At 45.8% G+C, this 72089-nt stretch overlaps 1 long non-coding RNA gene across 1 annotated transcript; it reads right to left on the bottom strand.

The window, feature by feature from the left end:
* Window positions 1–32263: 32263 nt before the first annotated feature.
* LOC308642659 lies at window positions 32264–41021 on the bottom strand. Its single transcript, XR_014020601.1, has 3 exons — window positions 40863–41021; window positions 35690–35884; window positions 32264–33070 (listed from the first exon to the last, which is right to left on the bottom strand). It is a non-coding gene; the product is annotated as an uncharacterized lncRNA (long non-coding RNA).
* Window positions 41022–72089: the final 31068 nt, after the last annotated feature.

Raw genomic sequence — 72089 nt, 5'->3', positions numbered from 1 at the left:
TTCTAGGGCTCCCTGATTATTATTAATAGTAATCTCTCACTTAAGATAACTTCGTATATATAGTTCACAAAAGCATTCGCCCACACTGTCTCATCTAACACTCAAAACCAACAGGAGGTACAAGGTTACTTTAATTCTGTCCTATGGGTGAAGAAAATGTGTCTTAGAGAATCTGAGTGATTTGTCCAAGGTCATGGATTAAAACAGAGCAGAGCAAGAATAAATCTCAGGTTCCCAACTCTGGGCCCAGACTTTATTTTCCCCCCACATCAGGGGGATGGGCCTTCGTGGCCCTGGGAAACATTGTAAAGGTTCCACGTGGAGAGTTGTGTTCTTGGGACTGTGGTGCTCTGGAGGGCCACCTCTGCCCTGTGAAAGAACCAGCTCTGGCTTGAGAAGTTAGAAGCTTTGAGGCTGTGTCTATTCCCAGGACGCAGGACAACACTGCTCACCGGGAGGCCCCCAGAGGAGTAGGCAGTGGATAAACTGGTGAATGAATCATTAAGAGAGCTCAGCTTTCCCTTTTCCTAGTCAAACTGGCCTCCCACTACACTGCTCGGCTTCCTGCACTTTCATCGATCTGCAAAAATCAGTTGTCAGATCTTAAAAAATACCAGTGGGTCTTTTACCGAGTGGAATCAGAAGTGGTTTGGGAGATGGGGAAAGGAAAGAGATTTTCTGGGGGGAGCAATCGAGGCAGGAACTTGCATGGCCCTGGGGTTGAAGGACACCCAGCCCAGGAGTTGTCCTCGATGGCTTCCCTGATTTCCTGATCTCTGGGGAGAGGGAGGGGGAGCGATCCCATCCTTTCTGCCAGGACTGTTGGACACGTAGGACTCTGGCCTCCCGCCAGAACCCTTGCTTCAGAACAGAGGACCAGTAAGCAGGAAATGTGACTGCCTCATTCAGAACCTCTCCTGAATTTCATTTGTGACAAACTACTCTTCATAAACCCCAGAACGGCCCATCGTCACTGGGGTGAGGGAAGCAATACTGCTGAGAGGGAAAAACAATTAGAAATACAATTAGTGTTATAAAAGCTGGTCATAAATATTTGATTTCTCTCTCCGAAGAGGAGGGACAAGATGACAGCTCACAATTCCTTGTATTGACAAAAGAGGAAACAGTCCATGAAACTGGTCATTTGCCTGGGTATTTTTATCTATCAGATCCAAGAGTAGGAACAAGGGAAGCATGAATGATTGGATTAGCCGCCCAGCCTTCATGTGCTTTTGCAGCATCAGCAATATGCAGTTACTGCAGCCCTCACATGGGCACGTGCCCACAGACACACAGACACACAGACACGCTCACAGGCCAATGTGGGAGGATGTCCTCCCCGGCAGCTTGGCAGACACCATTGGACCCAGATACTCCCATCTGATAATAGAGGAGGAAGAGCATCACAAGGGCCAGACTCAAAAAAAAAAAAAAAAAAAAATCCCATCCTCTGAGTTGTTTCTCTTTCCTTCTTGGAAGAGAAGGACAGAGCAAAAGGCATCATGTAATTTCCCACCTTTCTCAAGGACCCAGACCCCTTGTGAAGCCTCTTGAGTTGGTTATTGTTTGGGCTTCGGCCTTTCTTTCCAAGAGTCCATTTGGTAGTTCCTTGGGTGGTCTTGGCTTCACCACATGCTCAATGTGGCGAGGCCTGCTCATTTGGCAGCCCTGAACTCTCCAGTGCTTACCTTCTCTCTGACCACTTTCGGGCACTCCAGGGTGCCTCCATACTCCCTGGTGGAGGGGATGAGCAGGGTATGGGTGGGTGTGGGAATTGTGAGTGCCCTGTGCTGTTTGGGATGGAGATCCCTCTGCAGAAGTTTGCAACCACCTGGCACCAACGCCCACCAGCAGGAAGCAGAGCTCCTCTTGCTGGGGCATGGTGCCAACATGGCAGATGGGCATGTGTGTCAGCTGCCAAGGGACCTCAGATAGGATCCAAATAGGTCTGCGTTTTTGGAGGGCAGGACATTCTCTCCTTTGCTCCTCTTCTTAAATGCAGAACCAGGGGATAGAACCATTTGTCTTATATTGCCTTGGTTCCTGGGTGCATCTGATTCTGCTAACTTCCATTATTGTCTTCTTTTCCTCTAGTGGTAGGATTAAAGATGGATGCTGGCCTCCTTCAACATTGCCATATACCTACAGACACCCTGAGGATGTACACCTCTACACTAAGAAGCATGGGCTCCTGCAACCTGCTTGTCGGGGCTTTCATTTAGCTCTCTCGACAAATGTTTGCAGAATTTAAGCTTGATTACTGGAAAATGGTGGGAAGCCCACACTCTCATGGACAGCCCTTCCTTTGCTGGCTAAAAGTATTTGTTGGACAATTTTATTCCTTAATAACAAAATCTGCATCCAGCTTAATTCCAGCTCTGCCCTGGAGCAACTGAGAACAAATCTGCCTTCTCTTCCCATATGACAGCTCTTCAAATATTTTAAACCCATGCTTGCATCCCTGAAGAGTCTTTGCTTCTCTAGGCTAAGTATTTCCTGTCCTTTCAATTCCTATAGTCATACTTTGAGTGACACAGGATCCAAATTACTTGTTAGGATTGTGCAGTAGTGAATTTTTGAAAAAATAGGTGCTGAATCCAGAGAGACCTGAATTTGAATCACCTTCATCCAGTGGGGCTGACTGAAAGGAGACTTGGTGGTCACAGTCTAAGCTGCCATCAATTGCAATCACCCACACATTTGGATTAAGTAACATTTACTAAACCATTATTGTGTGGTAGGAGGTCTATTCTTATTTAAAATAAGTATTATTATTTCTATTTTAGAAATGGAAAAAACCCCTGGCATATAGAGTTTGACCTCATTTCCCTTGGATCAGACAGCTGGTTTTTGACAAAGTAAGGATATGAACCTGTGGCTTCTGTTTCCAAGTCAAGTGCACGTCTATGACCAGAGAAGTCACTACCCTGGAGGCTAGGCAAGGAACTGGAAGTGCATATGACTCACCTTTGTAACTGTGCACATGTGCCACACAGAGTGGGAGGTGAGCCCACGATTGTCAACAAGATTAGTATTCCTAGAGTGCAGAAGGGACTGGGGCAGGAGAAATGGAAGGGGCGTTTCACTTTGTATTCTTTTATAGTTTGAATGGTTTTAAGAATATAGTATTCAAGTATTTGTGTTTTTGAAACACAAATAAGATGTCTAAAACTTAGACTGGACCTTCCATTCAGTTCAACTCCAATGGCTCAGCCAAAATATACTCACGAATAAAGAAAAGTCTCAAATGTGAGAGGTGATATGGCCTGGTGGCTAAAATTCTGGGATCTGAAACTCCAGAGCCTACATTCCAGGCACAGCTATACCCCTTACTAACTCTATGACCATGAGCAAGTTAACTAATCTCTTTTCTTCTCTATTCCCTCATCTATAAATGTGGATAACAATTTTTACTACATATTTATGGAATAGTTTTGTCCAGAACAAAGTTCCTTCAATTTCTAAAATTGAGGTATAACTTTAAAATCAATAAAATTAACCCTATGTAGTGCATAATTTTAAGAGTTTTGACAAATGCACAAAATCATGTAACCACTTCCAAATGACAATATAGAATAATCCCATCTACCCGCCTTGTGTCCCTTAGTATTCAATAGCTCTCGCCTCCTTGGCCTCTGGATAGCAGTAATTAGCTTCTGTTACTATAGTTTGTCTTTCCCAGAATATCTCATAAGTGTTATATATATAACATTCATATGTTTATGTATACACACACACACACACACATATGGGCTTTCAGTCTGGCTTCTTTCACTTAGCATAATAAATTTGAGATTAATTCACATTGTTGTGTATGTCAGAAGTTCATTTCTTTTTATTGCTGAGTAGGATTCCATTGTATCATGTCCTATAACTTCTGTGTCCATTCACTAGATGAAGGACATTGGAGTTTCAGGTTTTGGTAACAATAAAAGAAGTTTCTATAAATATTGACATGTAGATTTTATATAAGCATAAGTTCATTTAATATGGTCAACACTTGAGGGAAAAAAAGGGAGAGAACTGAACAACAGCAGGGGAGGTAGAGAGGGAAGATGGGAGGGGAGGGGAGGGGAGGGGGGATAGTAGGGGATAGGAAAGGTAGCAGAATACAACAGTCACTAATATGGCATTATGTAAAAATGTGAATATGTAACAGATGTGATTCTGCAATCTGTATTTGGGGTGAAAATGGGAGTTCAAAACACAATTTGAGTCAAATGTATGAAAGATGATATATCATGAGCTATGTAATGCTTTAAATAATCAATAAAAAATATCAAAAAAAAATATGGTCAACACTTAGTCTGCTATTGCTCAATTATGTGATAAATATGGATTTTTAAGTAAGTCCAAAACAGTTTTCTCAAATGGCTGCATCATTTTGCATTCTTACTTGCTAGGATAGAGAGTTCCAGCTCTTCCTCCCTAGTACTTGTATTGTTATTTACTTATTTATTTTTAGTTTTAGCCATATTACGGGGTATGGTTATATCCCTTTGTGGTTATAATTTTTATTTCTTTAATTACTTGTAATTAAAGAGCATCTTTTCATGAGCTTGTTTGCTTGTGTAGCTTCTTTGATGAAACGTCTATTGTTCATTTTTTTTTTAAAAAAAGGTTGATTATTTTCTTATTATTGAGTTTTTGAAGTTATTTTTGTATTCTGGATTCAAGTCCTTTGTCAGATATGGGTTTTGGAAATATTTTCTCTCAGTCTGTGACTTGTTTAGTAATTCTTTCAAGAGCATCTTTTGAAGAGAAGTTCATAGTTTTGCTAAAATCCATTTTTTTTCCTTGTATGGATCAAGATTTTGGTGTCATATCTAAGAAATCTTTGCCTAACCTAAGGTCACCAAACTTTTATATTTCCTTGTAGAAGTTTTATGGTTTTAGGTTTTTGTTCCATTTTGGGTTACATTCTGTATATGGTGTGAGGTAAGGGTGGAGATCTCTGGACTTCTTGGAGCCTCCATCTACCTCTTGGCCAGGTTGTTTATATTCTTTAAAGATCTTTCTCATAAAGCCTGTGCTAATATTTACATTTCTGCTTAACTAGGCTGGCCTCCGCTGCCCTGGGCATTTCTTTGACCCAAGCAGGATGGAGCTGCAATCTTTCCAAGCTACTCAGTAGCTATTTCCCCCTCAGAGCACCAAAGCATGCTAAGTCAGAGCTGGAAGTTGCTTAGTGTGCAGGCTGCCTGGAGGTTGGGACAAGGCCAATGTGTGGTTTTAGCTTAATTGTATAGAATACATGGGCTTTGAGAGTTGGCTGGACACAGTGTGTGCTGACCTGAGCAGGACTAAGCTGCCCTAGGGTGCTGGGCCTCTGGGTGTGGCTATGTGAAGAGAGCTGCTGACCTCTGAAGCTGAAGTTTTAAGAGGTGAGATGCATAGGCTATCTGAAATCATGGGTGCCAATGGGGTACCAACAGAAGAATCTGATCAGTATCCTGTTTTCACTCTCCTCTTTCCTCACTGTAAAGAAACACAGCGGTCCTACAGATCCTGAGAAGTGCCTGTGGTGCCACTCTTCCCTCTGCTTGTTCCACTGACCTCACCTGGCTACATATTTTCCTTCCTGGGTGTGTCTGCAGCAGGAGAGGTGGGGGCAGGTGAAGAAGGAATGGGTTGGGGCCGGTGTACAAGTCAAAGCCCCAGACTGTGAAGTGTGGACTCAGCAAGGGCTCCAGATGTTCTCATTTCTATCCGAGGTATCAAAACAAGATCTAGATGCCTACATGAGAAGAAAATAGAACCATGAGAGACGTCAGGCTGAGCAAGTCCCTGGAAAACTGCTTTCCTAATGGTGCTGCAATCACTGAGCCTCACAGAATACAGCAAAAAGCTCAGACTTGCAGGACGTGAGGGGCTCTGGGTTCTGAACCCAGAGCTTGCTCTAAGTGGTCCAGAAACTAGATTTGCTCTGTCTCGGCCTTCATTTCTTTTTTATTAAAATAAAGGGCCAGATGAGATGATTTCTTAGATTTTTTCAGGCACTTACTTTCTATGACTTTATGATTCTTATTTTCTTTTCTGTGCCTTCAAATTCATAAAGAAGCTTTTGATTGGGCAAAGTTACCAGATACAGCCTTCGCTGGAAGAGAGAAAATGAGAAGATGCAGGTGATTACAATGAAAGGGAGAGAATCTAGACCTGGACTACTTCTCCACTTCTTTCTATGTCTTCCTATCTTACACATCTTTCAAAACTCTTAGCTCAAGGCCCATGTCGTCTGGGAGGACTTCATTGCCAGCTTGGAAATGCATTCCTTTGTAAATATAATCTCGGTGTGCAGCACAGTTTGAGCTGTATTAATTAATTCATTAGTGGACTTATTTTTACCTGTCTCATGCCAAAGTGGAGTCATGGTGGCTTACACAGATATGTAAAGAGCAGTGTGATAACATATATTAGAAATAAACAGGAAAGGAAAATAGAAGAAAGGAAGAAAGGTCCTAGGAGATCAGGAATGAGGCTAAAACAGGGATGCGGGGCTTGAAGCTCCCAAATATCTACCATGGGCAGGCCCTAAGTTACAATCTAAAGTTTCTGGCAGCCAATCTAGGCAAGGTGACCCAATTAGTCTCAAAATTCTCAATGAATTTGAGATGGGGAGGAAGAAGAGAAGAGAAGAGGAAAGAAAGACATGAGGAAAAGAGGAAAGGCAGGCAGGCAGGTGGGAAGAAAGAGAAAATAGAAGATAAAAGGAAGAAAGAAAAAAATGGTTCAGAAAAAGCCCAACTTTGCCTAGTGTAGTGCCTGGAAGAGCTTTTCCTGGGGACCTTCCTGAAGATGGCTCTGTGTCCAGGTTGAATAATGTCCTCAACAATGTCCTGCCACTGGCTACTGCTCCCTGTGGCATTAGCCTTCAACAGCAGTGGAACCTCAACTAGAAAGTGGCTCCTGGGGCGGTTCATACTTCCAGAGGGAAGGACGGACCGCACACCCTTCAGGCACTCTTTGATACATTTTCTTTCTCTCAGTTAGGTTTTTGATGGACACTGCATGGCAGTGAGTTCGAGACTATATTTCCTGCCAAATACCTGAAGTGCAGCTATTGGGTTGCCAATTAAATACAGACCCATATGCCTTACAAACACACAAGCGGTTGAAATCTGTCAACCTGAGGGTCGGGTTGTCACTCTCTTATGAAAATTGATGAGCTGAACTGCGACCTGGGCCTGATCAGAAGGCCACCTCCTTGGCTCTGAGCTGAGCTGAGGGAGTTTGCAAGGTGTTTGATCCCTGCCAGCCCAGGAGTGTCTGTCCTGTGGGGTGGAGTGATGGCTCTGGGAACAGAGACCCTTGGATCCTGCCATTCTTGAAGTGAGAGGCTTTGTCTATGTGATTTCTAAGTTCCCTTCCGGCATGAACATTGCTAATTTCAGAAGGAGAATGCTCCACGGGAGGAGGGCTGTTAAACACTAGAAGAGTCTTCCATTGGAACGCTGAAATTGCCTGCCTTGGAGATGGAGAGACCCATGCTGTCTGGGGTAAATTGGAACAGATCTGCCTGGAGGCAGGGGGCTGGACAGGATGGTCTCTAGTGTGCTTATCAAAATGTGCCAGGTGGTGCATATTTAGCTAGCTTATCTGTATGTCTCTCAGTAGGCATGACCTGGCTCTAGTTGTTTGTGTTCCTGAGGTCCCACGTGCCCTGCCTTGTGTGGGGACACACGTGTGGACACTCACTACGTTGATTCCACTCCACCCCAGTAGCAGCTGTGGCACCGGGAGCCCCCTTTGCAGAGGCTTTCCTGGTAAATGTATTAGGCAGCACAGCAATCCCCTCATAAAAATACAATAAACGGCCCTGCAAGCGGTCGGCACAGTAATGACTCTAACCCAGTGGCGTTCTTGGAAGGGCCTCTTCAGAAGCAAAGCTAAGAAGACGGAACAGAAATCTTTGGGGTAATTAGGTTTCTGAAGTGCAGAAACCTCTTAAATCATTGAGAGTCGGAGAGGACCAGGTCTCTAAATCATACATCAGCCCGATGGAGCCCCTAGGGCTCCCTCCATGGTCTGTTGGCCACAGGGTGGCCCTTCTCCTCACACTCAGGCAGGGCACCCCTGGAGACTCACCCTGACCCACATAAGAAAGCATTTGTTACTTAGGTGTGTAGGGGGGCTGAGTGAGGAGGTGGGTCTTCAGGATTTAGGGGTGGGGTCCCACTAGCTGAAGAATAGATGTGTCTGGAGAGCACAGGGTGGGAGTCCAAGGGTCTGGAAGGAGGACTGGGATGACCAAAAAAATCCCCTTCAACTGGAGGTTCCTCTTCTAACCTGCTTCCTTCTACTTTCCAATCTGTTCCTTCCCCCCATCTTCCATCAGGTTTGGGGCCTTGAGACAGGTAGAAAGGCTGGCAGGGTACAGCGGGGTGTGGAGCGTAAATGACAGGAGGGACAAGCCACCCTCTACACCTTCCTCCTCCCTGGAAGATGGAGAGGGAAACAGGACCCTCCTGCATTCTCCCGGATGTCCCAGAGGCCCAGCTCCCACCCCAGCTGTTCCCCTCGGGGCTCAGTGGGAGGCCTGAGTTAAAAGGCTGATTCCTGCCAGTGCTGCCAGCGAGCTGGGTCAGGTAGTAGGTATGGAGGAGAAAAGCAATCAGGAAACTCTGGGGCTGGGTGGCACGCAGACCTGCAGGGCATTTAGGGAAAGTAGATTAAGAAATCTTTCTCCAGATAAGAGAGGCCTGTAAAGAGGCCAAAGAAAGGGAAAAACACCCCCCTTTGATCACAAGGGATTGTAATTACTCAGATATTGATTGGGATAATAAGTTTGCCAAAACTCCAGAGAAGGAGAGAGATTCCTCCAGGTATTTTGCTTTTGCAGGATTTGCTGAGCTCTCCTGTGAAGTCAAAGTCAATTTGGAAGCTTAGGTTTGGCCCCGAAGCCCCAAAAATGGGAATCGGAGGACTTTTCTTCTTGGAAGGAGTGCAGAGCTCGCCTTGGCTCCCCACCTGCCCTCTGGGGGCCTCCCCATTATCATTATTAGCATGATCATTGCTATTATTAATAACCCTTGGGGCCTAATGGGGGCTGAGTCTGCAATGAGCAGAAGGCAGCTGGCCTCAAAAAGAACTTACGCCCTCACCTGGACTCCAGAATCTTTCTCAGTAGTTTTCCTACCTGTTTTCATTCTTTCCTTCCTTTTTTTTTTTTTTTTTTTTTTTTTTTTGGTACCAATTGAATTGAACCCAGGGGTGCTAAACCACACACAGAACCACATCCTCAACCCTTTTATATTTTGAGAAGGGTCTCACTAAATTGCTTAGGGCTTCTCTAACTTGTCATGCTGGCTTTGAATTTGTGATTCTCCTGCCTCAGCCTCCAGAGCCACTGGGATGACAGGTATGTTCCACCATACCTAACAAGCCTTCTTCCTCAAAATTCCTCTGCACTATACCCTTGTAGGGTGCATGTGTGAACAAATGTTCATGCACACACAAATACATGTGTGTACATGTTCTACATATATTCTAGCGGCACTGGCCTCTCCCACAAGCCCCACATGGTCCCCTGTCCCAAACAGTGATGGGATTAAGAGTTCTGACTTTGTGGTCAGACACACTAAACTCAAGTCCTGTTTGCTCTGCAACTTTGAGCAAATAACTTCCCCTTTCTGACGCTCAGCATCATTTGTAGAATGAAAATAATAGTAGCATCTATCTCATCTTGCATGATTGCAGAGAGGATGAAATGAGATAGTATAAGACATTTTGCATAGTGCTGGCGTTGTAAGAAGCATTCAATTAATGGATCAGTTATTGTTATTATTATCTTTCAACCTCTTTCCAATGTTTTGTGTAAATTATTATTCTCCAAAATTTTCTCTATCATAGCTGCAAACCAAAGCTCTCCTTAATCTTCTAGGCCCAGCTCAGAGCTCAACTCTGTCCCCACCAGAGCCACTTTTTTTCCCCTCACATTGCAGTTATCTATATCTCTTATAGCTTTTATCATGGTTTGCTTTGAGTTCTGATTTTGAACTCGAGGAGGGCAGGGATTATGTCTTCTCCATCTTTTTATCTCCCTTACTCCAATCCTAGAGTTCAGCATTCTGCACATCTTATGAATAGTAGGTGTGCAATACGTTTTTACTGATTTTTCCAGTAGTAGATACTGCTCACTGAGCAATCACTATATGCCTGTCTCTCTATATGCATTATCACATTTAATCCTCATACCAATCCTATGAAATATTATTACTTCCTTTTTATACGTGCAGAAACTAAGACTCTGGAGAGATTAAATCATTTACTGGTCACAAATCTGATGAGTAGCTCAGTGTTGTTCTAAACACAGGACTGTTTTCAAAGCCTGCGTGTCTTCTACAACTAGGCTAAAGCTGTGCGTCTTTCATTGGCCCTATCCCAACTCCCAGGCAGCCTGCACACTAAGCAACTTCCAGCTCTGACTTAGCATGCTTTGGTGCTCTGAGGGGAAAATAGCTACTGAGTAGCTTGGAAAGATCGTAGCTCCATTCTCTTTGAGTCGAAGAAATGCCCAGGGCAGTGAAGGCCAGCCTAGTTAAGCAGAGATGTAAATATTAGCACAGGCTTTACGTGAAAGGTCTTTAAAGAATATAAACAGCCTGGCCAAGGGGTAGATGGAGGCTCCAAGAAGTCCAGCAGCAGCCCTGGAATCAGAGAGCTTTGAGGAACGTGGTGTGATGAGGAGCCAGGAGGACTTGCCTACCAAGGAAGTGGCTCCTTTAGGACTCCCAGACTGACAGAAGGCAGGGGGGACATTTGGTTCCAATAGAAAAAAAAATGTTGGTGGGGAACCAAGACTGAACAGAGAATTGGTTTAGAGTTGTAGAAGAAAGGAAGGACAGGTGAAAGGGCATATCCAAATAAATGATTGACAATGCTAATAATAATATGATGGTTTGATGATGTGCTAGCTATGTGCCCAGCTTTGTGGGCTGTAAGTGGGTAAGCATCTGCCTTCTCAGCACCATGGATGCCATTACTTCTGAATTCAAGTTCCTCCTTTTTAATCTTTCTTGACAGTGACATCCAAGAAGACTCTCAACCTTCCCTGATTCTTTCAACAGGCTATGTCCTGTGCCTACTCTGTGCATGCCATCAGAATGACCCTAGGAAGATAAATGAATCATCCTTCAACCTGGAGAACCCACAGTTATAACCATGACCCAGTGAGACTTATATCACTAGAGAGGTCTATACACATGTTTGGGGAGAAAGACTTTAAGAAGAGCATTTGAGTGGAGAAGACTTTCAAGGATGGAGAATTAGACAGGTGGAGCCTGAGGGGAGAAGACTGTGAGCAGAGGTGATGGTTGTGTGAAGGCTTAGAGGCGCCAGGCTGGGTGGGCTGTTCAAGGTGGGCTAAACAGAGACCCTGTGTACATCTGGATTGGGATTCAAGAGAAGTTGCGGAAGATAAAACCTAAAAGCTACAGTGGGACGAGATAGTGAGAAATCTTTAAAAGACATGTTAAATCAATTGGCACACTTATTTATTGAGCCTCTACATGTGCCAAGTATAGAACCTGGCACTAGGACTATAATGGAAAGCCAGAGTCAGTCTCTGCTTCCTGCCTAAGATGACCATGTGTCTCAATTTCCCTCTCTCCTTATTATTCCATTTGTGTGTGTTTGTGGGCGGGAGAGTACTAGGGATTAATTTCAGGGTGCTCTACCATTGAGCTTCATCCCTAGCCCTTTCTGTTTTTTTTTTTTTTTTTTTTTTATGTTGAGTAGGGGTCTTGCTAAGTTACCCAGGTTGGCCTTGAATTTGCAATCCTCCTGCCTCCTGAGCTGCTGTAGTTAAAAGTCATGCTGCCAGGCCTGGCTATTCCTTATATTAATAGTACCCCCTTTTACTCTCCAATGTATTCCTGTTTACACAAATACATTATGTGGTCATGCTGCCTGTGAAACTTTGGGCCAGTGCCGAAAGATAAACTCTAATCAAACCATCATTGGATTTTATAACTTCAAATGGGCTGGCTGCTCTGAAGGAGGGGCCAGACTGACGGAGGCACATACTGGGGAGCAGCTCCAGGCTCCGAAGAAATTTAGACTTCTCTTCAGGCAAAACGAAGACACAGAGGATTTCGAGTTGGAGATCAGATCTCAGGTTTGGAAATCATGGGATTTCTGTGTTTGTTGAAGATTTATCTCTCTCTCTCTTTTTCATGTCTCACATTTATTAACAATAAGAATTTGGGGGGAAAAAAAACAAGAATTGGGAAAAAAGCAGCACTCTTCATTGTCTATCATTTTTCAGCCTATGTGAGCTTGCACAGGTGTGCCTTGTCATGGCAGTGGTGGAGCAGAAAGCGCAAAGCCACGGAGTCAGGTGGAGTGAGGTTTCTGTCCTTGCTCTGTCTCCGACTAGCTGCCTGACCCTAGGCTTCCTGGTCTTAGAGAGAGAGCGGCCACTCCCCTTTGCAAGGGTGACTGTGAGGATTAGAAATAATGGGGCAGATACAGTGCCAGGCACATTGGAGGCCTTCAGCAAAGGAAGCCCTCTACTCTTAGCTTCTCTGAGCTTGGGGTGGTCTAGGAGTAGGTCTTGTGACAGTTGGAGAAGCTCTGGATGGGAAACACAGTAACACTGGGGACAGAATGGAGGGCAGTGGGCAAGGAAGGGAAAGGAAATAGCTGATGAAATAGCCAATAGAAGGAAATTGGGCTGGAAAACAAGCACCCCCCTTGTCAGTTGACCCTGTGCACCTGATGGGATAATCAGGGTGGTAAAAGGCGTTGAAGGAAAAAATTCCAAAACCCAAGCTGTCCTGCACAGCCGGACCTCACAGTGGAGGTTCCATGAGGCCTCCACAGCATTTACTTGGCTCCCTTTTATTTTCTTGTGCTCCTCCCCATTCCCGGGGCTTGCATCTGACTTTCTCTGGGGATGGAGACGGCTCCTGGGAGCAGCCATGGAGGCAGGCTCTGTATTGAGCGGCCCATGAAGACAGAGGATGAGCCGCCGGCTGGGGCCAACAGGACAAGTAGACAGGCAGCTCAGGACTGTGCATGGAGGTGAGGCAGGGAGCAAACGCGGAGCCCAGGTCATATTATTTCAGAGCTAGAAGTGTTTGGACCACTCTATCTCAGTCTGGAGGGTATCTTGACTGGGAGATCTGGAGTCAGCGTCTTATTTTCTTTCCGATTTGCATCTGGCTTTGTTCGCAGTGTATTCATCTTCTAAGATTGCCATAACCAAGGGCCAGAGGCTACATGGCAGAAATAATAGAAATGTATCATCTCACTGTTCTGGAAGCTGAAAGTCCAGGCTCCAGATATTGGCAGGACTGTTTCTTCTGAGGCCTCTCCTCAGCCTGCAGATGGCCATCCTCTCCCTCTGTTCTCGCATGGCCTTCCCTCTGTGTTCTTGCCTGTGTCCTCCTCTCCTGTTTTATAAGGATGCCAGTCATATTGAATTAGGGCCCACCCTCCTGACCTCATTTTTCCTTAGTTACCTCTGTAGAGACTCTGTCTCCAAATACAGTCACATTCTGAGGCTCGAGGGTGAGAGGACTTCAATATAAGAGTTTTGGGGAGGAAGGGGGGACACGGTTGAGCTCAGCAGACAGCACCTTTGGTCTTCAGCCATGAGGGGGAAGGGGCTGGGTTGCATGAAGTGCTAGTTTCTCTAAGCACTGCAGATCCCTCCCAAAAACTCTGGGCTTTATCCAGAGCCACTGGGTGATCCACTGCTGGCTTTGGAGTTCCCAGGCCCTTCTTCCTGTCTCTTCTGGCTTTCTTTTAGGATGCAGGATCTGGTTTTTAATTTCTGGCTAAGGGATAGGTGTCTATTCTGAGATTACCTTTCACCTGGGACTGCTCAAATGTATTTGCCTTTTGCAGACATTTCTTTATTGGAAAAGAGCTCACAGCCCTGAAGATCCAGAGCAGAACTTCCCCAGTGCAGGTAGAAAGGGCCAAGAAAGTGCCGCTGCTTTTATGCCTCTCACCCCTTCCTTCCTGTGCAGGGGAAGGCAGGGACCACACCTGTGTTTGGGATATCACAGGCATGTTGTGATCTGCGAGTGTGTCATTAGCCCACCAGTTTGGCACAGAACGGCTGCATCTGAAGGTGATTTAACACAGGTAGAACCCCACTTTCAGATGGGCAGGGTTCCAAGGATTGTCTCCTAAGTTAGTTCTTATGAACTGGGAGTGTTTCTCTACTGTAGAAAAAGCATTTGGGCTGGGGATGTGGCTCAAGCGGTAGCGCGCTCGCCTGGCATGCATGCGGCCCGGGTTCGATCCTCAGCACCACATACAAAGATGTTGTGTCCGCCGAAAAACTAAAAAAATAAATATTAAAAAATTCTCTCTCTCTCTCACACTCTCTTAAAAAAAGAAAGAAAGAAAAAGCATTAAATGAAGAGGGATGTTTTCAGGGAATTCCTTATGTCTACCCAACACACACAGAACTGAAATACTTAATATGACCATTTTAGTCTCTAAGACAAAAATCTCACGTATGCCATTGTTTCAGTGTGGAAATGCCCTGTGGGTTCCAATTCTTCTCTCTCATTTTGTAGCTCACCTGACAATGACATTGTGTAAAGGGAGTGTTTATGGCAGGAAAAGAAGGACAATATTGGTCCAGACACTTTAGAATACCAGTAAGCAATATGTAAAAAGTGTGAACTATTCATATTTTCAAAAGCAGGCTTACATGGCTGATTCTATTTAAGAATCATAGTGACCCAGCAAGGTAAGTGTTATGATTTCTTTTGTAGAGAAATGGAGAATGATATTCAGAGATGTCAAGTGACTTCTTTGGGATCACACAGTAGAGACAGCTTTAAGCTCTCAGAGTGTAATGCATCTCACATCAGCATCCCACCTCCAGGTCAGCTCCACTCCAGCTAACTTGGCAGATGTGAGGAGTGCAGGCTCTGGGTTTTAATGACTCCAGCAATCCCTAGCTGGTCCTTACCTCTTCTCCAGGAGTGACCATGACCCTGGGAACAGCTTCCACATGGCTGTTCGTGCTGCCATGTGAGGGCTGGGTAGAGGTTTGGAGATGATGGCAGGCCTTGCAGATTGCAGGGTTTTTAGGATAAATGGTGATTTTCCTCCTTGGTGATTTCCCAAGGCCACTGAGGCCTGACAATTCTGGCAGGGAAACCAAATTTAAATGAGTCCCTTTTTCCAGTCCGCCTGAGGGGCAGGCATTAGTCAGAGAACTAACAACCTTCCCTGACTGTTTCCTGTGTTCTGAACACCGTGTAAGGAGGTCGTGAAGAAGCACAGCCATTGTTCCAGAGGTGTTTTACACCTGCACAGGACAAGGCAAACAACAAACAAATAGAAGTGTGGAGCACACTGACAGATGCAGGAATCCTGGAAGCAGCCTGGGGAACTGTTCTGTCCTGGAAATGGAGCTGCAGTCACCTGTGGGCTTCAGACCTGGCAGGGGCTCCCTCTGAACCAGCTTCCAATATAGTCACAATGAATTCTGGAGAAGGTGACGACTGGACAGGTATTTAGATGTCTGGTTCAACCCCTAGATTTCCTTGCAGATGAGAAGGCTGGGGCTCAGGAAGGTTAATGACTGGCCTAAGCTTTTGAGCTGGTGACTGGGAGAGACAGAATAGGAGAAGGTTTCCTCCCGGAGTGTCTAGCTGCGCCTGTAATCACAACAGAAGGGGGACCAGCCAGAAGCAACTGGAGAAGATTCCAGAGGAAGGGTGTAGAGAGGGTGGGTTTATGGACAGAAGTCTCTGTGCAGAAGAAGTGAGAAATCAGGTAGGTAAGTTTGTGGGGACCAGGTGGCCCAAGGCCTTGGAGCCTGAATAAATAAAATTTGGAGGTTTTCGTGATTGGCAAAAGGGGGCAGTGGGATAGCCAGAGAGCTATGCTAATTCCCAGGGCATCTTCTGCTGACATAGTTCGTAAAAAAGATCATTCTGATCTTTCTGCAAATACCACACTTTAAATCCAATGTTCCGACTTTCAGCCTCTGTAGTTCACCCAGTATGGTAATCTGGAATAGAAATTCTGAGCTCTCTGCTCCACATTCAAAGATAATGTATAAAATTTGGATTCTGCAAATTGAGCCTCTTGTTTCTTGGCTGGACTAGAAATTAGAACTTTTGTTGTAGAGAACTGAATTCCCGTTGGCCAGGTCCCAGGCCTGCCCTCCCTTTCCCCACCTGTTCTCCGTAGGACCCCATAAGGCTTCTTAAAGAAGCAGCCTCACATGTGCGGAGGCAAGATGGGGACAGAAAGGACACAAGAGGGCAGGGAGCCTGCTGGGGAGGCCAGGAGGATACAAGGCTCGTAGCCGATGTGCTGCTCACTGCCATTGGCTTGTTGGTATTGCAGAAACATGGCTCCAGCACCAGGGGAGAATGTAAGGGTCAAGAACTGCAAATTGTAAACCACAGTGAAGTGAGGTGAATCAATCTGCAGTGACCTAATAGACAGGAGGAGAGCCTGCTAACAGGAGGCTTAGAAAAGACTCCTGGATGTGCAGGGCTGCAGGAGATCATGGCCAGGCCAGCTCTGCCTACCTGGACAACCAGGCTTGGTCAGGCCTGGTCATACATTGTCAGGCTAGTGGGGCTCAGACAGCACCTCCCCTGCAATGCCCTCACAGGTCAGGGTTGAAGATGCTTCCCTGGGATGAGCCTAACTTTTCTGTAGTGGTCAAGGACCCTGGAGATGAAAGCATCACTTTGGTTTACACAATTGTCACTCTTTTCCTGTTATAATAAACGTTTGGTCTAGTGAAGATGGGGAACCTACAGAAGAAAGGAGGATATTGGTCACATTTATACAACTAAAGGTAATCACTGCTCATACTTCAGGGATTTAATTGCAATCTGTTTTTTTTCCCTCTGCACATGTTTTTTTAAATAAATTTGGAATTTTATTTTATTTCCATTTGTATAGTCTTCTTTTTCACTTAAGATTATATGATGATAATTCCTTAGATATCATTTTATAGCATCTTTTAAAAATAGTTTCTAATATTTGATTCTGTGGGTATATATACCTGTAGTTAACCAATTCTCAATCATTGCATATTTGGATCATTTGCAAATTCATACCATTGTAAACACTACTGCAATGAACATCTTTGTATCACAATAATCTTTGAAGATAATTTTGATTATTTTCTGAGGACACTCTCTTAAAAGAGGAATCACAGTTTCAAAATGTCGGTTAATTGCTCTCCCTACCTCCTCCCCACCAGAAATACTAGACCCACCTACACTTCCATCAATCACGGCCTGTGGCTGTGCCCATCTCACTGCACCTTTGCCAACACTGAGTTATTAGAGTCTTTTAAGTAGAAGATGGTCTTTCCAGAGTCATGCTCAGCTTACTGATAACATAAGCTTCAAAGGTGGATGCTTCCTTGTGTTTATAAGCAGAGATTAGAAGAACCACATGTGGGAAGAGTCAGAAATCCTGGAAAGGAAAGAAGGCTCAATTTGGTCCATAGGCAGGCAGAGATATGTACTAGGGAGGGAGAGGGGAACCCTTGAACGAGGAGCCACTTGATTCAGCCTTCTCCCAAACTCAGGGTATTGAGCAGCCAGGCAAAACCCCTCCTCCCCAGAGCTCTTGCCCAGGAATGCTTCCTGGCTGATCAGGAAATGAGAGAACAAAGCCAGCCTACACAAAGGCGGGCTTAGCGCTCTGGAAGGCCAGTGATGTGCAAAGCCCCTGACACTAAGCAGAAATGAAAACGTTAATGGCAAGACACCCAAAGAAAATGTATTCCATATGCACAGGCCAGCGGGCGGCAGAGGAATACAAATGTAGTTAGGGATGAGCCAGGAGGAGCAGGAGCGGCAGGGGATATCTTGGGCTTGCTTTCTAACACACTTAGGCCCCTTTTAGCTGAAGATGCTTAGGATGCTGAATATAACCTTGTCCTGACTTGGACACGAAATCAACTTACCAGTATTGCAAACTGTTTTAAATAGTCACAAGAGCCATGTCGTATTGGGCAAGCCCTCTTAAGTATTGGATGTCTGCTGTGAGGTAGGCATCTATTATCCCCATTTCCTGGATGAGACAACGGATGTCCACTGAGGTTAAGTAACTTGCTCACCTCTTCAGAATATAGAGCTTACAATCCTGCAAGGTTAGGCCTAGCTGCCATTCTAAGGGTTGGCTGCCCTGGCTGATAGAAGATGACAGGCTTCTTATTCTGGCCACTGCACACTGCCACACTAGCAGTCACGTGGCAGGGATAAGAGTGAGACTTAGGGTGAAAAATGGCCAACAGATCTTGACATGTGCTTCCTTGAAGCCAGTGAGCTGAGTCCTTTTGGGCCAGGACATTCCCAGAAAGCAGCTTGGTGGTGGGTGAGTGGTTGGTGGTGTAACCCTTGTTCCCCTGCCACAAGCACAGACATCTGAAAGAGAGGCCCTCAAAGACTGTGTCCAAGGAGGGTTGCACCTTTCTGGCCATCAGACTCCAGGCTATGGCTGGAAGAAGTACTTTCTTATTTCTCATGGCTCTGGAGACCCCAGTTTGTCTTTCAGGGGGTTCCGAGGGTGGCAGGAAGTATAAAGTGAGCAGGAAGGAAAGGAGGTATTACTGCAGATTCTCTGGAGGACCTGGGAAATTGGCAGTGCCTGGCCAACCCCTCTCCTCTTTTCTTACTAAGGACTCTGCAGACTCCCCCCAGATCCCCCACTGAGCCGACATTTTGCTGACTAAGGAGAATGTTAGTGCTGACTTGCTGTTTTGCTGGAAAAACACTGGACAGACAAGAATAGGATTTTTTTTCTTTTTCTATTTAAAAAACAAAACAAGACAAAAACCAAAGCCCAAAGCTTTTAACGTAAGTGCTAGGGGATTGACTGCTCAGGGCAAAATGGGGAATGGTGATTGTCTGAGAAACTCCAGGGTTACCTTCTTCGGGTTGGGGCCAGTCCCACCCATAGCAGAAGGTGACCCATATGACTTTGCTCAGTCTCTGGTCCCAGATTCTGAGGCTCCCAGGATACATCACACTTAGAGGCTGATAATGTAGCGGTTCCTGGGTCCTGTGTATGAGCCACAGGTGGCAAGTCCTGGTTGTGTATTCCATTTCATTCTCTGGACATTGCCTCAGGGCCTCATGCCCATTTTGCAGATGTGGACCCTGAAGCTTTGACAGGTGGGTGCTTGCTCACAATCACCGAGCACGTTAGTCAGGGCTAGGATTCACATCGGACAATTCAAGACCAGGGCCCCCCATATTCTCAACCACTGTCCTCTATTATTCTGCTTCTCAGGGATCAAGGGCTTATGCTCTAAGAATGAATATATATATATACCTCTTGGTCCTTGAGTATTGCAAATAAATACTCATGACAAGGCCTCTGGGAGGGGTTTTTCTATCGACTCAGTATGATTAAAAAGGATCAATAAGACCCAACTGAACAGCTTGCTAGTTTTCTAGCCTATCCTCTAGTGGGACAGTGGTCAAAGGTACCGCCTGTCATCTGTCTCTGCTGAAATCACTCTTTCTCTTGATGAATACCAGCCTCAAGAGCCATTCCTCCAAATGGGTACAGTATCCCCCCTCTCATGCCCCACAGCCTAACTGAGTAGATTTGAGAGCAAATCCTTGTTTGGCTGAAGTAGGAAGAATCACAGAAACACACTGGGCTTTAGAAATGTAAATATCTGCACAGCTAGATGGATGAGGACAATGGATAGATGCCAGAGGAAGCCTGGATGCAAGAATCTGGCAGACAGAGATGGATGGGAAGGAACAGAGGGAATGAGAGAAAAGCCCAAGGCGAGAAGCCACACGCATGGGTGGAGAGAGAAGCTTGGGAGTGTCCAGAGACTGGAGCAGCAGGGCTGGGCTGCAGCGAATCCATAGGAAAGGGAAAGGTGCATCTGATTGGATTGTGACTGCAGGTAAGGGGAACATGGCCCCTGGGGAGACCCAAGGGACAGACAAGAATAGGATCGTCTCCAATACAGAAAGAAGCTTGCAAACGTGCCCAAGATTGCCTGGAGGAGTCGGTAAGCCTCACACCAGACAGAGTTCCCAAAGCATACATAATTTCTGAACAGCAGCATTTACATCACTCAGGAACTTGCTGGAAATGCACAATCTCAGGTCCCACCCCAGACCCTCCAAATCAGGAACTCTGGGGACCAGTCTGACATTCTGGGTTTCAGTGAGCCCTTCAGTTGGTTTAGTTGTGTGCAAAAATTTGAGAAGCACGGGTGACAAGGAATGGGGAGAAGGAGGAGATGGGGAAAAAAAGGATTAGAGTCTTTATGTGTCTGAGGGAGAAAAAGAAACAACTATAGTGTTTTGTTTTAGTGTAACAAGTGGACACTATGGGGGGAGGGAGTTTGAGGCTCATCAAAGGAGGGTTAGATAAGGTGAGGAGTTATCCTGAATCACGGCTGGAGCAAGGTGGGACAAGGAAGAAGGAAGAGCAGAAGGTTAATGGGCCAACTCAGGAACAATGCAGCCTGTTAAAGGACCAGTGAATGGTTTTGACAGTGTCAGAGCCTTAATCCTCACCCCACCCCCCACACACATTGAACATCAGATTCAATCAATGAGTAGAAGAACCCTCGAGCACCCCAGAAATGCTAGCAGAAGGGATGCTGCAGAGAGCTGGGGTTCCAGTGGGCTTGGAGGAGTGGTCTCCACTCCCATTCCTTGTTGAATGGCAGAAATTAAAATTCGACTAAGGACTAATATGCCCAGAGAGTCTTGTTTGAAGGTTGCCTTTTCTCTTCTCTTACCAAGGAAGACTCTGGCAATGGTTGGCAAGCTCTTTAAGGCAGGCCTGGGTCACCAGAAGGAGTGCCCAGGATGCACCCTGTTGTGCTCAGTAAACGTGCCATTAGTGTGGAGTGTGGCTTTGTGTTGGTTCTGAAGAGAGCAGAGGCAGAGGGGAGGCAGGAGGGATGGATGACAGCAGCCCTCCCGGTCTCTGTTTCTACATCATCAGCTGATGAACATCTCCTCCATCTTCATCAGCTTTTTATTTTTATTTTCCTTCTTTGTTTACCAAACTAATATTGAAAAGAGGTGGATAGGCTGACAGCCGGGGCCCTTTCTTCTAGACCTCACTGAAGGCCAAGGCCTAGATAACCCTCACAGACAGGGCTCCCTTGGCCTCCCCAGGCACCTCATCCTGGGCCCTCAGCAGCAGAAGGGCCTGGGCTCCAGCTGTTTCACTTATATCATTTGTTAGCACAAACACCTTGTAATGGTCCACAGAAACTTTTACCTGTGTAAATAATCATTACTGTGCTTACACTTCTGAAAATGTTCATTTTGGGCCTTTTAAATGCAGATTCAAATCTGCTCTGGAAATTGTACTTTAAGAAAAAGCACTTTTGTATAACTTTCCATTTGGATTAGCAGGCAGACCACCTGGAGGCCTCTTAAGGACCACACTTGGAGACTCACTGTGTTAGTGGCCAGCCCGGGAGAGGGAAATGCCTGCTGCTCCTGTTAATAAACAGGAGGAACCAGCTAATGAATTGGAGGGGGGATAAGGAAAAAAAAAAAAAAAACAAGAAAAAAAAAAACACCCAGTTGAAAGCAATATCCATTAGTGTAGCATACTCAACACAACCATGAATTATTGTGTTGATTGGAGGAGACAAGCCATAAATTTCTCCTATTAAAGTTCCTGACTCACAATATCAGGCAGAGACTAATGACTTAAAAATAATATGTGCAAATGTCATCAGCATACAGATGACCTGGGTTTTGGTCCCAGCAGGGGAAGTAAGTCTAGTGTCTTGGACAAAGCCAAGAATTCACTTAGGGGCTAGGGCAGGATACACAGCACCTTGGACTCAACAGGAATGTTATCTTTTTAATCAAAGGGTGGTAGCCCAGAGCTGTCTATAGGGACAGTATTTCCTAGTGAGGCAGTTTCCAGATTGGGCTCAAGTGCCAAGAAAGGACACTCAATATGACTCCTTTGTTCTGAGCTGGGGTCACCTGCAGGAGGGTTCAACCAGGCAAATTCAGGGAGGAAGGCAGTGAGCACAGTCTAAACACCTGATGGGTCCCAGCACCACCCTCTGCTTTAAATGCACCTTCTCAGTTTTGACAGCTGAAGGGTGTGGCTTCCCCTTATCACTGTCTTAACCAGACCCTGTCCTAACACCAAATTCTAGAGCCTCCTTCCTTCTCACATACCCTCAGCCAACCCACTAAGGTGGGAACCACCTTCACCATAAAGTTCTCTATTTGTATAAATGTGTGTTTACTGCAAAATAACCCCTACACATTCTCTCTGCCAGCATGGACTGACTGCATTTTTCTGATGGGAAGTTCTATCTGTTTCTCTGTTCAATCTCCTCTTGGCTCTGTCCCACCCCATCCTGGCATCGGAGTGCTCATAGCTTCCGTGACTCAGGTAGGGCCACTAACCAAAGCATCAGTGAGTGAGGTTCCGGAGGCATCTTGGGTGCACCCTCAATGAGCAAGGAGGGAGCACAGCTTCTAGGGATTTGGTACCCAGGCTGGAGAAAATCCAAACTTTGATCATGCTTTTATTTCAAAGTAGTGAGGAGCCCAGGGAAGACATCTGGCTCTGGGAATGGACCTATTGGAGAATGAGGTCTTGCTTTGTGAATTTCAGTTTTGCCTTTTTCATGCCACCTCATCATATCATCTCACAGTACCCTACACGATGCAGTACCAAGTTTGTTTGGAGGACAGTCATTAAATGCCATGCCATCAGCAATATTTTGTAAGCAAATCACACCACAGTTCACACTCACCTAAGCTCGCACAGTGCCAGGAAGGCCATAGGGGGAGGGGTTTGCACTAATCCTACACCCATCTTCAAAGAGGTGGGGCTTTGACTTGGAGCCTGACCCTGGAGGTCACATTCTTGCTTCCTTTTTGCTCTGAGGCCTCATGCAGGAGAACAGAGCATCTAGAAATAGTCTGGGAGGTTCCATGAGATCATTTCTTCTCTTTCTTTCTTCCTTCCCCTCCCCCCCTCTATTTTTTTTTCAAAAATTTTTTATTAACAAGGATGAAAGTAAATGTGAACTCGAAACAATAAGGCATGGAAAATCACAGAAATAACTTAATTAAGTTTTTAAAGATTTCCATGCTTGAATAAATTAGCCTTCCTGCAAATGTCACAACATTCAGGGGGAAAAAAATTGTAATCAATGGAGCACAATGCTTCCCTGCTCTTTATTTAAACGAAAGCTCCATTGGTGCGTTTCCTCTTACCCCTGTTCCTCCCCTGCAGCTGCTGCTCCCTGGCCCCTTTGGCTTTAGGCAAGGGTACCAGACTCTCACGTCAGCACATTCTGGCTGCTGCTGGGAAGGATGGAAGGGTGGGGTGGGGGCAGGGGGAGGCAGGGCCAGGCAGGAGACTTATCTTGACTTCAGGGAAAGATTGCTGTGGTTCTGGGTGTCTTTGGAAAGCAGCGAAAGCTAACCTCTTTTTGGGGATTGGGGGTTCTCCTAGAGTCAGGGAGATCTCTCCTTTGGAACCAGGATGGGAGTGTGTGATCAAGCCTCACACTAAAGGATAGGGGCTGCTCCCCTGCACTCCTTCTGGTGATCGTCCCCTCTCTAGGCCTTTCCCCCCAACTAGACTGCTCATAGCTGGAAGATCACAGAAAGGCAAGCAAGGGAAAAAGAAGAATGGAGAGGGAGGGAGAAGGCCCCATTACCCTGGGCAGAGCCCTGCTGCAGCCACATGGTCAGATTTCCATGCCCATCAAAGGAGGGCAGATCACTAGGCTAATGAGTCCATGCGCTGCTGCTGCTGCTGCTGCTGCTGCTGCTGCTGGCCTAGCAGTGAGTGATGTCATGCTGGTTGCCCAGCCCTGCTGTAATGCAGCTGTCAGGGCCCCGAGGGAAAACTTGGGGAGAAATACGAGAAGCCTAAAAAGCAGCAAAAGGCCCAGTCAAGTGAAGGGAAATGGAATTACAGTAATGCTGAAAGCAGGCACACTGGAGAATTAAAACACTTTGTTTTGGAACCAGATTCTACTCAACCTGAGTTATTAAATTATTTATTGTTTGCTTCTCCAGTAATGGGAGAGAGTAATGGTGAGGGGGAGCAATCAGCCAGGGCAGAAATAGTTTTAATTATCAGGCACATTTGGGGGCCACGCTGGATATAGCCTGGTGCCCCTGGAGCACAAGGCTGAGAGGGTGGAAATGGGATGTTCAGTGCTTAATTAGATTCCTCAGATCTATTCACTGGAATAACCCTGGGAGGGATTGTGTCACGATCCTTCAGACTTCCATCGGGGATGTCAGCTGTTTCCCAAGGACATTTCATGACCCCAAACAGTTCTGCTTATATGACATTGCACATTGATAGGTAGCTATCCCCAAATACTCCCATAGCTCACATCCTGCCAACACCTCTGGGTTTGGAGTGAGGTTGGTGAAGGGCTTATAAGAAGGGGGGGATGGGGTCAAGGAAACTGACCCCTTTGGTAGCCTGCAGCATCAGGAAGCAGGGAAGAGGAAGGTCCATTCTGCAGATGAAGGAGGAGGCTGGGAGTTTGGCCTAAGTCTCAGTGGGTCAGAGGCAGGTTTTACCAGTGGCTTTGTTTGGCTCTGGAGCTTAGACTCTTTCCTCTATGCTATACTAATTCAGGTGTAGAGCAGAAGAGGGAAGGTAGGGAAATGAAATTGCTGAGGCTTTGACCTTCCTCTGTAACTCTCTGTAGGGGTGGGGGCTTCTTTGCAGAAGTCAGGTGCATTGGCTTAAGGAAGTTATTGACTGATGGGTTAACTTAAGGTGACTTAAGAAGGGGTTGTTTTCTTGATTCCAGACCACCATGGAAGCTTGTTCTCAATCCAGTTTGTGTGTATGTGTGTGTGGGGGGGCGATACAGGAGAACCAAGGTCAGGAGTCAGTGTAGTTGCTCTGTCATAAGGTCACCTAACTCTTTACTTGGCTCTTCTTAAAGTCCAGTTATCTAGGCAAAGAGCCAGGAATCCGAGCCTCTGCTTCCAGTCCTTGGCCTCTGACCTGAGGCCATGAGAAATAATAATAATAATAATATCACCCTCAAGTCAAGTTGATTCCCTACGTGTGACATCCAAAGGCTCACGCAGTTTGCAGAGGGAAAGACTTGATCAGCCTGGCTGCTGTTTATCAAACAGCTGCAAAAGTCGGGGTGGAGGAAAGCAAATTGCTATTACCATACAAACTGTTGATGCAAAGGGCTGGCTGGAATGCTTGGCTTCTGTAATTAGAGCCGGTTTTCCTTTTCCTGCAAATTTAGGGACTCTTCTGTTATTAATGACCTTTTTGGATCCTTGCCCAGGACTTAGAGATATTGTCTTCGGATCCAGGTAATGAGGTCGCTACTGATCCTGAACAAATGGGGGAAGTTATTTAATAATTACTCCACACTGTCTGTGGGTGACCTTTCATTTGTGGAGATGAGAGGCATCTGTTTATCATCACCCCCATGTGGAAGATTTTGATTTTTCGGGATTAGTTTGCCTGGATGGAATCCATTTTGCTTTCTGCCTGTTTAGAAAAGTTTGCTGTTTAAAGGTACCGTGTACGACAGCGTGCGAGGAGCTGCCGCTGTGTGGACAGGCTAGAAACACAAATTCTTCTTGATCTGGGGTATAGGATCAGCTTCCGGGCTGGCAGACATGCTAGTGAGGCAGGTCAGGGGTTGCTGCAGGCAAAACTTTTGAGACCCGATGTTAGAAATCAAGAAGCAGATTCCCATGCAAACTATTGACTGGAAGTAGGAGACCAGCCTTTCACTATTTCCCACTTACTGTGCAATGGGCTGGATGGTCCTGTGTTCTGGGGCAGGGACAGTGTGAGCTTGAGAGTGCAGCACCAGAGCTCAGCAAGGCTCACTGAGCCCCTCCCTGGAGAATTCTCCTCTCTCTGGGTCTTCAGAAGCTTCCGGAGGGTCTGGCCAAGACATTCTAGGAGAGAGGAATGACAAAGATTGAAGGCTTGGGAGGGAAGGCGGCATGATCTGACTTGCACAGAGGCAGGATGTATCTCCAAGAACTTGGTCCTGCTCTTTACCTCATTCTTGTCTCCTTTTTAAAAACATCCCTGCTAAATGGCCTCTAAACCTCTGCTTATATTTCTCCCATGGGCAATACACTGTCTCTTAATCTCCAAAGCCTTCAACTTCATTTTCAGCAATTTTTACGAAATTCCTTTAAAAAAATTAAGATAAAATACCTGTTTTTTAAACTTTTGCCCTTTGCTCTCATTTTTGGGAATGGATCTGTGTTTGTCCTCTTCCTCAGGATAGTTCTCAGAGTTGAATAGAGTTGACCTGAACACTCTGTGTCCTCTGTAAAATCTTGCATGTTTTCATGAGTCATGGATCTGTTTTATTTTTCTTTTTTTCCTTTTTTGACACTCTAGTCACCTTCTTTGAATAAGTCTTGTCTGTGGACTTCTGAGTATGAGAATTGCATCCTATAGTGCTCAAGTCTGGTTTGATGACAGCTGAATAGAACAGTCCATCCATTTCTTTTTTCCGGGTGATGTTGTTTTATCAATGCAATCTCAGTAAGGGAATTTTTATAGAATGGGAGGGGGATGTGTAGCTGGTAGGAGACCTTAAAATCCTTTCTGATGAGTTAGGTGGAAGGGACTCAAGGGTTCTCACCTTTGGAGGCTTCCTTTCTCTTGGACGAACAGGGCTTGGGCAGGAGGTGATCAGATAGTAGTTCTGGATCAGAGGACACAGGGTGACGCTGGTTTGGGCATCCCTCTGAACCTTCTTGTGCTGCCTTTGGAACCAGGTCTTTTCTCAGGGGAGAAGACCCAGGCTCCCAGTATCTCTGGATTACCTTCTCAGAATGGCCTGAACTTCCACTTCTATAGTCTGCATCACACATGTGATTCTTTGTGCAGCTTCTGACATTCTCATTAGCCTATGAGAGCTCAGTTGTCTGCTTGCCTGCTGAGTGATCCTTAATCCACAGTGCCTAGTCCAGTGTAGGCACTTGACAAAAATGTGTTAGATAAATAACCCAGAACAAATCAACGAATTCCCTACAGTGCTTGCTCTGAGGTTTCTGCTGATGGCTTCTATCCATCAGTCTATTTGAAAATCCCTGATACACGTACTTAGCCATCTGCAACTGGCTATCTCCTACTGCGATGAATACTCTGTTGTCCAGCCAGGTCAAGAGATAGAGAAGAATCATAAAACATAAAGTGGCAAAGGCCTAAGAGAACTTTAGAAATCACCCACAGTTTATTGATAAAATAAAAGACTTCCCTCATCCCCACTCTACTAAAGGTCCTCCCTCTTTTCCTTCTTTCCACGTCCCATCTCTACAAAGTGACTTCCTTGTACACATCGTCACTTTACCTTTTCTGTCACCCTTTACCATCTTCACCAGGTGTTTTAGCCAACTTTGTGTCACTTTGATCAAATGCACGACAAAAACAACTTAGAGAAGGAAAAGTTTATTTGGGGCTCTCAGTCCATAGATGGCTGACTCTGGGCCCAAGGTGAGGGGAAGGGCCCAGTGGAGGAAGGCGGCTCAGTGCCTTGTTAGAAAGTAAAAAGGGGATGAACACTTCCAGGTCAGGATCCAGTGATTCACCTTCTCCAGCCATGCCTCACCTGCCTACAGTTATCACTCAGTCTATTCAAACTAGGATGGACTGATTAGATTACAGCTCTCATAATTCAACCATTTCACTTCTAAATTCCTAAATTTCTAAATTCCTGCAATCAACACAGGAGTTTTTGGGGGACACCTCATATCCAAACCAAAACACCTGGAAACCTGCTCCACTTTGTACCTGCCCCAAAGAGGTTTAGAGTTGCTGGAGAAAATCATCTCTTTCCTTTTGAAAGAGAACAATTGAATACCAGGGAGACTCCCTGGTACTGCCCTACATTGGTCTCTACAAATGCAACTTTGGGGACCTGTCAGGTGAGACAATTGAGGATGTCCATTTTCTGCCTCTCTATCCATCTAGACTTGGAAAGGATCCTGGGGATCTGTTGGTCTCCTACCTTTAGGTATTTTTATCTTTGAGTAGGAAAGTCCCTTTACCAGAATTCTTACCTGGGAATCTTATTTATAAAACAGTGGAGCTGAAGAGGTGCTGTGGGCTCTATTCCAATTTCTCCATAGCACTTGAGGTGGTGCTTGTGCATCAGGGTCTCATGAGCCCATTAGGAGGCTCTAATTTAGCTTAGGAACCTTGTATGAGAAGTGAAATGACTTGCCTGAGGTCACACAACAGACCCAGCATGTTTAATCTGAGGCTCTTTCCATCAGAGTGGGGCACCTCTTGCTCTTAGGATCATGCTCTTTGGTCTCCCTCGCCCGGCTCTGACCTTTGGTGAGCTGTGCTGACCACTGCCACCTCCTACGTGGACTGATGGCCCACTTCCCTGCAGACATACCAGCCCTCCTGGCGCCCTGTGCAGAGAGGCGCTGCTGAGCCTCCCACCTCCGTCCTATCTGGGGACTGAAGCCAAAGCTTCTTACAAAACTGTCTTCTGAGGGCCCCTTGGCTGTCCTGTTTGTAAAACCGTTCACAGTCAGCCTTGCCTTTCATTTCCTTAATCTTAAATTGCATCAAAAAGGGAGAGATTAGAGGTAAAACCTCAATAAAGGACTGAACAAAAGCCTTCTCCCCCATTGGATTCTCACACCTAGCTCTGCCTTTTTTCCCCTCCCTCTTGTCTGACAGACTGAGTGTATGAACCTCTTTTTCTTTCTTTCTTAAAAAAAAAAAACTTAGATTAAAACACTATTTAGAAAAGGCCCACAAGTTTGAAGTCACCTCTGGTTCATACATTAAACATCAAATGTACATTAACTGTGAATTATGGTCATGAAAAGGAAATCCTTTAATGCCGTTTTCTGTGTTCCACTGCCGAAGCTTAGCATTAATGGCTTCTTTGCAACTCCATGAATGGATGGACTTCTTATTTTCTAGCTCTCAACACCATGTAGGCTTCCCTCTCTGCGCACTGTAAATACACAGCCATGTGAAAAGATTGTGGGGAAGTTTAAGCTCAGAAGCAGACCCACCTGGGTGGGATGAGCCATTTATCCCCAACAGGCAGGTGGCTACACCTTGTGCAGGGACATGACTATAAGCTCTTTTATTACCACCCCCCACCCCCCTACCCCCAGGCTCAGTTTGTTAGCAAGGGTAAGTTCTGAGGAACTGTAGTTGTTGGGGAGGCGTCTAACTGGTATCTAGATCAAGCTATTGTTCAAAAATCCTGACAACAAAGAAGCAAAGCTGCCCCTGAAAGGTTTCTGTACCCAAAGAAAAAGCAGGTTCCAAAGCCAGCTACTAGGGAACAGTGATGAATGGCCGTCACTGGGTTTTGGCACGGAAACCAAGATGAAGGATCTGACTTTTTTTTTTTCCTCCTGCTGTACCAGGATGGGAGGCAAAGAGCAAGGGTGATATATATTCAAAATGTTTACTGTTATGAAAAGGACCTTTATCCTAAAAACGGCAGGAGCTCTCCCTCAGTGGAGCAAAGACGCCAATGGCATACAAAGGCTTTTGCTACAGTCTGCTCTAAAGACTGGGAGGCCAGAAACGTACTGGAGTTGTGGACAAGCCTTAGCAGGTTTTGAGACAAAATTAGGAAAGTCAGAATGAATTACTTTTTCTCCAACTTGGGTTAAGAGATGATATTAGAGAGAGATAATAGTGGAAAACGATTTAAAAAGACATTGAATTGCATTTCAGTGTTTATGCACCTTTAAAGCTTGCAGTAAATTACACAAGTTATTTAAATACATTCTTTAATATTTATGCTTTGTTGTTTTAATAAAGACTTCTATTTTTAAATAAAAATGCATAATTAAGTGGAACAGAATATTTTCCTCTTTGACGTGCTTAATCATGCCTTTGGGAAGCTTAAGTTGTTCTGGTTATGAAGTCCAGATCTCTGCTCTGCTGGGTAGCGGCCTGCATTCAGTAGGTGCTCAATAGAGATCCTGAATGATCAACTATTATATGCTAGGCCCTGGAGTTTTAATGGTGAAAGAGAGAGAAAGAGAGAGAGAGAGAGAGAGAGAGAGAGAGAGAGAGAGAGAGAGAGAGAGAGAGAGGGAGGGAGAGGGAGGGAGAGAGAAATGGTCTCTGCTCTAATAGAGCTCACAATACAATAAGTAGCTAGACATTATTTACACGAATGAGCTAGCCTTCAAAGGCAGATCAGAAGGGAGAAATGGGAGCATTGTTTGATGAGACAGTATCACAAAGGAATTAGCAGCTACTAGGGAACCGTGATGAATGGTTGGAAACTGGGAAGATCAGGAAGGCTTCCCTGAGGATGTGATGTTTGTGCTGGGATCTGTGGGTTAAGTAGGAGATCACTGGATAAAAAGAGAGGGCTAGAATGTCCCAGGCTGAGCAAATAGTTTGAGCAAAAACCAAATGGCAGGAGGGAGCATGGAGCATTTGGGGAGGACCTAAAAAAGACAGGGGGACTGCTATGGCTGCCATGGAGGCTGTGCTGTGGACAAAGGTGCACAGCTGGGCGGGAGAAGCAGAAGGAGCTGAAATCCAGCCCTGTTCCCTTGCCAAGCTGCAGCCCCAGGAGACACTGTATCAGCTTAGAGCAAAGGGCATCTTTTTCCAATTGGGCTGCCCAGATGGGGCACTGTTATCGTCTCCTGCAGAGTACCAAATTCTAACATGATGCTGGTGGCTGGAGGACAGCAAGACGGGGGGGGGGGGGGGGGGATGAGGTTTGGTCAGGATGGAAAGCAGCCAGGGCCATATACTCAGGACTGGAGCTCCTGCTAAGGTTCTGGGCCTTCATCCTAAGAAGAATGAGAAGCTAATGAAGGGTTCGAAGTGGGTATGTGTGTGATGATTGCATTTTGAAAAGATCACTCTGGTTGCAGTGTGGAAAACTGATTAGAGAGGCATCAGGGTGGAATGGGGGTATGGTTTTGGGCAGAAGATAGTGAATTTGGTCTTGGACTACTGAATTTGATGTGTCTTTCAAGCATCCTAGTGGAAATGTTAAGTAAGTAGGTGAGCTCAAGCAAATTGCATGTATAACACTTGATTTTTTGTTGTCAAAACTTCCAGGCATTGGCCCCAGAGCATGTAGCATCTTAATCTATGGGTCAATAGAGAAAGAGAAGGAAGTTAACTACAGACAGGATAAAGACTATTGGAGTCTACCTCGGTGATGAGGCTGGCTCTCAAGTGATGGTGTCCTGTGGTCCAAATCAGTGACCTAGTGAATTAGAGAAAGCTGACAGATTCAGTTCAGCACAGGAGGACTCCAGTGAAGGTGATAGTCTTGGTAAAGGTTGGTGGTGACATATTATTTCTGATATAGGTGTTGGTGGAACTTTGGACATTTCAAATATGATCCCAGCCAGGAATCAGGGAAGTGTTGGCTATTAAGAGAATGCTTCACTTATTTAGAAAAGAGACTAGTATTGGACAGATAAAATGGAAGTTTCTAAAATTAGTAGGGGTTGAGGGCCTGGTAACAGTGCAGAAGAGGATTAGAGGGCAAGTCTAGAACTGGGCAGAATGCAGCTGTGATAGAAAGGCTAAATTCAATGGGCCTTGAGGAACCTCCCGAGGTTTAGCCCTGGCCCACTGGGACTAAGCAAGACTAAAGACACTCTCAACTGCACATGGGTTTGGGCCCTAAATAATGACCAAGCTTCATCAGGACATGATAGGAAGTGGGCAACTTGAGCTTGCAGGGTTGAAGATCTTTAGTTCCCATAGGTGGGCAGGACTGGAGATAACAGGGGTTCATAGCAATCAGATTAGAAGCTTTGAGTATATAAACCTATCAATTATAATAAACCCTTTTCTCCCTCTAAGGTCAGTTGGTAGATGTTCTAATAGCTCTATTAATTCTATGTGGAAGAGGAAAGTTGTGTGTGTATGTTTGTATATTTGTGTGTTTTCTCTTTCTTATCAGGCTAGGGTAAATTTTGCAGAGGTAAAGAAAAAGTTGGGGTCACCTAGTTCAGAGAAGAGAAGGCCAAGAAGGAGAATCTTAAGCATTCAGTCCAGCTCCTTATTAGCAAGCAGGGTTTAAATTAAGCTTATTACTATTAATAATAATTCCAGGCACTCCTCTAAACAATTTTTAATGAATCAACTAATTTAATCATCACAATAACCTTACTGTACCTCTGGGAGGTCAGTTGTTATTAACCACACTTTACAGATAAGGAAACTGACACACAGCTGAGAGGTTAAGTTACTTGCCCAAGGAAACAAGAGTCAGGTCCAGACAGTCTACTCCAGCCCCCATGCTTAATATCTATATCACACTGAAGATGATGAGAAAATCTGCAATTCTTAAGGGCTTGTTTAGAAAGCCTCCAGATTCTGGATTCTAGAATCCAGTGAACTCAATTCCATAGTTATTTCCTTCTGGCAAGACATACAGGTCTTGCTAGATGGAGGGTGTGGTAGAGATGATTATGCTGAAGTCTGAGAAGTGAGTCTCTGAAGGGCTGGGGCCTAGCCATCCTGGAGGAGAGTGGTGGGACAGCCAGTGACAGGCTTTGAGATCTCAGGGTTTCAGAAGCTGCATCTTACAGTAGGTCTTGTTATGGGGTAGCTTCAAAGATATTCCTCACTGTCAACCTCTCTAGTTCTCATAGACAGATGTGGTCCTGGCAGCTATACTCATTGCTCAAGAGCTAAAAGATGGTGCATTCATCTCTTTAATTAACAACTTTAAATTTGTACCACTGCCTCTATTCTTTCCAGAAACTTCTCTCCATAATGGATCACAGACTGCTTACACTTATTATGAGCTGTTCAGAATGAATGAATGGGCTATTTGGTGTAATTTAAACTAGTAGGCAGCTTATAGGTATATAGGGCAGACCTGCCTTCTCAGGTCCACCCTGGTTCACTTCAGGTGAGCAAGATGAATGTTTTGCCCATCTTGATTTTAGAGAGAAACCAGGTCCTTTATGGTCCTGTGTACTCCTCAGGCAAGCCCGCTGGGCAGGTGGCTTCTGTTCAGCTGATCAGTCTTCCTTTGCATTTCCTGAGTTTTTCTCCTTTCTCTATCAAGTTAGCCATGGACAGCTGCATCAACACATCTCACCTTCATCTGAAGAATTCATAATGCTTTCCTTAAAATCTGGAACAAACAAGCATGCAATTGTGACAACCAGAAGACTTGGAAGAGGGACTAGTTTCTATGAGGCCACACCGAAGGACTGAATCAGTTGTATTGTGAAGGTTTTTGCCTATGTGGCATTTCTTTTTATTTTAAATTTGCTGCTTGGTTAGAAGGTAGAGATGAATGGTATAATAAAAGCACCTGGCTAGATCCAGCCTCATTTTCCTTATGAAATGTATTTGTTCCTCATGCTTCAAAAAAGAGATGAAATCTATCTAGCTACTTGGAAGTCCTCTATTGGAACCAAGAGCAAGAAGTCCAAGATAGTAAACAAGATCTAGGGTTACCCACTGAAAATCTTATTGAGGCTGGAAATCTCAGGCTGTGATGGGAACATGATGGTCATTTTTTCTTCCACACACCTCTTTCTATTTTACCCAGGTATCTTTTTTCTTTTAGATGAACAGATTCAATTAAAGATTGAGAGGGATGTGTTAGGATTAGATACAATTTAGAATGCAGCTGACAAGACTAGTGCTGCCAACTTCATTCCTTTACTCCCAATATAAAAATCAAGAAAAATCCCAGGAATTGGGAAGGAATTCATTTGTCCCTTATATAAACAAAATACAAAGCACTCTGGGGAATGTGAAAAAAAAATCTCTGAGAACATACAACTGGGAGCAGCCACACTTATAGTACGCAGAACATTCCTTCTAAGTTTCCCTGTATCCTGTCATATCTGATATGATCTATGTGGGCTCAAGAAAGAAAGAAACAACAAAAAAATTCCTTCTCCCCCCACCTCTTCTAATTCCCTAGAGAAAGACCTTTCATATTTTAAAGAGGCCACTCTAAAATTGAGAATAGTTAAAATGGAAATGAATAAAAAACCGCGAAGCATTTGCAGGTACTTGTGCAATAATGATACAAAATATTCAGCAGGGAGGCTCCTTTGTATTCCATAACCTGTGTTCGGGACCTGCCTAGAGACTCTTTGTTTCAGGTATGGAGCAGTTATTCTCCCAGTTCTGGGATGAAGACCTAGCTAAATGTCTAAAAGTCCTTTAGAGTGGAAAGCTAGTCCATCCCCAAGGGAAAGGGCACCCCTTAATTTCTTTCAGAACCCCTCTTGTGAGAAGTGGTTATGAACAGTCTGGACACACCATCTGCTCACTGCAGGGCAGGGCCAAAGGGCTCTTTCTTCCCATAGACCCTCCACAAATTCTGGCAAAGTATCCACAACTCTGTAACACAAAACAAAAGTTCCACTTCATACTGCTAGTTCAGTTTATTTCAGCATCTCCTTTTCTGCAGGCATCAGGTATATTGTGGACAGGGAAATTGGGTTTCAAAATAGCACCTGTCTGAGAATGGAAGGCACCACCCCCACCCCCGTCAGCACCAAATGGTCTTAATTAACTTTGGACACTTCTACACCTCACACTTTATTTCTGAATGTTATTGAAAGTTGTCAGAACTTGTCTCACTTTTTTCTTTTATTATTAATGTGTAAATACAATGCCTCAGGAGTGTTACTAAAAACACAGAATCTAATCCCCGGAGATTAATTTATGAACGCAGCATAGGGTGAAGTTGCATCCTGGCGACTGCAAATTGATGTTGGTAAGAGCCACAAGCATCGGCCTCTTCAAACCCACAGGAATCCTGAAGGCCAAGGGGGCTGGAAGCAAGGAAGGACAAAGGGAGAGCCAAATTCTGCTGCTTCTGAGACACCCCCAGAACACAGGACCTAGAGTTCCCCAGTTAGGGCAGAGGAGAGAAAGGGCACCTTTCTCTCTGGATGTGGCAGACCTGCCCTGCGAGGCTGTCTATCCATTAGCCAAGTCCAAGAGCATTTATTGAGCACTTATGCTACATCAATCTATGCTCAGCTCTGTGGGAATCAAAACAAGAAAAGCAGTAGTTACTGCTTGTGATGACCTTGTCTTCATGGGGGGAGTCAAACATAGGCATTTGAAACCATTGGAGAACAAAGCCAGACTCTTCCAAGTATGGGATTGTGGGCAGCAGCTTTTAAGCGCACAGTTTCAGTGGAGAGGAAAGTCAGGGTTGACTGGAGTGATCAGGTAAGTCCTAGGGGTGGAGAGTTGCTGGGGTGTGGTGCACTGCTTTCAAGGATAAGGCAATGAAATTAAAGATGGGGTGGCCAGGGTCCTTCCCGAAGAGCAAGGGAGACCTGGTTTGGGTCACCTAGGTGACATTTTGATTCCTCAGAGGACCTTATGCCAGCGGGGATAGCTCATTGGTTTAGAACCTGTGCTGTTCGCAAGCTTGACGTAATATTTGTCCATTCTGGTCCAAAAGAGATAGCTAAGTACCCCTAGCCCAGTATCACCCATCTCCACCTGCTGGGCTCTCTGAGCACTGAGGAGGCAAGCCCACCAAATTTGAAGGATGGTTCTCAATAAGGACAGGAGAGGCCACTGCTCAAGGCCAAGGGGAGGAGTTGGGGGCAAGGTTACAACTGGCTTGGGGGTTCAGCTGAGCCATCTGGGGCCTGCAATGAGCATGTGGTGGGAGGGGAGCAGGGCCTTCGGTTCGGGAATTCCTGACGGTATTTTCAGTTGTGGTTTGCAGGGACATATGCGGGGAAGGCTGGGGTTAGCTCCTTACCGCTCGCGGTGCAGGAGTGTGCTGCGGGTCCCCTGTCCATCTCCCTTTCTTCAGCCTTGCCTCCTCCCGCCCCCGGATCTTCCCGCTTCTGCGTTGCGGTTGGCCGCTTCTAGCCTCTTCCTGGAGTGGGTTTGGGGTGGAACAGTGGCTCAGACTCTGAAGGAAGGAGGGAGCCGCCCCGGGCTGCGGGAGGGCCTGGGAAGCAGGATGGAGAGGGACTGGGCTGGGCTGCGCACCTGCACCAAAGCAGCGGCGTGGTGCGGGCAGGGCGGGCCAGGCGAGGGTGGTGGTTAGGGGGACCCTCCCGGCTTCTCCTGATTCCAGCGAGGGCATCAGAAACGATGGCAGCCGCTAAACCGAGTGCTCATTAAGGCGGGAAGCAGCGGTGGCTGGCCGCGGCGGCTGCAGCGGGCTCTGGAACCGTGGGCCGGTGACCAGCGCGCGCCTGGCCCGCTGCCGCCATCCGAGGGTCCTGAGTGTCAGGCCGAGGGGTCCGGGGAAGCGGTTTCCGGACAGTCGGCTAGTGCCACGGCCCGGTTAGGAGAACGGGCGGAGCCGCCTTGGCTTGCGAGGGACTGAGGAACCGCTCGCTCTCTTCTCGCTCGCTCTCCATCTCCCTTGTTTTCCCAGCGCCTCTCTCCCTCACTCGCTGAGGTCCGCAGGGACAGCTGCAGCAAACCGAGGCCGCTGGCTCCCAGCACCTCCACGCCCACACTCTGGCCGCCTCAGCCTGCCAGACCGTGTCCACATCCCGCTTTCCCGGCTCGGCAAGCCTTGCAGAGATTTACTGGGGTCCGCACCGGGGTCCAAAAATGCAAGGAAGGAAGGGCGGGAAGGGTTGGGGTAGAAGAGGTGGGAGGTGCTGCCGCCTGGCAACGGAGATCCTTCTCTTTCTAGAGATTCAGAACCCCAAGAAACCAGAGCCCAGCCCTGCTCTTTGGCAAACAGCGTATTTCATTCTCAGTTCCTTCCCAGGGTGGTTGGCCCTGAGTTCGTGCCTTATCTACCAGGTAGGACTCCGCGCAGATTCCATTCTTCTGCTGCTCTAGGGCAGGAGAAAGCAGATTTAGGACTCCAGGCTTTGTGAAAAGACCAGGCCATGCCCCCCACCCCTTGCCAATCTCCTGCTGGACATATACTCTGGGGTACCCCCACCAGGCACAGATACCAGCCCAAATCTGTAACCCGTCAAAGGGCTGTCTGAGCATGCTGGTGGGACTAGCAGGAGGCAAGGAATGGGGAGGTGTGATTCTGTGCACATAGTAGGTGCTGAACAAAAGTGCCAAGACATGGTACACTTAAACTAGGCAGAGTCCTTGGAGCTCCATTGCTGGGAAAGTGAGATTCAGAGCAGTAAACCATCAGCCTAGTAGACAGAGGTCCCGGCCCAGGCTGCTCAGCCCCATTAGCTGGGCTGGTGGGAGGCAGCCAGAGCTTTTGAGGGCTCAGACAATCAAGGTGATTGAAGGGCTGCTCTTTGGAGCTGCTGCCAAACTAATCTCAGGCCGGCAGTCTCGTGCCTTTCCTTTAGTCTTAGCCCACTTGCTGGCTCTGCCCTTCCGAGGAGGCCCACTGCCTCCTCCTGGGCTTGTGGATTAACCCCTAAAAACTGAGTTTTGTTTGCAGAGCTCTCTTCAAAGCTGAGGGAGCCTCGGGAGTCTGCTGCTCTTGCTGCTTGTTGGCGAGGGGGATCCATGAGGTCAGATGGGGCTGGCAATGGCTCAGCCTTTGGCCTTAGATACACACTCAGCCTGGGAATCTGCCAAGAAATTTCGCTCACAGGGCCCAGCCTGTGAGCCCCGCTTTTCTCAGAAGCTCAGCCCCACCCAGTTACAGAGCTGCTTTAACTGGGGCTAGGAGGGCACTGGACTCCTCCCTCTTACCAGTAGGGGGAATGCTGCACTCAAATGTTTGCCCACAGATGGGGGATCTAGTCTGTCTGCAGCAAACACCATTCCCTTAATCATTATGGAAGTGGTTCCGGTCACACTACTGGGACTCTGACTTAGTTTCTTAATCAGTGTTCCAGCCTCAGATATCTACGATCTTATCCACGGAGACACTGGCCTTCTCCTTGGCCTTTTCTCACTCCTATCCTATCCCAGCAAGCTGACCCTATTCCTCTTGGCTTCCTTATACTATCAAGGTCATGCATGCTTTGTTGGGGCTTATTGTCCGGAACCAGGAATATGTTGTCTATCTGCCTTTGAGGGTCTCTGCTGCCAGCCTTTGCTAATCATTTGTCTTCCTTTTTCCATGGACAGCAACTGTACCCTGAAGTTCCACTAATTCAGTCTGCCTTCTGTAGGTTGTCGGGCTTCCTGTATCAATTCTACATCTTCTCTGACTTGATAGACCATAAGGAATAGCACTGAGCTTCAATGTCCCTTCTATTTAAGTGTTTTGCATACCCCCTCTACTTCTCTAACCCCTCACGTGGCTGGGTACCTTCCCTTTCTGTAGCTCTCGTAAATGGGGCTGTTTTCTGAGGATCTGGGGATGATCATGAGATCTAGAGCAGTTGCCTCATGTTTTCTCTGACGCAGGTACTGTTCTAGGCACCAAAGATAACAAAGCTGAAAAGATAAGAACCCACTGTTCCCAGAGATTTCCTTTATGGTGGGGAATCAGGTAAACAAACTGTGATACAATATGAGAGACCTCTAACAGAGGCAGATGCCAGCAGAAGCTTCAGGTAACATTTTACCTTGAATTTTACCTTTCTTTTTGTACTAGGAATTTTACCTTTTTATTTTACCTGTAGGAATTTTACTACAATAGTTTACCTTTCTTTTTTTGTACTAGGAATTTAACCAGGGGGCATTTAACCACTGAGCCACATCCTCCACCCCTTTTATTTTTTATTTTGAGATAGAATCTCATTAAGTTGTTCGGGTCTTGCTAAATCTCTGAGGCTGGCCTCGAATTTGCAGTCCTCCCACCTCAACCTCCTGAGTCACTGCCTTAACTGGGACTAGGAGGGCACTGGAGTCCTCCCTTTCACCAGTAGGGGAACTACAATGGAGCACCATCATGCCTGGCTGGTTGGGGGGTTTCTATTACTTGTAACTTGTAACCCAAAAAAGATGTCCCAGAACTGAGCTGGACACAAGGAGCCAGTGTGGATCTGGAATCACCTGGATTTTCCAGTAAGTCTTGGTGCCGTGCAGGATATGGAGGTGAGTAAGACCCAGGCTTCAGCTGGATGTGGTGGTGCATGTCAGTAACCCCATTGACTCTGGAGGCTGAGGCAGGAGGATCACAAATTCAAGCCCACTTTCAGCAACTTAGCAAGGCTCTGTCTCAAAATAAAATGGGTTGGGGATGTAGTTCAGCAGTAAAGCGCCTCTGGGTTCAATCTCCAGTACAATCCCCAGCCCCCCCGCCCCAACAAAATCAAAAACAAAAGCAAAAAATAGAACAAAACCCAGTCTTCAACCTTTAGGAGCTCAGCTGCAATGGAAATGACAGAGTTGTATAGTAAGTAACTCTAGTAGAACTATCATTATATTACTAACATGGAGAAGAGTGTAATTTGTAGAAAGGTTGTGGAGACTCTGTGTGAGCTTTTCTTGATTGAATATTGTCATTATACATAACTGTCAAATTACCCTTATCTTCCACAATCCTGGAAATAATTATTTGCAGCAGATGGTTCTATGTTTGGGTACCTAACCTCCTCCATGACCACTTTTATTTATTTAATTTTTTGCATTGGCATTATACATTTCTTTTGGAGAAACATCTTTTATGCAACTCTCAGTTCCTCTCTCCCTCCTTCCTTTCCAGGTAGAGTTTAGAATCGGGGTTAAACCAAGCTCTAGGCATGATGATTGACTCAGGAGTGAGCACGTGACCCAACTCATCCAGTGAGCCTCTGGCTTAGGACCTAAGTGAATCGTGATGGGGAAGAGCAGCCCTGTTCTCTACTGGGCTTGAGATGTGAAGCTGTCATCGTGATGCAGGTGCTGCCATCTTGCTGCCACCAGGTCTTGCATGACATGGAGCCAGGACATAAGAAACCCAGCTAAGGGGTGGTGAGAAAGAAAGCTGGTCCTGGAGATAGTTTTGAGCCACACTATAGGTGTCCAAAGCCAGGCCTAACCCAGGGGTTTGTCACTTGTCCAATCCAATACATTTCCTCTTTATTTAGTCACTTTGGTTGGGGTTTCTGTCACTTGTAACTGAAAAAGATGTAACTGGTGTGTGCTTATTGAGTCCCTCCCATGTGCAAAGCCTGTGCTCTTTGCTTTTAACTGTAGCCTCTTATTTGATAAGTGGCTGTTACTCTCTCTGCCTTGCAGATGAAACATCTGAGACTTGGGTTAGGACTATGGGACACTTATTCTGGGGACAAAGATTTAGGGGGCTCAAGCAGAGCCTTAAAGAACTCCAGTCTTCAGGGGCAAAAAAAATTTCAGTCAAAAACACACACACACACACACACACACACACACAAAAAAAAAAAAACCCAGGAAGTTTCTATAAAATGACAAGTTTGACAAGTTTCTCTTCTAAAGCCCCAGCCTTCTTCCTGCTGTGCTAGTAGCCTGTTGGCCCTCAAGGGGTGGGAAGAGGCAGACTCACAATGTTGGTTGATACAAATTCTGGGGGTTGATAGATTCGAGGCTCCATTTGCAAGGCTATACTGTAGTTATTTCTGCAAAACATCAGCGTAAGGAGACACCAGGGCACCTGATCTGGGTGAGGGGCAGTGATGGAGGATGGCAAGATGCCTGGAGTTGTCATGCCAGCCTGTTGAGGCTTGATGATGTAGGAGAGATTTCCAGTTCAGTTCCTGAGCTGCCCTATCCCTGCCAGGGGATGTTCTGGGCAGGGGAGAGTTAATGACCAACCTCCTTCAGAAAAGAAAAAGGCTTCAATAACAAAACCCAACAGCATGGAGGGGAGAGGCGCAAGTTACCAGCCACAGGAGCTTAAAAAGGAACCCACCCACAGCTCCTGCTACAAATGCTTTTAGCCGCACGTTAAATCTTCCCTCTAATGGCACCCCTGTTAAACCAGATATGTCACCCGACCTGAGGAGGCTGACTTGAAAGGCAAATAGTTGGAAGTGATTCCACACGTTATTAGTGAGAGCTGTTCTCACATTTCCGGCAAAAATAATGGAGCTGAGGTCTGAAGAGATGACTAATACCTCCCCATTACTGACCTGAGGCCGGACATTACATTGTAATCCTGGTCACTCTGCTGTCCCTTCAAGCATATTTTTTGGTGCTTGTCCTCTGGGTGCTTTCTGCCAGATGGCTCTGTTCGTGTTAACCTGGACTGCCCAGCCTCTTGAAATGAGGAGACTTGCTTCTCAGGGCAGTTCTCGCCTCCATGGAGGCAGGGGAAGAAGGATGTGCGTCACCCCGAGCAGAGATGCCCCACCCAGATGATTGGGGCGGGTCTCCTGCCTCAAGAAAGGGTGGCATCAAACTGTGCCAGGCCTGCAGAAATCCTTCCCGAACTTATTTTTTTTTTTTTTCAGGGTTTTGTCATCTTTCATAGCCTTTATGGACAATTTCCAGGCCTTTCTTTTAGATAAGTCTCGGAGTTTCATCTTAGGCTTTCCAGTTAAATGTTAGTCTGTATCTTCTTTTTTTCTTCTTCAATAGAGTAGAAGAATATGAGACTTACAGACTTTAAAAGAAAGTCTGCTGACGTTGTTGAGGGCTGACTATGTGCCAGTCATTGTCCTTGGCATCTCACTATATTTAGCCCTTTGAATATTGCAATGGCTTGAGTCACTGGGGGCCATGATATTGATGTATCTAACACACATTTTTTTTATTTTTTTATTTTTAATATTTTTTTTTTAGTTCTCGGCAGGCACAACATCTTTGTTTGTATGTGGTGCTGAGGATTGAACCCGGGCCGCAGGCATGCCAGGTGGGCGCGCTACCGCTTGAGCCACATCCCCAGCCCCTAACACACATTTTTAATCCTCATTTTCCTTAACCTCTCAGTGATATTCGACCCTCTTGACCACTCTCTGCAATTAAAATACCCTCCTATTTGGGCTAGGGATATGGCTCAAGTGGTAGTGCGCTCGCCTGGCATGCGCGGGGCGCTGGGGTTCGATCCTCAGCACCACATAAAAATAAAATAAAGAGTTGTGTCCACCGAAAACTAAAAAATAATTATTAAAAAAATTCTCTCTCTCTCTCTAAAAAAAAAAAAAATACCCTCCTCGTGCCTGCTGTGATACCACACTCTCTGGATTCCTCCCTTCTGTCTTACCATTCCTTTCTTCTTACCAGTCTTCTCTGCTACTAGACATCTGAATACTGCAATTCCTCCAGCTTTAATTTCTTCTTACTTTGTATTCCCCCCAGTGGTGACTTTCCCATGTGATTGGCCTCAAATATCATCCATATGTCAATGGCTCACTCATTTGTCTCCCATCCAGACCTTTCCTGTACCAACGGCATACTTGAAATCTCCACTTTCCTGTCTTGAACTTGCCTCTTACTCATCATTTGCAAAATCAAATTCACTGTGTTCTTTTCCCTCAATCTTGGCTGTTTTCCATGGTTCCCTTTCTCCAGGTACAGAAAGCCTGTGCTTCCATTTGTCTAAGCTGGAAACCTGGAAGGTTCCTTCTCTCTCTGCCCACTTATTCCAGTTGGTCACCAAGTCCCTGCTGACTTTATTTCCTAATGATTTCTTGGCTCTTTTCTTTATCCTTCAATCTCTGCCACTATCATAGACCACGGTGCCATCGTCTTCTGCTGTGACAGCGTCCTAACTGTCCTCACACATGCCAGATCTCCAGTCTACTCTTCCCATGTCAGAGGGCTCTTTTCATAACTCGAATGCCTTTCCTGAAACCCTGCATTGGATTTCCATTGCTCCTAAGGTGTAGACCCAGATCCCTTCCGAAGTGCTACATGGTCTGGCTCTGCCATTTCTTTGGCCTCTTTTTACATTCTTCTCGCCTCACTTTCTGAGCTCCAACATGTGGCCTTCCCCGGGTTCCTCAAGCGACACTACCACTTGCCTCAGGGTTTTTGGATATTCTACTTCTGAAATATTTTTCTTCCTGTCTCCTTTGTGAAATTAACCTTCAATTCTCCCCGCAGCTCACAACTTCCACTGTTCCTTTGCATCAACTTTCCTTGAGTTTTCAAATCAGATGAGGTTTCTACACCATGCAGCTGGCTTTCTTCCAGTGCTTAGAGTAGCACTGGCCCCTACAGCCACGGCACAACTGTTTGCTGGATAGACTATTCTTTCATTCTATACTTGATCACCAGCTTTGGAGGTGGGTGCTCAGATCCTCCAATCATATTCCTATTTTCTTGGTTAGAAGGGGGAAGAAGTTCCCCTCTCAGTCATCAAGTGAAGAAAGAGTTCCCACTTCTAGCCCTATTTTGCACCTAGGGTCAGCGAAGCATCTATGGTTTTCTCTGCCACCTTGGTCCCTTCATGAGTCTCGCAGTCTGTTCACCATGGGGTTCTGCAAGTGCTCCTAACCCAATGAAGATTTCCTAGGCCACCCTAATGGTGGAGGAAATCTCAAGGAGTTGGCCCAGCCTGGGAAGCAGAGACAGGTCTGATACTAGCTGCTGGTTCCTTGCTTTCCCTAGTTGGGTATGAAGTGTCCACTAGGCAGGCAGTGCCTCCCTGTGTCTTCCCCTTGCACCACCAATGTACTAGTCTCCCTTCAGGGAGGTGGGAAGCTTGGAGGTCACCAGAACAATAGGCCACACACGCTCCTCCTGTTCCTCTGTATCCCTACCTTGGATCTGCTGGCTGGCGAAGTCCTCCAAGGACTGTGCTGGCTGCCAAATTCTCCTTTATGGCAAATCCCCTACACCTTTTGTAAGATCTAACCTGATTTATTTTTTCTCTTTAGAGCACTTACCTCCTTGTACATAAATATTGGGCAGTGGGATTAGAGCTTGCCTTCCATGCATAGAAGCAGTGATAGCTACGGGAGCAGGTTTATTTTTAAATAAAAATTGGAAAGTTACGAGGCTCCTGAGGTTTTCTGCATTTTTATTTTTCATTCAACAGGAAGAAAAAAAAAGTAAGGAGGAGAAAAAAAGAATGGGAGAAAATATAGCTCGTGTTTCTGCTTCCATTTTTCATGGCTCCCTGTTTTCATCTCCTTTTCCTGTTTCCCTTCCCTGGCATTTGGCATCTCTGTAAAGAAAGGGAAGGAGTGATTACTTCTAAGAAGGGAATGGGGGACCTGTTCAAGCTGAGCATTAGGCATGCAGCCCCTGAGCAAGTCGCATGCATGGTAAAATATTACCTTAATAACATACTCACAGAGAGCTATGTGTAAATGGTAACAGCTGCTTTGTGATGACCGTGTTATAAATGATTGCAGCCCCGATCATTAATAATGCATTCGAACAATAACAACTTGATTCGAAGGAAGAAGTACAGCCTTTCATTTTTTCCTGGCATGCCAATTCACTCTTGCTGTTGTTTGAAGTGACTGGGCCCCAGGATCGAAGGCTCACACTGGGCCTTCAGAAACTGGAAGCGTTTCTGCCCATGCCAACCCTCAGCCTGGTGAAATGGCTGCTGGTGCCCACTGCAGTGTTTTTCCTATGTCCAGCATTTGTTTTTCAGCTAGCACGCACCTCCAAAGCCTCTCCTCCTCCCCGGGACCTGAATCATCAGAAACCTGCCAGTCCGAGGATGATCTGAGGGTTGCTCCCCATGAGATCTCTGAATCCCAGAAATTTCTCAGGAGTTGGGTATTGATCACTCAGGAGTCATGACTTTTCTTTCATGTGTATGAGGCTACTGTTCTGCTTGAAGGATGAAGTTCCAACTCTTTAGGATGCCGTATTAGGAATCTTCACGGTCCAGCTCTGTTATGGTTTGGATATAAGGTGTCCCCCTGAGGCTCCAGTGTCAACGCAGAATGTTGAGAGGTGAAAGGATTGGATTCCAAGAGCTAGTTTGAATGGACTGACTGGGTGATAACTGGAAGCAGGTGGGGTGTGGCTGGAAGAGGTGGGTCACTGCTCCTCTGCCATTCCCTTCCCCCATGTTGTTCTTCCTCACCTTGGGCTTCCACCACTGAACTGGGCTGACCAGGAACTAAGCCTCTGAAATGATTAGCCCAAGTCAACTTTCCCTCCTTTAGGTTATTCTTGTCAGGAATTTTGATCACAAGCCGACCAACATTGGCCCCAAACATTTGGCTGTTTCTTTAGTTCTACCTCCAGAACTCCTACTCATCTTTTAAAATCCTGGTCAAATATGCCGCTTTCCTTTACCCCAGGGCAGAGTGCACTGTGTAACCCTGAGATCCTCTCCGTATAGCAGCATTTTGCATCTGCCTCAACTATAGCATTACCCACACCATGCACTATAATACTTTATTTATATATTGATTTTCTCCCTGGACTTTGAGCTTATTAAGGGCAGTAAATGTGTGCTAGTATTTTTTATATTTCATTATATCTTTATATTTCCTAGCACAGTGCTCAGAAATCATTAAATATTCAATAAGTGTTAAATGAGCAAGTGAAGAAGTGCCCAATAAACACCTTTCTATTTTCTTATGTTTGATGATATCGTGGCCCTGGATCCTGAACAGGCCTCTGAGGCTGCTATGAAGGCTGGTTCCTGCCCTCTGGTGTCCCCCTGGAAGCATTGAGGCCTTTGAGTCGTGTCATCCTGAAGTACGCAGCATGTCTCCATGTCAGTGGAAGCCCAGCTCCCTGGCCTAGCCATGTCTTGTGCTGCTTAGAGGCCAGTCCACCACTGCCTGCCTCTCTGAAGTCAGGGGCTTCTCCCACTGCTTTGGCCCCTGTCCGTCTCCATCTCTCGCCTGGTACCAGCACTCCACAGTTTATTACCACACCAAGAAGGGCCCTGGTACAGCAAAGGCATGCACCTTGGGAGGCTTCAGGTGTGTGTCCAGGGCCATTCAGGTCTCTTGACATGAATTCATGTATAGGACCAATGTTTATGGCTGTGTCTGGCTCCCCTCTCATTTACTCTTGCTTTCAACCTCTGATTCTGACTTTCCTTTGGTTTCCTTTACCACTGGGGAGGGAAGACCTTTTCTCTGTGGCTCTATAGTCAACTCCTCTCTGCAGCTCTCTGAGCCTCACGGGGCTCCTTCTGCATGGAGTCCTCAGAGTTGCCCCCAGACCCTCCCTCCTCCGGGTGCAAAGACCCCAAGATGAGTTCCCCGAAACTGGCTCCGTTTTAACTACTTCTTCCTGCTCTAAAAGCTTTTTCTTGCTTTCTGCCTTTTACGACTACACTCTAAAACCACTCTCGTCTCTTCCTGTTCTAAAACTTCATCATCCTTTCTTAATCCATGTTTTCTCAAAAGTTCTGATTTTTATTTTATTTTTTTTACAACTCTGACCTTCAGGGCATCACTTATTCTTATCTGTTCTTCCTGGCCCTACTGTCCCTCGGAACGGCTGATCCAAGGACTCATTTTCCATACTCTTTTCTCTCCGCGGAATATAATATGATGATTAGAAAACATTTGCACATCCGCAGGTTCAACAGATTTATTTTATTTATTTATAACCTGCTGCCTTCTTACAAAAAAGAATTTAAAACCATTTGCAAAGATGCAAACAATATGGCAAGAGAAAGTAAAAATGAGCTTAAAAAAGGTGAGATGAGGCAAAGGGTGTGAGGAGGCGGCAGTGGGGGAGGGGAGCATGCAGGTGGACCTCAAGGACCACAGAATGCTAGCTATGTGCGAGTGATGGCCACGGATTCCATTATTGGCCGAAGTGGTCAACACAAGAGGGAATGAGGCCAGTGACAGTACTCAGTAGCCAATACAAAAATGCATCTAAATTCTTCAACTTTTTGTGGCAGCAACATTAGAGAAAAATTTCTGCTCTGAGCCTGAGGTCAGGTTCTCCCCAAAGCACAGATTCTCCACAGAATTCTTCCACTAAACACTGATGAATGTTCTTTGTGTATACATCCTTCTAAGAAAAACTTTTAGCAGATGTTAACTTCTTGGTTGTATTGAGTGGACACTGAAATTTGCATTTAGTGTTTTGTTGTTGTTGTTGTTGTTGTTGTTTGTTTTTGGTTTGGGTTCCAGGGATTCAACCCAGAGTGCTTAACCACTGAGCTACATCCCCAACCCTTTTTGCTTTTTATTTTGAGACAAGGTTTCTTTCAATAAATTACCTAGGACCTTGCTAAGCTGCTGAGGCTGGCCTTGAACTTGCAATCCACCTACCTCAGCCTCCTGAGTCACTAGGATTATAGGTGCGCCTGGCATTTAGTGTTCTGGGGCTTCTTTACAGGTGGAATTCCTATGTGTGCCGGTGGTTACAAAGTCGCATGATAAGTAGTCCATTCTTTCCTGGAACTTGCACTGTTGCAGCACCACTGCTCTCAGGTCTGAATGCATAAGGCAATCCCCCAGAACACATGCATGCATGTTGGAAGCAGATTCCCTGGGCAGAACTCTGGAGCCTGCATTTGAAACAAGCACCCTTATGATTCTGATGCAGATGTTTCAGGTGAAACTATCGTGATGGCGATTCTTAGCATGGGTCTTCGATCCACGGTGCAGAGTGTCGTTGCTAGGTAGCACATAAATGCCCAAAATGAAGTGTTACAGGAATCTAAAGTGATAGGAATTTCTCTTCACAGGTACATCAAGAGAAGGTTATAATGTTTGAGCTGAGCTCTGAGGCATGAGTGAGAGGAGGCACAGGATCAACCAGGAGCACTTTCATGCAGAAGAAATACACTATGCAAAAGCTCAGAGTTGAAAGTGCCATGCTTGTTCAAAGAGAAGCAAATAGATCAGATTGGCTGGAGTGTAAAGCCTAGGTAAAGGAAATACTAGCAGATAAGGCCAGAAAGGTAGATTGGGGACAAATTATGGAGGGCTTTGAATACTGGACTGATGAGTGTGAGCTCTGTTCAGTAGGCAATGGGGAGCCATTGAAGGTTTTAGAGCTCCTGAATGGTGTGATCCAAGCAGTACTTGAGGAAGATTAATTTGGTTGTGGTGTGTAGAATGGACTGGAGGAGAGGAACACCATACAGAGTTCAGTACATAAAGGACCCTTATAAATGTTTGTTGAATAAAATGTTTGAATAGAGCAAAAAAAGAGCCCATTGCAAAAATCGAGGTGTAAGATGATAAAGGCCTTGGGAAGTAACAATAAGGGATAAAGAGCAAGAGAAGAAGGCTTGTGACACTAATAAAGATGACATTACAGACCAAGATGGCCTGTTGTGCAGGATGAAGGAAAGAAACAGTATTTGCTCTGAAGCTTGCAGCCTGAGCTAGCAGGGAGTTGTGGGTCACTTCCTGTCCCAAGGTCAGAGGAGTCTTTTAATAGGAATGCAGAATGGAGCTCCCCAGAGGGCTGGAGGGTGTAGTCTGGCTGGAGGGGGCTTCTGTGGGAATCTGAGTGGTCACCTATGACGTGTCATGGGATACCTTGCATGTGATCTCCAGCAGTGTCCACGCTTCTGTGTTGTGAGAAGAAAAATAAGCTATCTCAGGAGACACGAGAGTGGGCAGAGAGGTGTGCGGACTGAGATTAGGTCAGGGTCCAGAGTTCAAGGGAAAGGAGAGATTAAAGAAGCTCTGAGAACAGTGCTCTGGGCTGCAGACAAGTGGGGGACCCCAGCGTTGCGCATACCACTGACTCAGTGGTCAAGTCCTCACCACTGACTTTGGAAAGGGTAGTTTAAATGAGTGCCGTGGCAGGACATGTGTGATCTGAAGGTCTGTATATTGAAGGCTTGGTCCCCAGGATGGCACTGTTGGGGGTGTGCCCTTGAAGGGGATTGTGGGACCCTGGTCTCTTCCTGTCTTGTTTCTGTTTGCTGGCTCATGGGATGAGTGATTTGTTCCACCACAAGCTCTTGCCATGATGGGCTGCCTTGTTGGAGGCCAAAAGCAACGGGGCTTCTCCATCTCCTGGAATCTCCCAAAGCTGTAAGCCAAAATTAACCTTTTCTCTTTGTTAAGTTACTTGCCTCAGGTACTTCAGTATAGTGATGTAAAGCTGACTTACACAATCAGCAATGGGAATGTTGATGCAATTCCCTTAGCAGGTACTATATTAGACCAGGAGTCCTCAATTTATGTGCATGCTTTTGGAATTTTTCTTTTCTTTCTTTTTTGCCCTAATCCACCTGTTCCTTCCATGGCAAGCTCCTAGGCTAGAACTGCCTGTTTCCTCCTCCTCTTCCATATGGCTGAAAAGGACCCTTAAGAGCTAATTGGCCTTTGATAAAACTTCAATGACCGTGAAATTCCATCACCCAAGTAATGGAAACATGCAGCCCAGAATCAGTTTCTTCTAGGCTGGCTGCCTGCTGTCCTTCTGGCCTGATTCCCTTTACATTCATGCCCTGAGTTCAATGCCAATTTAAGCAGCTTGTTTTATGTTTGAGGGTTGTCTCTGTAGTTATTCTTCTATATTTATCAGGACTATTCAGTTGCAAGTAACAGAAACTCAATTTGAATTTTTTTTTCAAAAAGGGGAATGTATCATCACATGTAACTGGGAAACTCTGCTACCACTGTACTGAAGGACTCAGATGATGCCACCAAGATTCTTTCTCTCCACGTGCATATGTTGGAATGTGTATCTCTGTTAGCTTCATTGTTTCTTTCTTCATAGAAGCTATCTCCAACTGTCAGGGAAGTTTCACATCTGTAGCTTCCCTCAAACACACCAAGAGAAGAAGGAGAAGAAAATCCCAGGGAAGAATCTGATTGGCTAATTATGGTTCTATGCCCATTCTCATACCAATTGCTATGGCCAAGGGCATGAGGAACGGTGATTAGATGAATCTGGATAGCATACTTCCTGCTGCTACCGGAGATGATTGACATCTCATTAGAAGCACGTGACTGACATGGCAGAGAAGCAATTCTCCAAGGAAAGGAGAAATGAGGATAGGTGGTAGTGGCAGGAGTCAGTTCAAAGTATCCAGTGGCACTCCGTCTACTTGGCCAACAGACTCTCTGTCTCTCTAGCCAGACTATACCTGTAGCTCTCACCCACATTTTCATCTCTGCCCAAAATTAGTGAGCTGAGAACTGAGCTCCAAGGTTTCCTCTCCTTCTCTCTGGGTTTACTCTGTGACAGCCGTCACCTACCTGTACAGGTGTCTCCTGATTTCCAGAGGCCCCAGGCTTGAGGGCAGGGGAGAGTTGGATCAGTGATGAGCTGGCTGAGGTGTGTGGGAGCAGAGTGCGAGCCAGCCCAGGCTGCTGAGCCAGGTGAGATGAAGGTGCATTGAGGCAGGAGCCCCAGGGCAGGCTGCCCAGTTGCTGCCTGAATCTGGCAGGAGGACTGGGTGCTTTCCCAGGGCCTGTGTGGACTTGCTTTGTGACCCTAGGCTACACACTTAATTGCTCAGGGCTGCTTCCCCTCACTCTCATCTGGCAAGCAAGCACAATGACATGACTGAGCTGGCAGAAACCGTATCTTTGGAAAGGAGACACTGATTTGAAAGTCGGTGCTATGGTAAATGGCTCCCCATCGCTGCTATACCCCAAGAGGCTCCTGGGCCTGCACCCTTGAACCCTCTTGGCAGGTTGCAAGACTGAAGATATGTGATTTAAGATTTTCTGACCTTGACCTCCTGAATCATTTCACTCCTATAGCTGAGCTGGAAATGAAGGACATTTTCATGCTAATGGCTGGGAGTGGGTATGGGGTTTCCAAGGCGCTTACAAACACTTGCTTTCCGAAGCTGGGGTTTCTGTCGCCACAGAGGCTCTAGGTGTGGTATAGGAGTTTTGGAGTTGGCAGGTTTTAATAACCCCTATTACTCCTAGTCCCCTCACACAGCACAGAACAACCAGAATCAGAGAGATCAGTAAGACAGGTGGGGACACAGTCAAACCAGTGGAACACTTTCCTGATATCAAGTCACGCGTCCGTCTTTACATTCTGTCAGACCCTAGAAACATGGTACCAGACTTGGGTGTACTTTATCAAGAATGGTAGGGAAAAAAATAAAAAAGCATATCCCAGGACACCAACTCCAGAGAATATAAGTCGGTAGGTTGGTGAATGGGTTTTGCCTTTTCAATTGGCTGCTCAGGGAATTCTGTGTGAGGGAAGAGGGTGGGTCTCCCGGCCCTTCCACTGTGGGTGATCCGAACACAGGTCTTTATCTGCTCTGCATATGGAGGGTCTAGAGGCAAGAATACATCAGAAGAAAAAGTCTTATGGTCTAAGATTAAGTGGAAAACTTCCCAACAAAAGCAATCTAATCACTTAGGTGGATTTAGAGTTCAGGTTTCTTAGCTTCACATTTAAGGCATCCAGGATCTACATGGTTTTAGCTGGAGACTACTCTGAATCTCAAATGTACTCTTGGAACATCCTCGTCTCTCTGCTCGTGAAGTTTTTCCTGTGGGGAATATGAATTTTTCCTCTTTTTTTAAAAAACGTCTCTCTCCTTCAAAACCTCCTCTTGCATGAAGCCTTCCAGGACTATACCAGAAAGCCAGGGTTATTCCTCAGGAGGGCTGTGGGAGAAACTTTCTGGAGGGGAGGGGCACACTTCCTGGGTACCTTTCTCCAGCATGTGACCTTTTCATGAAATGTGCAATGGAGTCTTCATAGGATAGAGGTTATGGATGTGACCCAGTACCTGGAAGGAAATCATGAAAGAAGGCACTGTGAGACCGGAAGCCCAATGGTAGGAAGTCTTCTCCCTGTCCCACAGTCAGCTCCCCTGCCTCTGTCCCTCTGAATTAGAATCTCCTGGTGACTCTGGACTGTGGGAGTCAGAGGCTGGCCCAGTCAAACCCCACCAGGAGAGAGCAGATAGAGCCCCCTCCTCCTGGGCTCTGACACCACCCACTTCTCCCCAGCACAGGCCTTGCACTCCGGCCTTTGGTCAGCAGGATGAAATGTGCCAGATTGGGCCCTGCTGATCAAGGATGGCAGGCCCACCCAGACCGGAGTGACTCTATGCAGCTTCTCCTGTGTTGGGGAGGTGGGAGGAGGGAGCAAGGCGCTGAGTTCTCTCATCCTAGGACTGTCAGCCTGACCAGAATGGGCATTCATTTTCCGAATAAATAATCAGCTCAAAAAATGTACCAAATTCATTTTCAAATTGGCTTGTCAGACGCACATTTGCCCAGGACAAGTCGGTTGAATAAAATGTATCTTGGGGAGCAAGGTGAGCCAGCCTGTCTCATTCCCTTAGGGACATCTTGTAAATAAGGGCCATTCTTGAGGCCGGAAGCAGAGAATTCCCCAGCACAGATTGAATTCTGGCTTTGTCTTAATGAACGTCAATATTTATTACCAAAGGCGTTGTGCTCCTTGGAGTGATAGAGCATTTCCCCATTTCAGCTCGCGCCTGTTGCCTTCCCAGGTACCAAATGCTATGTAATTGCTGCTCATAAAAGCGGCAGACGATATTGCCAAGGAAACTCACTCCTGGCTGTAAATCTTCATAATCAAAACCAACAGAGCTTGGCTTCTGGTTTGGACAGTGTGCCCCCGAGGGCAGGGCCCACCCAGATTTTCTGGTTGTCCTTCTTTGGCAGGGAGACTCCCAAACACCTTTTGTCCAGGAAGGGCCCTCTTCTGGGACTCAGGGTGAGGCTCAGTCAGGAAAGCTCAGAAAGACTGAGAGGTGACTGGAGCCCCTGCCCCAACCCGGGGCTGAGAGACCCAATCATTCATCATAAATTTGGGAGGGTCCCATGTAGTCATCCAGTTCTGCCTTCTCACTCTGCAAATGTGGACTATGAGGCTCAGGTGGAGGAGGGCTTTGTCAAGGTCACTTGGATCCCAGACCAGGCCTCTTCCTATTTGGCCACATCATCTCCTGGGGATTGAACAACAAGCTCAGAAAGACTCCCTGAGCTGGTTGCTGGCTCTGAAAGTTGGTGGCTCCCAGTTGGAGATTTTCCTGGACTCCTGGGCTCCTCCTGCCCACAAGCCTGGCTTCCTGGAGTCTGTCCAGAAGGGTTGCTTTCCTTAGCTGGAGTAAACCGATGACCCCCCTGGCCTTTCCTAGGGAAAATCTCTGAGAGCCAACAACGAACTCTGCCCCCCAGCAAAACACTCCTGGAAGCAGCAATGCAAGCTGAAGAATTTGTACAAGGAAAGGGAGATTAACTCCAGCTTTTCCTCGGAGCAAATAATCCATTTGTTACTTGTTGGTCCTGAGTAAAACCTCTACAAGAGGGGGGTTTAGAAGAGCAAAGGCAACCTGAATGCCTGAACACAGGATACCAGGCTGGGATGGTGTTTGGCTTCCAATCCAGCTTCCTTTCCTCCTGCCAACTTGCTAAGGACAGAGATGGCCCCGGGGCAGAGACACAAAATGGGTTTTGGAGAATGATGTCATGTGGTTCTCAGACACCAGATCGCTCTGCAGAAACTGCCTGGCTGTTGTTATGGGAGTTATGTTGGAGAGAATTATAACTTTTGACAATGGACATCTCATCTTGTACAGATGCGTCCTTTATAGAATCTGCCAGCAAGATTACAGTGGCATCAGAGTGTAATGGGGAGAGGAGTCAATAATTCTGGGGTTATTGATTGTAACTAGACCCATTCTTCTTTTTTAATTTATATTTTATCCACTTTTTTCAACCTGTTTTTTTAAAACCCATCCTGACAAAAGCCCCTGCTAGATCAAATGCGGTTGATTACATTTTTAAAAATGATAGGAGTAATTTGCTGCCCTTAGGAGAGTCTGGGACAAGGCAGTATGTGGCTAGAGGGAGAGGGAAATGTATGCTTGGATCAAGCAGAAGGGAGAGGTGGGAAGGAGACGGGAAGACAAGGTGCAGGACAGGGCACAGAGCAAAGCAGGGGTGCCCCGCCAGAACCCCCCTCATGAGCAAAGCCTCCTCTCCCAGAGGACAAGGCCTGATGAAGACTCCATCAGAGATTCAGGTTTCTCCCTGCTTTGTAGCTACCCTGGGTCTTTGTGTATCCTGGAGGGTATGTTCTCATCCCTCCGATTCTACTTCTTCTAGATCTTCCCAGATATGACAATTGGGGATTCCAGGTTAACTAGGGAAAGTGGAATGTGTACACACACACACACACACACACACACACACACACACACACATTTGCACACTCAAGTTGTGTGCCCACCTACAGTATATTCATTTTGGAATGTTTATGCAGTTAACTTGACATACATTTTTAATTGTTGGGGGGGGACTTCATGGGGCGAGTTAATAGCTTGTAAGCTCTTAAAAATTGATTATTAATGTTTCTTTTTTTTTTTTGGTACTGGAGATTGAATCCAGAGTCACTTAACCACTGAGCCACATCCCAAGCCCTTTTTGCTTTTTACTTTTTATTTTGAGACAGGATCTCTCTAAGTTGTTTAGGGCCTTGTTAAGTTGCTGAGGCTGGCTTTGAACTTGTGATCCTCTTGTCTCAGCCCCGAGAGCCTCTGGGATTATAGGTGCGTATAATCCATGTATGATCCTCTGTGCCCTGCTTGATTAGAGTTTTTGATGCTCCCAGTATCTCTTTTGTCTCTCACCCACTATAATAAAACCACTAGACATTTGCTGAGTAATTCTTGATGAGTTAGATGATGGTTTGCACACTGTTCTCCTTGTGAAGGAGTGACCAGGGACTTCTCCAGGCACTCTTTCAATATCAGATTCAGTTTCTAAGTTGTCCTATGGCTGCTTTTCCATTTGTTTTACTTCCAGTCAATAAGAACCCCCCGACTCTCTTTTCCATTCTTATTGGTCCTAAACTAGGTCATGATCTGCCCAAGTTCAGAGAGAGAGGGGGCTGAGAGGGGCCACGTTTGAACCTCTTATTTTCCAGGAAAGAAAACTGAGTCCCAGGAGAGTAAAATAACCTTCCTCAAGGGCAACAACTGGTTTGGGTTGAAATCAGCAGCTCTTCAGTGCAGTTTCTTAAAGTAACATGTTTTTCTTCCGCTTGCTCCACTTTCTCCCTGGGTAAACAGCAGGGTCTGCTCACCTCTTTCTCCACGGACACTCCCACCTCTCTCCTGAGCTTGCAGAGCTGCATTACTGGAAGTTCTTCCTCTTCTCCTCTCCTTGGTTCTAGATGGACCTGAGAGCAGCAGGTAAGCAAAGAAGCCACGAGAAGCAGGTGGAGTTAAAAGGAGCTTCCTGGTCATCGGCTCACGTTTATGGATCTGCATTACTTTCTTCCAGGTCAGGCTGATGTTGACAGTCTGCAGGGTCAGGCTTTAAGGTCATGTGAAGAGACAAAGTAAACCTTCCTTTTATTATGCTTTACTGGACAGGCGAAAATATTTCAAACGAATTCTGGATCATGCATCCACATGTATGACATGAAGGGGGTTTGGGGACAATGAGAAAGGGAAGGGGGAATGCTTATTTTTCATGCCAAGGCTTGAGGTTCTATGAGACCAAGGGGATGTGCAAGGAAGACCATGACCTCTGGACTGACCTTTAACTTGACCTCTATCTGTTCCCTTTAGTAGCCCCTACTGCCAACTTCTCTGGCTTTTAGCTGAAGACTCACCCTGTCCTTTTTCTTCATCTCGTCCTCTCTGAGGTGACATTTGCTTTGATGAAACATACTTGCCTCTGAGCTAGAAGACCTGGGTCTGGTCCTAAGACTTGGTAGCTGTGTGACTTTGGACAAGTCACTTTCTCAAAACCTCAGCTGTGTTATTTATAAGAGAGGTATATTGATGATACCTGTTCTTTCTACCATCCCACTCAATACCCATGGTTTGTCTATTGGCATAAATAGGAATGTGCACATTCATACAAGAGCCTTTGTTTTCAAAGAAAATTTATTTATGTGAGAACAACTTTGGTTTATAGAAAAATTGTGAAGGCAGTTCTCCTCCACCTGGTGCTCAGTTACTTCAGTTATTAACATCTCACATTGGCATCGTGCAGTCATTACAATTAATGAGCCAATATTGACAAGCTATTATTATGAAGGTCATAGTTTGTTTAGATTTCCTTCCTGTGCACTGAATGTCCTTTTTCTGTTCCAGGATTCAATGCAGGACACGTGTAACTGTTAGATGTCCTCTCTCCTTGGGCCACTCTTAGCTGTGATTATTTCTCAAACCTCCCTTGCTTTTGATGACCTTTTCCGTTCTGAAGAGTATGGCCAGGCATTTTGTAGGACAACCCTGTGATGTGATTACCTGACGTCTTGCTGATAGACTGTGCTTATTGGGCTTGGGGAAGGGGACTGCATGAGAAAAATGCTGGATCCATCACATGATATCAAGTGTAAGTGTCTAGAAGGGTAGATGAGAAACAGAGAGGGTAAGTAACTGTCTCAAGAACACCCAGGAGTTAGAAGCCTCCTAAATGCATTGATGACATTTTAGAGTTCTACTTTGTCATTAAGAAAGAGCTGTGACCCCTGTTTTAGATGGCCTCTGGTGTCTGGGTCACTGGGCCCCTTCCTGGCCTTGAAGTAAGAATCTTTAGGATGTTTTACCTGAAATACAGGAGGCCCTTTCCTTCCCTCACCTGAGTCTGACACTAATGAGCTGTTAACAACATGACTATTATCTATGCAAATGAAGGGAGCTGGGCTGGGGTGGGCGATGCCCACAGTGGCAGCCAGCTTCCTTCAAGTGCTCAGTAATAAATCATGTTGCTGTGGTCATTAACCATCTCATCTGAGGTGCCCCAGGAACTGACCCCCCGCCCCATGGGACTCTGTTTCCTGGTTTAGTTAAATCAACGGCCCATTTCTCAGGAGATGTTAGGGAGATAAAGATTTAATTCAGCTCAGATCTGTAATAGGGGGCAGTAGCCGGGGGCTAGTGTGAGGAGTCTAACTCTCTATTTGGCTTCTGACTCCTGTGTGTTCTTGAGACAGTTACTTACCCTCTCTGTTTCTCATCTACTTTTCTAGACACTTACAAATAACGGCTCTTGTGAAATCACCTTTTCCCCTGCTCAAGTCATGGTCAGGAGAAAGGTGGAATGGATGTGTGTTCTAATCTGCGCAGTCCTGCCATGATTGTATTGGTGCATCCCTTGGGGGACAGGGTGATCTACTGATATTTGGCAAAGACAGAGGAACAGAACAGCAGGCAGGCTGGCTGGTGGTAAAGCATGACCATGGTCACATGAAGCCTGGAAGAGGTGGGGAAGTTCCCAGGTGCACAGGGTGTGGAGGAAGGGGACTTCTTACATTAAAGAACAATACAGGTGTCTGCCATAGAAGCTGTCACCTTTTCAAAATCAGAGTAAAACTGGAGATCCTCTTGCAGCTACCAAGCAAGTGACACGTGTTGTACCTTTTTCTCTCTCTTACACTAACCCGTGGGTCTCAGGCCTCAGTTGCCTGCAACTACCAAATGGCTCTCCATTTCCTTCTATATGAAGCTTGTCAGGGCCTGGAGGAAACACCTCTTGGGATGGCTGCCCAGCTGAGAATGCTCATCACTCCACGGGCACCAACGTCAGAACACTGGGGGAGTGTGGGGTTCTAATTAGTCAGAACTCTCCCCAATTCCCTTCTGACGCAATTGGAAAATACAGGGATCAGGGGGGCTCCAGGTGTCAGGGTAGCAAGTGGGAAATGTGTGTTATAAAATAAATGAAGGGAGTTTTGCCTCTGAGACCCACACAACCACCTCCCCTTCTGAATGGAGATTTCCTGGTCCCACGCAGACGAGCTGGAGGTTGCTGGCCTGCCCTGGTAGGCAGGATGCCTCAGGCCCTGTGCAGGCAGAGGGGACAGGGAGAAATATGGAGAGGAGAGTGTGCCTGGCAGCCGGAGGCCAGGGTCTTACTAGCTATATGTGTCACTGGCTGTGAGTCCCTGTGGGCCCCGTGGTCCCCAACCAGAACATCACATCCTAAATGACGCATTTCCTTAAGCACAAGCAGGACCGTGATTTGCCACTTATCAACAGAAGTGAAGGGATTTGCAAGAGGTAACTAAGGTTATAATCAGTTGATTTTGACTTAATAGAAAGGGAGATCATCCTGAGTGAGCCTTCATCAGGCAAGACCTCTTGAGCGAGCCCACGTGGCGAGGGGTGGGGCAGCCTCTGGGAAGGCCCTCTGACTCCAGCTGAGGCCAGCCAAGTCAAGCACCTCAGTCATCCAGCCCCAGGGAAGGGGGCTGCCAACAGCCGGACTGAGACTGGAAGTGACTTCTTCCCCAGTCGAGCCTCCTGGTAAGAACGCAGCCCAGCCAGAGCCTGGCCACAGCATCGGGCAGTGAGCCCGGCCTCACCTGCACTCTCTGCCCCGGGGGAATGTGCGTGATAACAAAGGAAGGTGGGTTCAGAGGGCTCAGGTTTTGATGATTTGTTATGCCAGAACAGAAAATGAGCACGGTCCTCTTGGAGACAGTGAGAAGGACAGGAGTAAATGGTGGGGAAACACAGGTGCTTCTGAGAAGGAAACCATTTTAGCTTTCCCATCTAAGCATTGTGGGGAGAGGGAGGAAGGCTCATCCCGGCCCTGCCACGCAGCGAGAGGTCTCTGGCCTCCTTGCCCTGACTACAGCTGCTTCAAGCTCTTTCGTTGTTTCTCTTTGTTGGATTGAATTTTTGAAAAGGAGAGGAAAAAAAGAGTTGATGGGAAAGCAGAGGCGAGCCAGATTAGCATCTGTACCCCATGTAGAGGGTACGTTGACGCTGTGGCCGAAGCCCTGACTTACCTGCACCATGTTCTCCAGTCCTTCCATCGGTTCCACAAGATGTCTAACTAGCTTTCCAGTAGAGCCTCCATCCCTACTGTCCAAAGAAAAGCTTAATAAGTGAGGTAGAACTAACTGCTCTTGCTTGTAACCAAAAGAATTTTAATATATGATCAATTTTTCCACGAACCTGTTATCCCTCTTCAAATGGTCCATCCCACTATTTCTCTTCTGAAGAAAGTACTCAGGTCCTTCTCTGGTCTCTCTGTTCCTCTACTCTTCCTGCCCTGGGACTTTCCCTGAGGCTGATGATCCTGCAGAGGTCATGGCCTGTCCGGCCCTAGTCTTTCTGCTGGCCTGCTTCCCTGTGGCAGAGGCCACATCTCTCCCATCTCTCCTGATTCCAGACCAAAGATTCTAATCCCCTACATTGTAGGATAGGCATTTTTTTTTCTCTTCCAGTTTTGTTTCTGTCCCAAGACTAACATTGCCCTAGGATGATTGATGGTGAGACTATCCATTACATCAGGGTAAACCTCAACCCACCCTGAAGGTTGTGTCTGTCTGCATAACCTCAAACATCAATATGATGGTTCCACAAGGCAATACCAAAGTTTATCTTCTTTAGGATGAATAGTGTCATATGTCGACATGAACAGTTTAGTGTGGGTTGTGCTGTGCTAGACAATGTCCAATTCTATCCTTCTCAAAGTCAGGGAAAGGTCTACACATCCCTTCTTCCCATTTCCATAAGCGATTTTGGGAGAGCAAATCATTGGATAAGGCAATAGACACATGAGCACTTCTCTCAAACACTAGGCGTATCTCTCTGAAATTCAGATTTAGAAAGAGAAAAAATTTCCAACCAAATATATAGCACAATAGCTAGTATAAATTACTCTAAATGTATAGTGTTAATCAGGAAACTTGAAAGTTCGGTTTGAAATTAGAATTTGGACTATCTCATACATAGCTCCTAGGTCAATCTTCTTCAAGAATTTTAGTGAGCACTAGTCTTAGATTTACATTGGTAAAATGTTTCTTACAATGATTTTTTTTTTTTTTTAATACAAAGGAGTAGTTTTGGCCACAAGTTAGATTCTAGTCTCCAGGGGACTCCCTATCACCTATGGCTGTCTATCTGCTGGAGTGAGGGGAATCTTCTCCTGGATACTGGAACAATGAACTCCAGTTCTGTCTGGGCCACAGACTGGTCATGTTGGCTGGAGCAGCCACTTAACCTCTCCACAAACTGTTCAGTCAGTAGAAAGAGGGGCCAGACGAATTCAGCGGTGCCTCCTATGGCTGAGGTTCCATGCTCACTGGGAGTCAGCAGACAGGGTGTGAGTGGGACAGGGACACCAGCACAAGAAACCCATGCCATTTGATTCAAAGCTGTAAGGCAGTGGGAGTCAAAAGCCATTTGGCCCCGTTGTTCCTCCGGTCCCTGTGGGGATCTGGATGGGGACTGCCCCATGGGACTTCCTGCCATGTTTGTAAAGGGAGGGATCTGCCTTTGCCACCTTTCTTCCCTTTCTCCACTCCTCTGGCCACTTTACTTGTGGCTCACAGGGCCACTGTCTGCCCAGCCCTCCTGCTGCAGGCCCTGCTACGTAGCCGGTGCTTCTTCTCTCTCCACGTTGCTCCCCAGGCAGCCACTTCCAACCCGGGAACAGGGCCACCTGCATTAGGGCCAGAAACTGGGGATCCCAGATGAACTGCTGTCCCTGTGCCACCTGCTTCCCATGGGAGGGAAATACTAAACCCAGAGCTTCTGACAAGAGCGGGGTCCCCAGTGCCATGGGCCACGTTGGCGCAGGCTGCTCGCCATGGCACATACTCCCTACCTGCCTGTCCAGCTGTATTTGCCTGTACACATCATGCAGTGCCAGACAAGCTAGTTAGCAGCCACTTAGGGGATGATTAGATCCTTTGGTGTGTTTGTCTTAGAGTCTGTCAGGGACACTGGTATCAAATAGAGGGGTTTTCCACTCCCCACCATATGGCTTAGCATCTACCCAGGTCATTAAAAGAGAATAGCAATGGGAAGAAATAAGATGCGGGAACACTTAGGATGTATTCTATATTTCCTCCCATTCTCTAATTGCTGGATGTCCATACAGAAGGTAGAAGTTGAAGGCCGACTATGTGTCAGGTTCTCTACTGCATTATTCCTCATCGACCACTTTCCCTCTTGGTTTATGATACTTTCATTTATCCAACTTACGTCAGCTTCATTGCTGCATCTCCTACACTTCCTCTTTCCTCATTCCAGCAGTTCCTAATTTTGTTCATCTGTTTGTCTTCATTCTGTTCTTGTAGGGTTATCGTAATGATTTTTGTCTTACAGATAAGGAATGAAGTTCAGAGACACAGAACTCTTGCTGAGGTCACAGAGCAAGGAGCTAGCTGGATTTGTTTTTGTCCAAGGTCTATGATATCAGTGACTCAGAAAACATTCAGACTGGTAATAGCTGCTGGAGAAGAAGCCATGGTCTTTACTTAAAGACCCTGTAGTCCAGCAAGAGGGAAATGTTAAAACAAAAACACACAAACAAAAAAGTCAGAATACAATGGAAGAATTGCATGTTTCCTTGAGAGCACAGGGAAGAGATAGGCTAACTTCTGGGGGTCACCGGGAAAAACATCACAGAGGAGGTGACTTTTGATTTGCATCTTGAAGGATGGGAAGCTAAATAGACCAGAAGGAAAAAGGAATAACGGGATATAATAAATAATATTAACGGGATATAATAAATAATAATAAATAAATAATTATTTATTAATAATAAATGGGGGGAAAAGGCATGGATACAAGAAAGAGCATGTGAGAGGAACTGTGGACTCCTCTGCTGGCCAAGGGAAGGGTGTCGGGGGACCCTGGAGAATCGTGCAGCAGGTGCACCAGGTGAGGTCTCTTCTTAGCTCCCTCCCAAAGCAACAGGGAGCTGCTGAAGCGTGAACGGGAAAGAGATGCAATCGTGACCGAGCCTTAAAGCACAAATTGGCAGGAGCCTGGAGTCGGTGAGGGTGTCCCTGTGAGCATGGGTGTATGTGTGAGTGAGTGTGGCCATGAGTGGGTATGTGTGTATTGTGTGAGCGGGTGTGGGTGAGCGTGTGTGTGCAAACACCAAAGCTATGGAAAACAGTTAAGAGGCTTTTTCAATTGATTCCAGAAAATGTGGTGAGGACCTGGACAGAGGCAATTGCAGGGGGGTCAGTAAGGAGGCAACAGATGTGACAAATAATTGTGTTAGACAATCGACCAGACTTGGAGACAAATGAATTGTCGGGGGAGGTGAGGAAAGGGGAGGTGTTTGGGACAATAATGATGAGGTTTCTAGTTAAATGCGTTGGGTGAACGATGGTGCCATTAACTCAGATAAAGAATGCCAGAGAAAAATGAGGTCAGTTTTGGACATATTCGAGGAGAGCAGGGTGGGTGCCGGGGATGGATGCAGCTGTTTTTTGAGCAAGGAGGGGAGGAAGGGTATTGGAGGGGCAGTGGTCAGAAAAGAAGGGTATCCCAGGACAGGGTCAGAACCTGTGCTAATATTCCTGGCCAGCGAGTTAAGGCTTGCGTTGGAGAGGCCCCAGCTCCATCTGCAAAGTGGGTCCTTGTTCCCAGTTCTCTTGTCATGTTGACACCCCTCTCTGTTTGTCATGAGTCAGACTCTGACAGCCTCAGTGGTGCTGGCAATTTATCAGTGAGTGGAAAAAGATAATTGACCATCATCTCACCTCACCTCGCCTCGCTTCGGCTGATAGAGAGAAATTTAACTGCTTCATTCCACTATAATTTCATATAATTCTCCATCTTTTTCTCCCTCGTTTTTACTTGGAAGTTTACAAAAGTGATTGATGATTTGCTATCAAATATAAAAAAAAGAAGCTAAAATATCATTGGACAGTTTAACAGCCTTTAAAATATAATGGTCTCTCTGGCTGGACATCCCCAATCACTGTAGAAGCCCGGAAGGTCAAGCTTTAATGAACTGGTGAGAATTAGAGGAGGAAAGTGAAAGTGATCAATGCTCAGGGCTGGCTCCACAGCCCACTGACCTTGGGGGAAGAAGAGATGCCATTATTTATGGAACCCCTCTGGGAATGTTCATGGGACTGTAATAAGCCACTGGAGAGGGTGGTTGGTTGGATGGATCAGGGGCTGAGGGTCCTGGGTCACAGCAAATAGATGAGGCTGCTACTCTTACCCTGGTCTTTGTTTATACCCTCCTGACACTCCAGGATAGCGATGAGGTCCTGCCCTTCCTAATAGGACTCTCTTCAACTACTTCCTCAGAGCCGTCCTGCCTTGCTTAGATTAGCACCAGAGAACTCAAATTCTCCCCTTGACATCATTTTTGGTCCCTGCGACACTGAACTGTTCCCTTGCCTCACTGTTGGAGGTGGAGACTATCTTTGTAACCTTATTTGTATATAAACTCCTAAACTTATCAGTGTGCATGACAAGATGAGGGAGGTGTGGGGCATTATCTTCTATACATAACCTACAATATGCCATGCATTCTTTCAGTACTAATCTATATACTCTCGTGGGGCTTTTTCTCTAACCCTTGAGGTAGTTATTATAATGCTCACATATAGATGAAGAATATGAGGTTCAGAAGTTGTGGCAGACAGCTGCTCTCATGGCTTCCAATGACTCCTGCTTCCTGTTGTTCATGTCCTTGGGTAATCCCTTTCCCTGGAGAGCGGGCAGGACCCAGTGGCTTGCTTCTAACAAACAGAATATGGCCAACTGATGGGATGCCATTTCTGAGGTTAGGTTATAAAAAGACTGCAATTTCCATCTCACTCTCTGTTGGCTCATGCTAGTGGAAAACCTCTGCCTTGATGTGAGCTCACTCATGGAAAGGTATGTAGGCAAGGAACTAAGGGAGGCCTTCAGCCAATCACCTGGGTTGAACTGAATGCTGGCAATAATCCCATGTGTGAGCTCAGTCAATCTTTGAATGAGATGGTGACCCTAGTCAACACACAGATTGCAGTTGGTGAGACCTTGAGCAGTGCATCTGGACCCCACCCGTACAAAGCTGTAAGATAATACATGCATGTGGTTTTAAGCCATCATGATCTGTTGTGTTTTGCTATTTTACAATAAATGAATGATTCAAAATGGTTAAATAAGTTGTGAAGAACAGTTAAGTTCATAAATTGCAGAGTCCAGACTCAAAATTGGGACTGCTTGACTTTAAAGTATTATGATGTTTTCATGATATTATTTTTATTAAAAAAATAAAAGATTGGCATGTGTATGTACCTCCCAGGGATACATGTTGAGCAGTCAGTGGGACCTTGAGATGTGCAGAGGGTCAGGGTCTCATGGAGAAGCTGTGAGGGCTATCTTTGCCTGGCTGGCAGGTCTTTTGGGGAGCTGCAGTGTGGAGGCCTGTGCTGACCTTCCCCAGAAAGCTCTTTCCCATTAGACAGATTACACTTGAGAACATCTGCCCAAGAGCACTCCAGTTGATTTAAGAATCTTTGCTTTTAATTTTTGGTACCTTTCAGAGGGGAAGAGAAAAATAAGGTTAGTTTCCTGAAGTGTAATTGTTTCGGGCAGTTATTTATTAATGAAAAGAACAACATGTCAACAAGGCCCGAGTTTCGCTGTAGAACTAATGTTAGCCAAGGCGCAGGTTATAAGAAAGGTAAGCCCGCTGTCAGTCTGCATTTGTCCAGCTCCATGGTCATCCATTAATTACCTGTGCTCTGGGCCCTGGCTGGGGCACAGTCTTTACTCCCCTCACTCAGGGTTGCTGAGCTCCGTGGGGCAGAAGAAGCACCATCTCCCACACAGTCCATGTCAAGGAGTTTTATGGACCTTGGAGCTTTCACCAAGATTTTGAAGACTCCCTCTCTGCCTGAGTCCCAAGATGAGGAAGGGAGAGGGATCCTTGACTTCCTTTGTTATTAAGTTTTGTGAACATAACATATTTGGAGTCAATGAGATTACAGGAACTTGCTTTAAGTTTTCTCATATATAAAATAGGGAGCATCATAATCCATACCTCAGAGAGTTGATAGAAGGATCAAATGTAATAATGCACATGGAAACTTGTATAATATAAAGCACTCTACAAATTGTGTGTGTGTGTGTTCCTATGAGTTTCATCAAGTTGGGGTTAGTTTCATGGAGTGAATCCAAGGAAATAAAGTGATTTATCTGATGATCCCACTTGACTAAATTGGAAAGGGTGTGTCAGAGGTTCTTTCAGCCACAATTAACGTAATTCTTGCTAATAGTAGTTTCAACCCATGAAGGCACTAACGATTCCTTGACTGAGATGGCTCCATAGCTCTCTGATGTCACCAAAGAGTCAGACACACTACTATCCTTGGATTGTCACCTCTTTCCTCATGCATACCACCCCATTATCATAAGATGGTTAATAGCTCCTCAATCAAGGTAAGGGCATTGTAAGCTGTTATCTGTCCATTTTATCTTAGAAGACAAAAATTTCCCCAGGAGCCTCTGAACTGAATTACTCTCCTGTTCAGAACTGGTCACATGGCTATTTATGTTGTACGGAGACATGAGAAAGTAAATGTCTTTTGTTTGTTTAACATTATAATAGTGGGGGTGTGGGCAAGAGTGAAGGGAGTAATACATGATTAATTTAGCTAATTCAAGGGCATCAGAAGCACATGGAAAAAGTCAGAGAAGGAAGGAAGCCTGAAAATGATCCAATTTAACCAAAAAGAAATGTGAGGCCTAGAGAGGTTAATTTGTAAATATAAATTCACAAATTCAGTGGGTAGTACCTACTTTACATAGAGGGAACATAAGTGGATTACTTCCATGTTTCACATGGATTATGGGGATTTGAAGAACACACACATTTACACACACACATATACATAGACACACGTAGGCATATATATATCAATGCCTGGATACAGGGTTTCAAAACAAGTCTGTTGTTTCTTTCTAAATAGGTGATTTCCTAGATTAAAGAGGCAAATTAAGTTGCAGAGATAAAAGGGGTCATAATGAGAACTGGCGTATTAGGCATATGTTTAACGGGCCAGAAAGATTTTGGGTGAGAAAACTTATTAAAGTCCAGAAAACCATGTGTTTCTTCACTTCACCGTCATAAAACATTAGCATAATGTTAGGCAGCTGCCAGGACTGCCAGGTCTGGGGGAGTTAATTGAGACTTAACTGCAAATATTTGGTGAGTGCCCAGACCTTGCCTAGCACCAAGTCAGGTCCTGGGGTGGGTAGATAACAAGTACAATTCACTTCAATTCAACTTGACCAACAAACATGTATTGAGTGCTCTTGTCCCAGGCATGATAAATATACAAAGATAAATAAATGATGTGTTCTCACCAATGCTCACAGATAGAATGGACAATGCTATAATTGGGATCCTGAATGTCCCCCAAAGACTTATGTGTTAAAGGCTTGGTCCCTAAGGTGGTGCTATTGGAAGGTGGAGCCTAGTGGAAGATCTTTAGATTATTGGGAATGTGCCCTTGAAAGAAATGGTGAGATTCTGACCTCTTCCTCTTCCTCTTTTTCTTCCTGGCTGTGAGGTAAGTGCATCTGCTCTGCTGTGTGCTCCCGCCACAGGCATAAAGTGACAGGGCCAATCAATCATGAATTGGAACCTCCAAAAGTAGGAGCCAAAATAAACCCTTTCTTTTTACAAGTTAATTATCAGGTAATTAGTTATAGTGACAGGAAGGTGACTAACATAGGCAACAACACGAACAACTCACTAAAACACTATAAATTACTTGCTGTAATATGGACGTGAACAAAAGGCAATGGGAGCTCAGAGGACCTAACCAGAGGGACGCTTTTTAACCACCATCGTAGAGCCCAACAGAACAGAGTGGAGATTTGCATCATGATGCTGCCAAGTTCTCTAGCAAGAAGAAACTGATAGACTGGAAAATCCAGGGTGCTAAATGTGGGAATCAGGTGACCTTATGGACATTTACAGGAGGATAACCTCAGCAAGGACTGGGCTACTCAGAGAAGACTTCTTGGTACCTTGCACTGGATCCTGAAAGATGCCACTTGAAAGAGGAATACAAGGAGGGCTAAGTGGTTGGTGGAATTTAGCCAAGACAAGGAGGTAAGAACATGTAGGAGATGTCTGGAAGTCCAGCCTGGTCCCTAGACAACCTCTTTTCCACTTTTTTTTTTTAACCTCCCATTTATCAAGCTGCAAAGAATGTTGTTTTATGGTATTAATCTGGGACATTCCTCTTCATCTGTGGGCAAAGGAACCCACTCTTTGTGTTCATTCCTTAGAAAGAGACAGGATTGTTAGAGCCCCTGCAGAGAGGTTTGACTCCTAGATGTACCACTTGCACTTTGGTCTTAAGTCTGGAAAGTAAAACCCTGATTCTCTCCTCTCTCCCACCTCCAGAAGGGAGGATTAAAAGACAGAAAGTAAAAAAAATTCCAAATAAGAAAAAATGCTTTTGCCATTCAATGTGTCAATCTACTTCTAAAGAATTATTCAACATTCGATATTCATGTCCTCCTCTATGTTATCTCTAGATGTCTCCTTTCAGGGCATCTCAAGGTATTGAGAGCTCATGAAAAGTTCCAGATAAAGATGCAAGATGCTGGGGAATCAATAACACGTATTGAGTGCCTACTAAATGCCAGGCACTATTCTAAATGCTTTGCTTTACATGCACAACTCAGTTAACAGGGAAACGGCCCTGTTGCTGTGACTATTGAGTTTGCACTGATTGCGGCATGGAAATTGTGGGCTGGCAAAAGGTAAGAAGCTATGTGTGCAAACAACTTTTTATAACGGTCAGGAAGAGACATGACTACTGGCCCATTTTAATTATTTTATTCTGCTCACCCTCCCCTCCCTGGCTCCACGACTATTTCCACATTCTTCCATAGGCCGGCCAAGCTCTCCTGTTCCCATTCCACTAACTCCCTCCCTGGAGGATGCAGCTTGATAAAGTGTCACTCACACCCACTACCTGGAAGCTCCTCCTTGGGCAAGTGGCACTGCTGGTTGAATTCCTAAACGTAGCTGTTATTGGATCACAGTGTGGCCCTGGGAAGAAACCCAGTGCCAAGTGCAGAATGGGAGCCTCCAGAACAATGTCTGGTTGTCATGATGGCATGTTGGAAATTTGATCATTTTACTCTGCCTAAAGAGAAACCTCCACATGTCACCACCAATCATGCAAACTAGACTCTTAAAATGAGATTAGGCTGAAACATAACCAATCAAAGTTAGAGTCTCAATTGCTCTATGACTTCATTTAAAGTTTCAGTGCCAGCAGGAAGAAAAAAGAAATCAATAGTACATTTTCTTCGTCATCAATTTTTCTTTTTGCTAAATGAAAATGCTTATATTCCCTCCCTGTTGCCTCCAACCATGGAAGACTTCTTACTTCTTACTTCTCCGCACCTTCCAATCTTTATCCCCCTCCTGTGGAGACAGCTAAACTCATGCAAAGAGCGTTCTGTAGGACACAGTTATGCTTGTGGCCTCTTAGTACAAGCACTTGAAAGTACTGCAGAGGATGACTTCTCAGTTAACCAAATATTTTTGAGTACAGCATCCTTGCCTGCAAGGCTTTCCCATTGCAGCAGCAGGCCCCTGGCCATGTTCTGTGCTGTACTGGCTGCTGCAGTCCTTGTAGCTGGAGAGTCAAGGTTGCCAAGGGCTCTCAAGGCCCCAGAGGCACATCCCAGCTTCATGCCCTATGCCAGGCTGGAGATCCGCCCTTGCAGTAGGGAATCTAATAGAAGAGGTGGGCCCATTGTAAACCCATTTGAGGGCTTTGGTTACAGAAGTAGCAAAGGGACCTCATCATAAGATGTTCCCACTCATTCAGGTATAGAAGCACTGGAAGGGTTTTGCTGAACAACAGAGAGGCCTCACTTCCGGCTTCCAAAGCAATCCCTCAGTAGTGACCTTTAAGAGTTCTTAGGGAGCGCCTGTTTATATTGGCTCTTAGATGGTCCCCTTCTAGGACTTCTAGGACTTTACTCACTTGTCCATATTTGGAAAGAAAGAAACAGAAAAATTTGTAATATAGGGAAGAAAAAACAGAGGTACAAGGGCTGGAAACTCATTTCCTGAGGAGCAGGAGCCCAGCGTCTTGCTCTCTGGGACTCACGGAGCTCCAGGAAGCTCGACCAGTCACTTAATAAGTCATTGAGGACGTGTGGTTTAATTAACTCGCCCAAAATTCCTCCTTTCCCTTTCTCACTTTTGCTATTAATATTTTTCGATATCTGATAATGCAGTGTAGTTAATTCTTTCTGGCTTTATAATGAACACTGCCATAATGAAAATGGTTAGCAGTGCTTCAGGCAGCTTTTAATTATCCAGCCGAGCAGGTAAAAGCACTTTATTCTTCTCTTTTTTTTTCCCCTTACTTAGCAATTAATGGAGGAGCTCCGTGGCACTTACTGTACCTTTTTTTTTGTTTTCTAATGGCTGATGTTGCACAGAGCAGGAAGGCCTTACTGTACCCCTGTTACTACCAAGTGAAAACTTTGAGGCTGCATGGCTGCGTTGCAGGCCTCTGGCCTGTGGAGTGGAAGTGCTTCTGTGCTGGCTGCAGGTTTATCTAATTAAAAAGCTGAGTTACCTAGAGTTTTGTTACTGATTCCCTGGCTTGCATTTTTCTGTCTTAGCATCTGCGTCCAGAGACCCCCAAAATGCTTTTATAGCCCAGCTGGCCTTGCTTGAGAGTAGGCAGTTTCCTAGTTCTATCTAATAGAGCCATCGTCCTTCTGTTCTCCAGGATAACAGCAGCCCTGGGGCTGTTCTCCTAACTTTACAGGCAGGGAAACTGAGGCCCAGAGAGATCGTTTTCCTGGCTGAAAGTTCTTTCTCCAGTCCTGATGATGTCATTGCAGATATGAAGAATGACATCACCAACCTGACTGTAAAACTACCTTACAGGAGGGATGTGGGGTGAGGGAGGAGTTTAAAATTATATGAACCCCTTCCAAGCCTATTGACTAATAAAGTTACTGGGAGAATATTTTTACTGAGGGTAGAATTATTTGTACAATTCCTCCTTTTTTGCAAATATAATACAAAAAAATTGTTCTGGGAGTGTACAGCATGTGTGTGTATGTGTGTGTGTGTGTGAGTGTGTGTGTGTGTGTGTGTGTGTGTGTGTTTTCATGGCTTGATAAAAGCTGAATCTTTCTTAGACTCTGTTTGCAGATCTCTGGAAAGAGGGTAAGACCCCAGGGTCTCCTGAGAAGGAAGACATGGAGGTGACAAGCTGACAAACATTCAAATTTGGGGATGGTCTCAAGTTGCATGGAATGGACCTGTGCAGAGCCTACCAAAAGGAAAAGACACCGGAAGCATAAGATGGGAACTTCCAGGCTCCTGGGCTCCTGGAGCAGGCCTGTCCGTCATCACCCTTGCCCAGGGATAGATGTACCAGGAATGAGGACTTGGCATCTAAGAATAAAAAGGGATCACTATTAGGACTGGAGTCCTTCTGAAGGCGGTTCACCATGTGACGTTCCCCACTCAGGGGTGCTTCTCTAAGATCTCTGTTCTTTAATCTCCTCTCATAGTACAAACTTCATGAAAAGTGGAGATAAAGAACCAGTTCTTTTGCAGACATTTGTGCCAAACATTTGGTGCCTTTTCACTGTGTATGAGGTTCAGGAAACTCTGGCTGGAGAAAGATCACTAATGCCTCTGTGACTTGAGCTTGGAACTTTGCAGATCCTTGGTACACACTTTGAAGCTTTGGTTTCCTGAGGCCCTGTAATGTGATCTTAAGTTGAGGTTAAAATAATAACGAGGCATTTTTATTGCCAGCACAAACTTTAGCAGTAGCAACACCAGAGTTGGATGTGGAAAGCTCCTGCAGGAGCAGCAAGATATGCCCAAGCCTTTAAATTTCCCAGAGATTCGGGGAGAATTCTAGAATACTACTTTGCAGGTACCTCTGTGGTCTTAGGTTGATGGGACTGTGCAAGACTGTCTTCAGCTGTGACCCCACAGCTGCTACAACCACAAGGATGCTGGTAGAGTAGTCTTCCATTCCACTTGGCCTTTGGGGACAGGACTGGCTGAATAGCCCAAGAGTCTCAGAAGTTCTAGGACAATTGGGGAAGGGAGGTAGGATGTGACACAGGCTCTTCTGCTCTGTGTGCAAGTTGATGAAATCTGTCACAACAGTTATCTGAGATTTGAACAGCACTTTGACGGTTTCAAAACAATAGCACATCCATTCTCACACCTGATTCAAATAACACTTTCAAATGTCAGTCAGGAAAACATTTCATTCCCCCCATTTTACTGACAAAAAAAGCCAAAGCCACATGAGGTTACCTCCCTCTAATAAGGAAGATTCTCAGATGGAGGCCATTTTGCTCCCTGGTGGAGATTTGGTCACATCTGGAGACACCTTTGTTATTGTACTGGGGCAAGGAGTGAGTGTCACTGGAATCTAGTGTATGGAGGCCAGGGGTTCTGCTGAACACACAATAATGCATGGCACAGGCCCCATGGCAAAGAATTATCTAGCCTCAGATATCCAACATGTAGAGGCTAAGAAGTCCAGATTGAAAGGCATAGAGCTGATCAGAGGAAGACCCCTTGGTTTTTAGTACAGGTGTCCACTGTTTATAACATCTGCCATTTGTTAAATATTTGTGGGAAACAAGAGCTGTTCTAAGTGCTTTGCCCTCATCAACTCAATCCTCAAAACAGCCCTGGGTGCTTCACTTCACTTTGCAATCAGAATGCTGAAACTCAAAGTTTTTCCAGTGATAACTTTCCAAAGAGTATATAGAAGAATAGGTAGTTGAATCCATGTCACCTTGTCCCCCTCCCTCTCCTATTGCTACCTCCCCATATGGCTCCCTGCATCTTAACATAGAGAGGAGAGTGCTGGGCTTGGCCAGTACCACATGCATGGAATAGATATCCTGGTGGACCGTGTGATCAACTGCTTCAGGTCTCACCATCACTACAGAAAACCAATTGCAAATCACTGTTCCCTTCTTGTTCTTTTCCCAATACAAATTCAAGTTTTAGGGAGCCCAGGGGCCTCCACATTTTCTATTCATTCCTCTCTTTCTATGACACAAAGAATGCATGTGTGTCATTCATTCACTAATTCACATACTAACTCAAAAAATAATTTTTATCAAGGGTTGACAATACAAAGAGGAGAGAAATGTATACAGCCTGTCATTCTCAAGTTACTGGCAGTTTATTGGCACAAACAAGCCTTTAAAATAATTATATTACAATGTTCTCACTTCAGTGATAGGCAGATGGTCACAGGATTATAGAAAAGGGGTCCCTCCCAGCCTCTGGGAGGTGGAGAATCAGACAAAGCTCCTGGGAGATAACTGAGTTTTAAAGTCTGAGATAGAATTAGCCAAAATAGAAAAGGGGAGTGGGGTAACATGAAATAAGTCCAATCTGCTGAGAATAGTTGCCAGTCCAGTGTTGCTGGGGTAGAAAACACAAGCTGGGGTTAGTGGGGGATGAAGGCAGAGAAGCAGGATGAAGTCTGAACTGGGGGCTTGCCAACACCAGCGGTACATTGAAGGGGAAAATGGATTTTAATGTTTGGGATACAAAATCTCAGAAAGAGTCACCTTTTTAGATTCAGTTGTGCTCAATCCATGTGAGAGACAAGGTTGGAGGCAGGGAGACCAGCTGGCAGGTTGTAGCAGGAGTCCAGGCCAAGAGCCCGAACTAGGAGTTGAAGAAAGAGGGAATGGATTCCAAGGTACCTGGAGGCAACATCAGCATAACTAGGTACCCGGCTTTGGGAAGTAAAGGAGTTATATTTGGACTTGTTGC

This window comes from Spermophilus citellus, assembly GCF_964194105.1.
Source record: "Spermophilus citellus genome assembly, chromosome: 2".
Lineage (NCBI taxonomy): Eukaryota > Metazoa > Chordata > Mammalia > Rodentia > Sciuridae > Spermophilus > Spermophilus citellus.
This window is presented reverse-complemented; position numbering and strand designations above follow the sequence as displayed.